A 72,089-nucleotide genomic window follows, 5' to 3' on the forward strand; every position below is an offset into this window, starting at 1 on the left:
GAGACCCCATCTCTTAAAAAATAGAAATAAAAAAAGAAGTTAAGATTGCAAAAGAACAAAGCAAATTATGGTTAACTAATGTACAGTGGTAACCAACCAGACATCACTGCGTCGTGCACCGCCTCATCACTGTAAAATGTGAATGGAGTCCCCCAGAGTGGTGCAGTGTAGTCTTCTGGTCACTGCAGTAGCCACTGGTCAGTTACAGTTGCCTTGGGAATGTTACCCTTATTAAGCTTGCAATTCTGCATTCCATTGGTGGTGGTACCATCAGATATAACAGGTATGGTGTAATTTTGAAGTGGTGTGTGGAGGGAGGCCATTTGCCCATGGATACAGAACCAAGTCAGCTGTAGTAATGAAAAAAATTCAGTCATTTTGGAAAATGAACTAGTTGATAAATTCATATTAGTTCTTAAAATTTGTAATTAACTATTCCTAGCTGTGGTTTCTTTTGGATGTTTTTGCCAGATTTAAACAAACTACAAACATTTATTTAACTTTGGTTATTTTTAGCTGCATGAAACCACCAAATATTTCAGAAGCAAGTCCATTTTGCTGTTGGTGGTTCTGAGTCCAGGCTGGAACATTTCCCTCCTCGCCTGTGCCTGCTGCCCGGCAGCCTGCCCCGTGTTTACCTTCGATAAGTAGCTCAACAACAACAAAAAGGCCACACACACAAATACTGGAATCCCTGTTCCAAAAGCTGTGTCTGATGATCTCAGCTTAATTACCCTGTGTAGAGCCCTACCTCATTTTCTTTAACTTTTTTTTTTTTTACTCCCAGTTATGAGCACTTTTTTCTTCGTTTTTTGAAACGGAGTCTCGCACTGTCACCTAGGCTGGAGTACAATGGTGCGATCTCAGCTCACTGCAACCTCCACCTCCCGGGTTCAAGCAATTCTGCCTCAGCCTCCTGAGTAGCTGGGATTATAAGTGCCTGCCACCACGCCTGGCTAATTTTTGTATTTTTAGTAGAGATGGGGTTTCACCATGTTGGTCAGGCTGGTTTCAAACTCCTGACCTCAGGTGATCCACCCGCCTCAGGCTCCTGAAGTGCTGGGATTACAGGTGTGAGCCACTGCACCTGGCTGAGCACTTCTTAAGTATATGTACCCATGGCTAGATTATTTTCAGAGTTTGAAATAACAGGAAGTGATCACCCTTAGAAGTAGTCAAATGACACATTTCACCATGCCATTGTGCAGGTGTGCATGCTTTCAACAGTGACTAACCAAAGACAAGTCATTCTCCTGGTGTGTTTTCTTCAGTGTGGGGCCATCTATTTGAATAATTCTGTATTCAAAAGCAGTGTATTTAAGACCCTTAAGACTTCCGTTTAGAAGTACTTGGCTCCTAACACTTGAAGAAAGTGATCCTGAACTGGGGTGAGAAATTGAAACATGTTTTCTATTTTTATACTTTTAGTAGGCTCAAAGTTGCTTCATATCATTCAGTAAGAGAATGATGATGGCTTATTGCTTATTTAAGCAATGTGCACATGGTATTCAAAGAAGAGTAACAATAAGCCATATTTTATGTGCTAAAATTGGCTAGTTCCCAACTTCCTTCAAGTCTTAGATATTATGTCAAGGAGACCTACTCTGATCATCTCTTTAATATTCCAACACCTCCCACCCACTTCCCTTTCTCCTAGTCATTCTCAACTTTGCTCGCCTTTTTTGCTTAGCAGGGATCATCTAACATAATTTTCTAGTTTAGAATGTCTAAAAAGTTTCAGGAAGGCAGAAACTTTTTGTGTAATGATACACAAAAATTGGTCAGAACAGTGACTGGCATATGGTTGGTATTCAAAAATATAAAAATAGTAGTTTTTGATAAGACTGAAGCACTAGGCAACTTAAGTTATCCAGAAAAGCACGTTACAAACAGGCCAGTCAAGGAACTTTGGGAAACCCTTGGAGCTTACTAGAAAGATGATCTGAAGGCAGGAAACGACTTGAATCCCAGCTCTGCCGCTTGACTTAGAGCTGGGACGTGGGCCAGTCTGTCATCTGTATGAATGAAATTCTGCGTTTCCAGACTGGGTGCAGTGGCTCACACCTATAATCCCAGCACTTTGGGAAGCCAAGGCAGGCAGATCACCTGAGGTCAGGAGTTCTAGACCAGTCTGGCCAACATGGTGAAAACCTGTCTCTACTAAAAATACAAAAATTAGCCGGGCATGGTGGTGCATGCCTTAGCCCCAGCTACTCAGGAGGCTGAGGCAGGAGAACAGCTTGACCCTGGGAGGCAGAGGTTGCAGTGAGCCTAGATCACTCCACTGCACTCCAGTGGGGGCAACAGAGTGAGATTCCATCTCAAAAAAATAATAATAATAATAAATTTGCATTTCCTTGTCAAGTAGATAAGATAATCACATCATATGTTGTTGCAAATACTAAGTAAATCCTTTGCAAACCATTAAACAGCATTCTTACATTTTAAGATTCATTTTACTTACAACTAAAATGGCAGTAACTGGCCAGGTGCAGTGGCTCACACCTGTAATCCCAGCACCTTGGGAAGCCGAGGCAGATGGATCACCTGAGGTCAGGAGTTTGATATTGGCCTGGCCAACATGGTGAAAATCCATCTCTACTAAAAATCCAAAAATTAGCCAAGCGTGGTGGTGTGCACCTGCAGTCCCAGCTACTTGGTAGGCTGAGGCAGGAGAATCTTTTGAACCAGGAGGCAAAAGTCGTAGTGAGCAGAGATCACGCCATTGCACTCCAGCCTCTCTCCAGAAGAGAAACTCCATCTCCAAAAAAAAAAAGGGCAATAACTTAAGTTAGCTGGCAGAAATCTTTCTGATTGTTTCTCTCTATTTATTAGTCATAGCAAATGCAGGATGTGACATGGATCAAGGAAAACAAAGCAGAATATGCTGAACTGGATAGGTCAAAAGATGGCTCTGACACTGAGGGGGTCTCCTCCTTTCTGTTAGACTCTCCTTTAGGACTGATTTTCTTTTTTTTTTTAAATTTTTTTAAATTATTATTATTATTTTTTTTTATAAAGATGGGGTTTCACCATGTTGGTCAGGCTGGTCTTGAACTCCCAACCTCAGGTGATCCGCCCACCTTGGCCTCCAAAGTGCTAGGATTACAGGCGTGAGCCACCACGCCCGGCCTTAATTATTTTTATAATAGAGATGGGGTTTCACCATGTTGGCCAGGTTGGTCTCTAACTGCCGACCTCAGGTGACCCACCCGCCTCTGCCTTCCAAAGTGCTGGGATTACAGGCGTGAGCCACCGCGTCCAGCCGGTAGTTTACTAATGTTGACCTATGTAGCAAGATTCAAATCCAGATAACTGCAAAGCTGATGCCTCAGTCCTCACCATGGTCAAAACAAATTAATACCTCTTAATGATTCCATGTGGGGGTTTGCCAGGAGAAAATATTGAAGCTATAGACTGTTTCACTTTCTCCTTGTCATGGTCCTCTGTTCTGAGTTGCTTCTGCTTGCTGTTTACACAGAGGTTATTTTACACTGCAGGCTTTCTCTGTATATTGGTCTCTATCTGGAATATTCTTCCTTCTGCCACCTGCCCAATGAACTCACTCCAGGAACACCTGTGTGAGGCTTAGATACAACTACAAGTGACGGGAAAAAGTAAAACAACACTGGGTTACACAAGGTAGTAGTAGTTCATTCTGCGCTCATGTCAAAGCTCAGGTTTCATTATGAGGATTCTGCCTGCTGAAACCCAGGCTGCTCCTACCATCCACTCCCTATTTAGGTGCGGCCCTCATCCTTAAAAGTCAAAGGCAGCATTTCTGCTCACTGCGGTCAGATGGGAGAAGAGGTTGAGAAGAAGAGGACAGACCAACTCTCTCTCTCTCTCTCTTTTTTTTTTTTTTTTTTAGAGACAGGGTCTCACTATGTTGCCCAGGCTGGAGTGCAGTGGCTATTCACAGGCGCGATCCCACTACTGATCAGCACGGGAGTTTTGACCTGCTCCGTTTCCGACTTGGGCCGCTTCATGCCTCCTTAGGCAACCTGGTGGCCCCTGCTCCTGTGAGGTCACCATATTGATGCCGAGCTTAGTGTGGACACATGATCGGCATGGCGCACTACAGCCCAGAACTCCTGGGCTCAAGCAATCCTCCCACCTCAGCCTCCCGAGTAGCTGGGACTACAGGCACACGCCACTGCGCCCGGCCCAACTATCTATTAAAGAAAGTAGACATCCGTCTGGCTCAAAATTTTGTTATTATGGAAGAACAGCATAATGGACACTCTTCTATGAACTGGTCCCCTAATGTCTCCTCCAACTATCTTGGAAAACTCAGCAACATAATTTTTTGTGCAGCCACGATATCCTATATTACCATACTCCTGTAATCATCCACACATTTTATTTTGCTTCTTTTTTCGATTGTTTATTTTGTTTTTAACATATATCACTTGCCAGATTGTATCTTAGGTTCCACAAGGACTGGGACCACATCTTATTTGTCTCTGTGTCCCTGGTAGTCACCAAGTAATGAGGAGTTAATGATTATTAAATGAAGGAATGAATGAAAGTAAGCATTTGAATGCAAGTCCTAAGAAAGGAGATTTGCTTATGAACTTTTAGAGCCTATCCACCTCAGCTTTTCAACTTAATCTAGACTCTTCTCGTTGAAACATTAAGCATTAGTTGCTTAACCAAGCAACTAGAAATCTTTTATCTTATAGGCTAATTGATGGAAATGAGTTAATTTTACTCTTCTGTGTATGTATCTCGACATTGCCCCCTCCCCCTTTTTTGTGTGTGATGGAGTTTCACTTTTGCTGCCCAGGCTGGAGTGCAATGGCGCCATCTCGGCTCACTGCAACCTCTGCCTCCTGGGTTCAAACAATTTTCCTGTCTCAGTCTCCCGAGTAGCTGGGATTACGAGCATCTGCCGCCACGCCTGGCTAATTTTGTATTTTTTTAGTAGAGACAGGGTTTCTCCATGTTGGTCAGGCTGGCCTCAAACTCTCAACCTCAGGTGATTCACCTTCCTCGGCCTCCCAAAGTGCTGGGATTACAGGTGTGAGCCATGGTACCTGGCCAGCCAGTGGTTTGTTTTTTTGAGACAGAATCTCACTCTGCCGCCCAGGATGAAGTGCAGTGGTGCAGTCTCAGCTCACTGCAACCTCTGCCTCCCAGGTTCAAGCAATTCTCCTCCCTCAGCCTCCCAAATAGCTGGGATTACAGGCGTGCTCTCATGCCAAGCTAATTTTTGTATTTTTAGTAAAGATGCGGTTTCACCATGTTTGCCACGCTGGTCTCAAACTCCTGGCCTCAAGTGACCCACCCGCTTTGGCATCCCAAAGTGTTGGGATTACAGGTGTGAACCACTGTGCCTGGCCTGACATTGCCTTTTTATGAGGATATCAGGCACTGGATTTAAGGCCCAGTTTACTCCATTAAGATCTCATCTTAACTAATTACATCTGCAAAATCCCTAATTCCAAAAAGGCCACCTTCTGACCTACCAGGTGGACATGAGTTGGTGGGTAGGAGCACTATTCAACCCAGTATAACTCTCATAAATGTGGTTGAGTAGTAGGCTGATTGGCAAAGAATTTAGAGCCTTATAGAATCTCATAATCAAAATGCAAGTTTTCAACCTTTCTGGTTTGTTTTTATTCTGCAAAATCACCCTTGTCTTTTTGGTGGATGTGTTAGCTTCAGCATTTTAGGAAAGTATCTTAATGTTTAACAATATGTTTTGAGCATATCTAATATAATATTTTTGTTGTTGTTGTTTTGTTTTGTTTTGAGACAGAGTTTCGTTCTTGTTGCCCAGGCTGGAGTGCAATGGCATGATCTTGGTTTACTACAACCTCTGCAAGTTTAAGCGATTCTCCTGCCTCAGCCTCCCAAGTAGCTGGGATCACAGGCATGCACCACCACGCTTGGTTAATTTTGTATTTTTAGTAGATATGGGGTTTCTCCATGCTGGTCAGGCTGGTCTTGAACCCCAGACCTCAGGTGAGCCACCTGCCTCGGCCTCCCAAAGTGCTGGGATTACAGGCGTGAGCCACTGTGCCTGGCCTAATATCATACCTTAATATAGAAAACTTTACAAGTCATAAGGGATAATTCGAAATGTAGCTATAGTCTGTGTAAAAAGAACATTACCCACACATTATGTTTATAGCACACACAGTTTGTTTATAAGATTTAAGTGCCTGTCCTGCTTATTATACTTCATAATGTGTCCCTCATATGAGCAAACATGAACAATAAAAATACTATCAAACGCACGATTCTGTCTTCAGGTGTTACTTACCTGTCTTCTCCTTGAAACATAAGATTAGAAATGCAATTATTTGGCAAGAGAAACATATCAGGAGACATCCAATAGCAGGGATAATTTTTAAAAATGTATTTGCAAGACTGCAGACAGAAGCTTATATTCCTCTATAGTTCCTTGGAGAACACTGCAAAATAGGACACTTGATTTTATCGGGTGATGCACATCCCCAGGCATTTCCCCCGGGGCTATGATCATCATAGCTGCAACCCTGAGGGATAAAGATATTGCACATTCCCGCAGGTAATGTGCCTGCTTGGCTCTCCATTGCTCAGGACTGCAGAAGGATACTAGTCCTTAGGGAGCCCAGAGTTTTAGATTTTAGCTATCTGAATTTTACCTGTTTTTTTTTTTTTTTTGAGACAGAGTCTTGCCCTGTCGCCCAGGATGGAGGGCTGAAATACAGTGGCGCGATCTCGGCTCACTGCGTCCTTCACCTCCCGGTTTCAAACGATTCTCGTGCCAAAGCCTCCCAAGTAGCTGGGACTACAGGTGCCTGCCACCACGCCTGGCTAATTTTTTGTATTTCAATGGAAACGGGGTTTCACCGTGTTTACCAGGCTGGCCTCAAACTCCTGAGATCAGGCAATGCGCATTTTTAACATTAAGAATATCTTCCCTTACCCCACTACACATCAGCCCATCAGCCCACATTCTTGTTTCTCTTCCTTGTGAAACTTGCCCAATTGTCCCAAAGACTTTTTTTTTTTTTTTTTGAGATGGAGTCTTGCTCTGTCACCCAGGCTGGAGTGCAGTGGCACGATCTCAGCTCACTGAAACCTCCGCTTCCCGGGTTCAAGCAATTCTGCCTCAGCCTCCTGAGTAGCTGGGACTACAGGCGCAGGCCACCATGCCTGGGTAATTTTTATATTTTTTAGAAGAGAACATGGTTTCCCCATATTGGTCAGGCTGGTCTCGAACTCCTGACCTCGTGATCTACCTGCCTCGGCCTCCCAAAGTGCTGGGATTACAGGCAAGCCACCGAGCCCAGTGGACTTTTTTTTTTTTTTTTTTTTGAGGCAGAATCTCATTCTTGTCACCCAGGCTGGAGTACAGTGAGGTGATCTTGCCTCAAATGATCCTCCTGCCTCAGTCTCCCTAAGTGCTGGGATTACAGCCATGAGCCACCATGCCCCAAAGACGTATTTTGTTTTTTTGTATGTTTTTAAATAAACGTAGAAATTGACCCTCTGGTCTTAAAGCTTGAAACGTGTATTTGTCTTATCTGAGTTCTTTCCTCAGTAAACTTACCCTCAGGCCTCCCAGACAGGATCAAGGGACTAAAACTCCTTTTCCTTACCCCTCCCTAGTTTCTGTTTTCCTGTGCATAACTATATTCCTTCCCTGTTATATAAACCCCTGATTTTAGCTGGTTGGAGATGGATTTGACTCATCTCCCATTTCCTCAGCTGATGTTACCAGAATAAAGCCTTATTCCCTGGCAGTACTCATCTCAGTGCCTGGCTTTCTGTGCGGTGAGCAACTGGACCTAGATAGACCAGACCCCTGCTGTTTCGCTAATACTTGCTTCACTCTTTTCCATAACACTTCCACTGTCGGACACACCTAGAGTTATATATTCAAAAGTTTGTCATTTATCTCTAGAAGATGTTCCGTGGCTCTAAAACAGTGACTAACATAGTTACAGCAGGTTCTCAAATAATATCATTTCGTCTTGTTACGTTGTTGAGTGGAGTCTGCCCATTCTCTCGTCTGTGTGGCTCCTCCCACATCTCAAAGTCATGCGCTTGGTGAACTGGCACTCCTACATGGTTCCAGTCTGAGTGTGTGTGGGTGCATGAGTGTGCTCTGTGATGGGATGGCGTCCAGGCCAGGTCTGGTTCCCACCTTACATATGCCCTGGGTTGCTGAGAAGGGCCTTGACCACACAGGACTCTTAGCTGGAGTAAGTGAATTGCAAAATAATTGAATGAATGAATACAGTGACTGTAAAATAAAAATTTGTAAAGTAGATGATAATCATACAAATACCCAACAATGAATGATGTGATCTTAAAGTGTGCCGAGAGCTCACCATATTTTATTTTCTTTTTAAATCAAAGATTCTTGTTCCTAGACCACATTTTTTATTGCTTGTTGAGCTCCGTGGTGGGAGGAGGTGCTCCTGACAATTTTCACTTTGCAAACATTTGCTCCTTGATTTAACCCACTGCCACTACTAGGACCACTGTCACTCACTGATTCACCATAAATTGGGTCAGTTATCTTGTTTTTATTAATCTTTCTTAAATATATGTATAACTCACATTTATTTCGACATTAAATAGTAGAAGTGTTTGGGTCTTGGCTGGGTGCGGTGCCTCACGCCTATAATCCCACTACTTTGGGAGGCTGAGGCAGGTGGATCATCTGAGGTCTGGAGTTCGAGACCAGCCTAGCTAACATGATGAAACCCCATCTCTATTAAAAATACAAAAAATTAGCCGGGTATGACGATGGCCACCTGTAATCCCAGCTACTCAAGAGGCTGAGGCAGGAGAATCTCTTGAACCTGAGAGGCAGAGGTTGCAGTGAGCCGAGATTGTGCCACTGCACTCCAGCCTGGGCAAAAGAGCAAGACTCTGTCTCAAAAAAAAACAAAGAAAAAAAAGTGTTTGGGTCTTTTCTGACCAGAAACATGCTGTGGAAAATTAACTCTTGTTTATGTCAATTAGCCTATGATCAAATTAGTTTCATTACACGTTATTTTACTTAAAGTCCTAGTTACTGAGAATCTCTTGATGTTAAGTGAGGACTTATGTACAGAAAACAACACCGTTTTATCTATGCAAATGGAACCTTGAGACTACTAAATAAAGTGTTATGAATGAGAAAAATTAACAATCAGTATAAAAACAAGTCTATAATCCAAAATATCTAGGCCTAACAAGGAATGAAGACCTGGGGAGCATGATTTGGGTATTTTTTTGTAGAATGGATTTATTTGGGTCTACCCAAGGAAAATTTAAAAAATGATCCTCTGAGTCTTTAATTTGTTATTTATTTATTTAGACACAGTTTCACTCTGTTGCCCAAGCTAGAGTGCAGTGGCACAATCTTGGCACTGCAACCTCTGCCTTCGGGGTTCAAGCAGATTCTTGTGCCTCAGCCTCCCAAGTAGCTGGAATTACAGGCACGTGTGTTACCACATCCAGCTAATGTTTGTATTATTAACAGAGATGGTTTTACCTTGTTGGTCAGGCTGGTCTTTTTTTTTTTAAATGAAGTCTTACTCTGTCACCCAGGCTGGAGTGCAGTGGTGCAACATGAGCTCACTGCAATATCTGTCTCCCAGTTTCAAGTGATTCTCCTGCCTCAGCTTCTCCAGTAGCTGGGATTACAGGTTCCTGCCAACATACCCAGCTATTTGGTATTTTCAGTAGAGATGAGGTTTCACCACGTTGACCAGGCTGGTGTTATCGGCCTCAAGTGATCCACCCACCTCGACCTCCTGAAGTGCTGGGATTACAAGCATGAGCCACCATGTCTGACCGCTTTCAATCATTATTTTTTGAAGCTGAATAATATTGGTTTCTTACAATCTGCTTATGACTTCTGTGATGTTGGGAGTTTTGTTTGTTTATTCTTGAAAAAAACAAAAACAAGAAAACCCTGGGTCTTTATTGCTACATTCAGTTAAAATCCCTATCCATATTACTGAACAAGATCAAGCTCTACAGTGCTTTCCAAGCGTGGCTGCATGTGACCATCAGTGTGAGCTCCCAAAACTGTCTGATGGCAGGGCTCCACTTCTGCGTCACTCCTGGGGAGGACACCAGGAAGGTCTGACATCTTTACCTTTTTTAAAAAATAATTTTTCCCCCTCCGCCCCCCTACCCCTGCCATAGGCTCTCTTTTTATTGAGGCAAAATTCACATAACGTAAAATTCATGGCGTCTTTACTTTTTACAAGCCTCTCAAGTGATTTGTATGGACAGGGTTGTGGGCAACTCAACTGAGTGCTCTTTATTTAACAACACATTGGGAATAGTTCTGGAAATAGCAGCTTGTGATGGTTAAGTTTATGTCTCAACTTGACTGAGCTAAACGGATGCCCAGATAGGTAGCAAAACATTATCTGTGGCTGTTTCTGCAACGGTGTTTCCAGTAGGGATTAGCATTTGAATCAGTAGACCTAGTAAAGAAGATCCTCTCCCACCAACGTTGGCAGGTGTCATTCAATCCATTGAGGGCCCCCATAGAAAAAAAGGTAGAGGGTAGAGAATCCCTCTTTTTTTTTTTTTTTTTTTTTGAGACAGAGTCTCACTCGGTCACCAGGCTGGAGTACAATGGCACAATCTTGGCTCACCGCAACCTCTGCCTCCCAGGTTCAAGCAATTCTCCTGCCTCTGCCTCCCAGGCAGCTGGGATTACAGGCATGCACCACCACGGCCAGCTAATTTTTGTGTTTTTAATAGAGATGGGGTTTCACCATGTTGGTTAGGTTGGTCTCAAACTCCTGACCTTGTGGTCCGCCCGCCTCGACCTCCCAAAGTTTGGGGATTACAGGAGTGAGCCACCACGCCTGGCCTGAGAATCCCTCTTTCTGTCCATGAGCTAGGACATCCACAGCTCCTGGTCTCAGGCCTTTAAACTTGGATTGAATTACACCACTAGCTTTCCTGGTTTTCCTGCTTGCAGACAGCAGATGGTGAGATTTCTCAGCCTCCATAAGCCTCCATGAGCCAATTCCCATAAAAATAATAGATCTCTCTCTTTATTTATATGTAGATATTTATTTGCATATAGTATCCATATACATTTATATATAGTCATATGCTACATACAGATATTTCAGTCAATGACAGCTTATATACATGATGGTTATCCCATAAGATTATAACACCTCTTCTAAGTTTAAATATGTTTAGATACACGAATACTTACCATTGTGTTCCAATTGCCCATGCTGTTCAGTGCAGTAACGTGCTGTATATATGTGTGTAGCCTAGGAGAAATAGACTATGCCATATAGCCTAGGTGTGTAGTAGCCGTATCATCTAGATTTGTGTAAGTTCACTCTATGATTTTCACACAATGATGAAGTTCTCTAATAGCACATTTCTCAGACCATTTCTCCATCATTAAGTACACATAGCTATATATAACATTGGTTCTATTTCTTTGGAGAATCTTCACTAATACAGAGCTCCTCTCCTGAATTTGCCTTATTTTACTTTTAAACAAAAGAAGTAGAATAATTCTTACCAGATCCATATTTCCTTCTCCATCAATGTTTGTAGGACTGTGGAAATTAAGATAATCTTAATTGATAAATTAGATTTATTTTTTTGTTGTTGTTTTGAGATGGAGTCTCACTCTGTCACCCAGTCTGGAGTGCAGTGGTACAATGTCGGCTCACTGCAACCTCTGCCGCCTGGGTTCAAGTCTTCTGCCTCAGTCTCCCGAGTAGCTGGGATCACAGGTGCCTGCCAACATGCCTGGATAATTTTTGTATTTTTAGTGGAGATGAGGTTTCATCATGTTTACCAGGCTGGTCTCGAAATCCTGACCTCAGGTGATCTGCCTGCTTTGGCCTCCCAAAATGCTGAGATTACAGGCATGAGCCACTGCACCCAGCCAGATTTCTATTGTGTATTAGTCTATTCTCATGCTGCTATGAAGAAATACCTGAGACTGCATAATTTATAAAGAAAAGGGGTTTAATTGGCTCACAGTTCTGCATGGCTGGGGAAGCCTCAGGAAACTTACAATCATGACAGAAGGCATATTCTTCACAGAGCAGCAGGAGACAGAATGAGTGGCGGCAGGGGAAATGCCAGACACTTAAAACCATCAGATCTCATGAGAACTCACTCACTATCACAAGAACAGCATGGGGGAAACTGCCCCCATGATTCAATTACCTCCCACTAGGTCCCTCCCATGACACATAGGGATTATTGGATTACAATTCAAGATGGGATTTGGATGGAGACAGAGAGCCAAACCGTATCATTCTCCTCCTGGCCCCTCCCAAATCTCATGTCCTCATATTTCAAAATACAATCATGTCTTCCCAACAGTTCCCTCAAATCTTAACTCATTCCAGCATTAACCCGAAAGTCCAAGTCCAAAGTCTCATCTGAGACAAGGCAAGTCTCTTCTGTCTACGAGCCTGTAAAAGCAGAGGCAGGTTAGTTACTTCCTAGATACAATGAGGGTACAGGCATTGGGTAAATACACCCATTCCAAATGGGAGAAACTGGCCAAAATGAAGGTGCTACAGGCCCCAATGCAAGTAAAAAATTCAATAGGGCAATCATTAAACCTTAAAGTTACAAAAATGATCTCCTTTGACTCCATGTCTCACATCCAGTTCAGGCTGATGCAAGAGATGGGCTCCCATGGCCTTGGGAATCTCTGCCCCTGTGGCTTTGCAGGGTATAGCCCCACTCCTGGCTGTGTTCAAGGGTGGTGTTTAGTGCCTGCAGCTTTCCCAGGCACATGGTGCAAGCTATCAGTGTATCTACCATTTTGGGGTTTTGCAGATGGTGGCCATCTTCTCACAGATCCACTAAGCAGTGCCCCAGTGGGGACTCTGTGTGGGGGCTCCAACCCACATTTCCCTTCTGCACTGCCCTAGCAGAGGTTCTCCATGAAGGCTCCACCCCTGCAGCAAACTTCTGCCTAGACATTCAGGCATTTCCATACATCCTCTGAAATCTAGGTAGAGATTCCCAAACCTCAAGTCTTGATATCTGTGCACCCACAGGCTCAACATCACATGGAAGCCGCTGAGGCATGCGGCTTGCACCCTAGGAAGCAATGGCCTGAACCGTACCTTGGCCCCTTTTAGCCACAGCTGGAGTTGAAGCATGTGGGATGCAGGGCACCATGTCCCAAGGGTGCACAGAGCAGGGGAGCCCTGGACCCAGCCCAGGAAACCATTTTTTCCCTCCTAGACTTTCAGGCCTGAGATGGGAGGGGCTGCTCTGAAGGTACCTGACATACTCTGGAGACATTTTCCACATTTTCTTGATGATTAACATTTGGCTCCTTGTTACTTATGCAGATTTCTGCAGCTGGTTTGAATTTCCCTTCAGAAAATAGGATTTTCTTTTTTATTGCATGTCCAGGCTGGAAATTTTCCAAACGTTTAGGCTCTACCTCCTCTTGAACAGTTTGCTGCTTAGAAATTTCTTCCACTAGATACCCTAAATCATGTCTCTCAAATTCAAAGTTCCACAGATCTCTCTGGCAGGGGCAGAGCACCACCAGTCTCTTTACTAAAGCATAGCAAGAGTCACCTTTGCTCCAGTTCCCAACATGTTCCTCATCTCCATCTGGGGCCACCTCAGCCTGGACTTCATTGTCCATATCATTATCAGCATTTTGGTCAAAACCATTCAACAAGTCTCTTGGAAGTTCCAAACTTTCCCACATCTTCCCGTCTTCTTCTGAACCCTCCAAACTGTTTCAATTTCTGCCTGCTACCCTTTTAAAAAGAAAAGAGTTTTTTAAAAAAATTACTCAGAGGTTTCTTTTTAAAGAGATTTCTTTTTAAATTACCCAGAGGTTTGTTTTTAAATTACCCAGTCTTTAGTATTTCTTCATAGCAGCCTGAGATTGGACTAACACAGTAAATTGGTACTGAGGAAGTGAGGCACTGCTATAAGGATACCCAGAAATGTGGAAGGGAAGCAACTTTGGAACTGGGTAGCGGGTTCCACATGGCTGGGAGGCCTCAGGAAGCTTACAGTCATGCCAGAAGGTGCATTCTTCACAGGCTGGCAGGAGAGAAAATGAGTGCCAGCAGAGGAAATGCCAAGCGCCTATAAAACCATCAGATCTCAAGATAACTCATTTACTGTCAGTACAGCGTGGGAGAAACTGCCCCCATGGGCCCCTCCCATGATGTGTGGGGATTATGGGACTGCAATTCAAGATGAGATTTAGGTGGGGACACGAAACCAAGCCATATCATGCTACATGTGAGCGGACGTTATAGCATGAGGCTTCTTTGTACATCTTTAAGAAAATAAGCCACCTGTCTTCTGTCATCTGTCTTCGATTTTGATCTGGCTGAAAAACATTGCTAAGCCGGTTTGCAAGGCAGCTCCCAGCTCTAACTCTTCCCTCCCACTCCTTCACAGTTTATGAAGGCTCCATTTCCAATATAGGTGTGGTCAGTGTACTTTTGGCCGCTAGGTGGCAGGCCAGAGCCACTTCATAACATTGCAGCCTTAATCCTCACTGGCTGCAATTATTTTCCTTTTCAATCAATCTGTTATTAATAACAGTATCACCTTTTTAAAAACCAAAACCACAGAATTTTAACAATAGAGAAAAACATAAGAAGTAAGCTTGTTCATTGTCAATTCTTCTTTTTAAATCTTCCCTCAAAGGAGGAAGATGCACTGTACATTTTTGTTGACTCTGGTGTCTTTTTCAGCATCTACATGAAATACTAACATTTCTGTTTCAGATGCATATATATATATATTTCTTCTGTTCAAAAAGGTAACAGTGGGCTGAGTGCGGTAGCTCATTCCTGCTATCTGTGAGGATCACAATCCTTGGAAGGCCAAGGTGGGCAGATTACTTGAAGCCAGCAGTTCGAGACCAGCCTAGGCAACGTGGTGAAATGTCGCCTCTAAGACTAAAAATACAAAAAATTAGTTGGGTGTGGTGGCACATTCTTGCAGTCCCAGCTTCTCAGGAGGCTGAGGCAGGGGAATTGCTTGAACCTGGGGGATGGAGGTTGTAGTGAGTTGAGATTGCACCACTGCACTCCAGCCTGGGTGACACAGCAAGACCCTGTTTAAAAAAGAGAAAAAAGTAACAGTGATGCAGATACAAGAATGCAATTACTTAAGGAAACAGAAGCACCTAGAAAATAATAATACAACATAGATTTGTCCCCTCATTTGTTTTGGGTAGAAAAAAATGGGAAGAGAAAGGAAAACAAAGAAAGATTTGGTTAATGTTTTAATCCTAGTCATTTTTTACACCTCTGATGTGAATCGGCACAAACAACTCACTTGATGTTTTGTCAATAGACTCACTTCAATCCAAAAAGAGGTATCAATTACAAATTCCATTAGCCATCTCTGTTCTTAGAACTGAGTTTGTTCTCACTCCCTCACTCTATAGATTGTTGTAAATTAGCAAATAACTTCCTTATGCTAAGATGGACAGAGGAGGATGAGGCAGAAAAAGGAAAAGGAAGTCAGCATTTCTGGAACATCTTTTCTCAAACATTCCTTGTTTATTTAGAAGATTAGGTTTTTTTCTGACGATAAAAAAATATTAGAAGTTAGATTGGTATTATCTTAAGCGGAAAACAGACAAACAGAATGATAATAACAGAACCCTGTTGCCATAAAATATGCATCTAAGTAATACTGTTTGTAATATTTCAGTTTACTAGAGGCTGTGCATGTAAGCAGTCCTCTGTTTATCTCCCCATCCTCCAATGTCACATGTCAATTGCCCTCTCACTAATTAATCACAGACCACACTGGCCTTTCCTTAGTTTCTTGAACGTCATTAAAAGTTTCTTGAACGTCATTAAAGTCTTTCCTGTCTCAGGGGTGTGCACATACCTGGATCTCCACTGAACTGCTCCTCTCTTCGCTCTGTATAGCCAGCTCCTTCTCATACTTTATCTTAACGTAAATATTAATAGAGGCAGAAGGTAGACAAATCCTAGACAGACAGGGATGGGTCCCTGGGAAAACCCCACCTTCAAGCCCAAAACAGCCTGAAAACCGCGAACTTCAAGTCCTGTTTACCTGCTCTCTTCTGATTGGTTCTTTCTGAATAACGCCTTTTAACCAATTGAATGTTGCCTTTTCCAATACTACCTACGGCGCACCCTGCCCCATCCTATTCCTATAAAGGCCCCAGTCTATGGAGGGGAGACAGCTTGACTTCGGGGAGGAGAGAGCTTGATTTCGGAAAAGAGACCTCCTGACTTTGGGGGAAGATGACCTGTTTTTCCTGTTCCCTCTCCAGCTCCCCGCTTCATCGAGAACTGTTTTCATTGCTCAATAAAATTCTCCACCCTTACCATTCTTCAATTGTCAAGCGTGACCTCATTCTTCTTGGACACTGGACAAAAGCTTGGGACCCACTAAGTGCAGGTACCCAGAAAGGCTGTCACACTGGCCCTTTGCCCTGGCAAGTGAAGGTCAGCTTGCCCATTGGCAGGGACAGAGTCAGTGGCCAACTGAGCTGCCAACACACCGCTGTTTATCGGGCTGTGGATGGCAGAACTAAAAGAGCTCATTAGCACACTCACACTCCCTCTGGGCCTTCAGGATCGCAGGCACCCTTGTCTGGGTGCCGCCATGTTCCCCTCAAGGCGACATGCCTGGTCTGGCCACGGGCTTCTCATGGAGCTTACTCTCACGTTGGTGCTCGGAGTCGCTGGCCAGATTCCGCACTCACTAACTCATGTGCTCCCTCCCGCAACGGGAAAAGCACAGTGGGTCAAGCAAACGGGGTGCCGCTTCTGGGAGTCTGGCAAAGGGGCCTAAAATCCTTCATCAATATTACCATCTCTGATCACCCAGTTACAGATGGTAGGGCCCCTCCACTGTTGATGTCAATCTCAAACACTTTTTTGTTTCATTTACAACACATATTGGAACTTGTATTATTTTTAGTTTGCTTTTTAACTTAAATTTTCTAATTTCTTTTATTAGAATATAGTTTCCATGAGGTCAGAGAACCTGTCTGTTTTTTATTCACTGAATAATTTCATTACTTAACAAATATGTGTCAGGCACCAGGCTGGCAGACACACACACAATATTTGTTAAATAACCATACCTCTCTAGAAGGAATCCTCCCTTTAAAGTTTTTCTATGTATAAATTGAGAAACTGGTAGAAAGAGTCCACATTCTTAGAACTTATTCTTAGCAGATAATTTAATTTGAATCTCAATGAGAATGAGATTTAATAGATATGACTATTAAGAAAGAGACACTCAGAGTCATATATTTAAAAAGTACATTCATTGACCTAATGACTTACTATATGTGGAGCACATATCACAGAACCAGAAAGATCTTGTTCAAAATAGCCTAGCATACTTTAGTTCAACAAACAAAGTGATGTGTTGAAATTTAGTTGGTGAGATGAGACAAAGCCAGCCCCCACCTTTTTTTTTTATAGACAGAGTCTCACTCTGTTGCCCAGGCTGGAGTGCAGTCGTGCAATCTTGGCTCATTGCAACCTCTACCTCTTGGGTTCAAGGACTTCTCCTGCTTCAGCCTCCTAAGTAGCTGGGATTATAGGCACCCACCACCACACCCTGCTAATTTTTGTATTTTTAGCAGAGAAGGGGTTTCACCATGTTGGCCAGGCTGGACTCAAACTCCTGACTGAGGTGATTTGCCTGCCTCGGCCTCACAAAGTGGTGGGATTACAGGAGTGAGCCACCACACCTGGCCATATCTTGTCTTTCTTAAAACATTTTGCCCAATGCTAAATTTTCTTGCTTGGTTTCACCATAGTAATCTGCTCTAGAAGAAAATTACCAAAGGTGGACTGTCAAGGTGTTCTGGGATCTTCCTTCGTCCCTCCTTTGCTCCCTTCCTCCCTCCTTCCCTTCTTCCCTCCTTCCTTCCTTCCTTCCCTCCTTTCTCTATCTCTCTTTTTCTTTCCTCTCTCTCTCTTTCTTTCCCTCCCTCCCTCCCTTCCTTCCTGCCTTCCTTCCTGCCTTCCTTCCTGACAGAGTCTTACTTTGTCACTCAGGCTGGAGTGTAGTGGCATGATCTTAGCTCACTGCAGCCTCGACCTCCCGGGCTCAAGCTACCTTCCGGCCTCAGCCCCCCAGGTAGCTGGGATCACAGCTGTGCACCATTACGCTGGGCTAATATTTGTATTTTTTGTAGGGACAGGGTTTTGCCACGTTGCACAGGCTGGTCTCTAACTCCTGAGCTCAAACGATCTGCCTGCCTCAGCCTCCCAAAGTGCTGGGATTACAGGCTGAGCCACCGTGCCCAGCCTCATTTCTACTTTTTACATGTCTTTTTTTTTCCTTTACTTTTATGTTCATCTTTGTGCCATGATCTTATTCTGACCATGATGAGATCAGTAGAATAGATCTTCAATTATGTTCTCTGTACCCAGTGACTAATGTAGAGGCAAGAGTTTTTATAGTATTCGAATTTCTATTACAAAAATAATTTCAATATAACTAATATAGACACAATAGCTTAATGAACTACCATGTGCCTATCACCCAGCTTCAAGTATAGACTCACTCCCCAATCAAGGTGAGTTTGAAATATCAGACATCATGCGATTTCTTTGGTCGGTACATTTCCCTGATTCTTAAGTACATTTAAGTTAGTACATTTCCTATTTTTAAGTGAATTATACAGGGATTCACTATGGTGACTAGTTACATCTCTTACCTTTTTGTTGTGATCATTTTTATTGCTTGCATGAATTGAGTCATTTGTCTATTAAGGTTTTCCACAGTCTTGATTTTGCTGATTGCATCTCTGTATGTTGTTCAACATGTTTTTCTTTTTTCTATATATCCTGTGTATTGACAGCAAGGTAGATACTTGATAAGATTCAGGTTGAATTCATTTTATGAAGGGAAAAAAGCTCTGCTATTTCATAATAAGAGTTGTGTAGTTACATTCAGAGACATTTACTATCTAGTGTCTCTTTTATGTAATGTCAGCAGCAACTGATGATCATTAACGAGGTCCCTTAATTCATGACACAAAATGGTGAAAGTTGAATCCAATCATTCCCTATTTATTTATTGGCTGAAGTACTTCCATAAATAGTGAGTTCACCTCGTCAATTATTAAGTTACTCTTTGTTACAGTTTGTGTAAGAAATAGTTTGCAGGAGAAGTGCTTGATTTTTTACTTTAGCAGCTTTCTTTTTTGAGACGGAGTTTCGCTCTTGTTACCCAGGCTGGAGTGCAATGGCGCGATCTCGGCTCACCGCAACCTCCGCCCCCTGGGTTCAGGCAATTCTCCTGCCTCAGCCTCCTGAGTAGCTAGGATTACAGGCACGCGCCACCGTGCCCAGCTAATTTTTTGTATTTTTAGTAGAGACGGGGTGTCGCCATGTTGGCCAGGATGGTCTCGATCTCTTGACCTCGTGATCCACCCGCCTCGAGCCTCCCAAATTGCTGGGATTTTAGGCGTGAGCCACCGCGCCCCTCCCCGCTTTAGCAGCTTTCTAACTAATGAATAAACTCAGGAGGGAGGGATCTTTTACCTTTTTTTTTTCTTTTTTTTTTGAGACGGAATCTCCCTCTGCCGCCAGGCTGGAGTGCAATGGTGTGATCTCAGCTCACTGCAATCTCCAACTCCTGGATTCAAACGATTCTCCTGCCACCGCCTCCCTAGTAGCTGGGATTACAGGCATGCACCACCATGCCTGGCTAATTTTTCTATTTTTAGTAGAGATGGGGTTTCACCATGTTGGCCACGATGGTCTCTATCTCCTGACCTCGTGATCCGCCCGCCTCGGCCTCCCAGTGTTGGGATTATAGGCCTGAGCCACCGCTCCCGGCCCCAGATTTTTTACTTCCATAAAATAAATTCAGACTTACAGAAAAAATTGCGAGAAAGGGACAAAGAATGTGTAGATAGCTAGTTTTGACACAGATTTCTTAAAAGTTAACGTGCTACATTTGCTTTATGTATTCTTTCTTGGTTACGTTTCAAAGAGAAGGTTTCTAGGTCCTTGAGAAAGACATTAGTGAGTTGTAAAACTGGCAAGAGGTTGGAAAAGATTTACACCTCAAAGTGGCAGAGAAATAATTTATAATTGCAGGTTTTCTAAAGTAAATACTATAAGAAAAGGGAGGCCAGGGAACTATAGTTAGGAAGGAAATTGTCTAAAATTTTAGTCAAGATCGGGAAAAGGTTAAGGCTGATCTTGGACAGCATGTGTGTCTATGTGTATATTTGTGTATATGTGTGTATATATATGGATATATGTATATGCACACATTCACATATATAATTGATATTTTTGTACTATTTACTAAAGCACTTTGCAGACATGATATTCTCTTAACCTCTCAGTACGTATTTCTGCAAAAACCTGCTTACTTCTGAAAGTTCTTCCTCTGGTGTTGGAAAGCTGGCTTTCAGGACTGTAAGGTCTGTTTTCGCCGAAGACGAAACAGAGAAACTGAGGCCAGCACGAAAATAATCCAATGCAAGGGAATTTATTCAGGCTCCCGGACGAGGTTCTGCGGTCCGGACAGGAAGGGCCAGAGAAGTCGCCCGGACTCCGCTCAGGCACGGGGTTTTATAGGGAGTGGAGGCATCCGATTGGCTGTGGCCAAGGTGGGTGGGACAAAATGGAGGGGAGTGGGACCCGGATGGAAGGGCGTGGGACCTGGATGGTATCAGGTAAGTCCTGATGGGGCTTTTTTCCCTGGGCTCCCGGCGGGGGGAGGAGGCGTGTCTGAGCTCCCGGCAAGGGAAGGAGCCGTGTCCGAGCTCCCGGCAAGGGAAGGAGCCGTGTCCGAGCTCCCGGCGAGGGGAGGAGGCGTGTCCGAACTCTCCACGACGCGGCCAACCTTACAAGGACATCACAATCTGAGTTGCTGGTTTGTTATAGGTCATTTGATTCCTCTTGTTGGACTGGAGAAAATTCTCCCATAATTGACTGGATTTGTTTGTTACTGCTCTTGTTGTGTTTTTTTTTTTTTTCACCAATGAGAAGGGTAACTTTCTTGCAGCTTCTAGTCAAACAGAGCAGTATTAGAAAAATGGGATGTATGTGCTGATTTTAATTTCTCATTCAACACTCCGTTTTGATTTGTCCTCTGCAGTGTTGACCATGATATTTACAGTGGCATTTGGATTGTCAATGTCATGCTGATTTCATTTTACTAGTGTAGGATACATTTATAATTTTACTTTTCATAGTGACATGAACAAAATCATTAATAAATATTAACCAAAACACATTCCACAAAGTCATCTTTACTTGTATCAACTTCCAGGTTGGACGTACACCAGAAAATATTTTCAATCCCTCCTCTCCCCAAAAATCCAAAACAGTTATCCAATCTACCATCTGGTTGATAATGGAATACTCAAAAATAAATGAAAGATATGAGAGTGCAGATATCTCTTCAACATATTGATTTCAATTCCTTTGGATATATACCCAGAAGTGAGATTGCTGGGATCATATAGTAATTCTATTTTTACTTTTTGTTAATACAGAAATTAACTCCAGACTATTTTTAGTTTTTTGAGGAGCCTTCATACTCTCTTCTACAAATGGCTATGCTGCTTCACAATTGCAACAACAATGTGTAAAGTGTTCCCTTTTCTCCACAGCCTCACTAATACTTATCTTTGGTTTTTTTTTTTTTTTAATAATAGCCAGTCTAATAGGTGTGAAGTGATATCTTATTGTGGTTTTAAATTGCATCTCCCTGATGATTAGTGATGTGGAGCATGTTTTCATATCCCGTTGTCCATTTGCTTGTCTTCTTTTGCAGCATTATTTACAACAGCCAATCTAAGTGTTCACTGATAGATGAATGAGTTTTTCGAATGTGGTCATCTATGGCCGGGCGTGGTGGCTCACATCTGTAATCCCAGCACTTTGGGAGGCCGAGGCGGGTGGATCACCTGAGGTCAGGATTTTAAGATCAACATGGCCAACATGGTGAAACCTTGTCTCTAATAAAAATACAAAAAATTAGCTGGGCATGGTGGCAGGCAATCCCAGCTACTCAGGAGACTGAGGCAGGAGAATCATTTGAACCCAGGAGGCAGATGTTGCAGTGAGCCAAGATCATGCCATTGTACTCCTGCCTAGGCAACAAGAGCGAAACTCCATCTTAAAATAAAATAAAATAAAATGTGGTATATATACACAATGAAATACTATTCAGCCTTAAAAGAGAAGTAAATTCTGCTACTTGTGACAATGTGGATGAATCTGGGGGGCATTATGCTAAGTGAAATAAGTGAAGCACAGAAAGACAAATACTGCAAGATCTCATTTAAATGTGGAATCTAAAAAAGTCAAACTTGGAGAAGTAGGTTGTTACTAGAGACTGGGGGAAAGAGGAACGGGGAGATGCTGGTCAAACAGTATGAAATTCCAGTTTAGGCAAGTGAAATAAGCTTTTGAGATCTATTGCATAAAAAGTATGTGAGATGATGGAGATGTTAATTAGCTTGATTTGATCATTCTACAATGTTTGATTAAATCATTCCACATGTATCAAAACATCACATTGAACCCCCAAAATATATAAAATAATTTTCCGGTTTAAAAAACAAAACAGAAGGCCGGGCGCGGTGGCTCATGCCTGTAATCCCAGCACTTTGGGAGGCCGAAGCAGGTTAATCACCTGAGTTCAGGAGTTCAAGACCAGCTTGGCCAACATGGCAAAACCCCATCTCTACTGAAAATACAAAAATTAGCCGGTTGTGGTGGCGGGTGCCTGTAATCCCAGTTCTCTTCAGGCAGGAGAATCACTTGAACCCAGGAGGCGGAGGTTGCAGTGAGCCTAGATCATGCCACTGCACTCCAGCCTGGGCAACAGAGTGAGACTCTGTCTTAAACAAACAAACAAACAAACAAACAAAAACAGAAAGATATGGAACAATGTGAAAAATCTGGATATTGTTATTTACCTTATCAGTGCTTAAAACTGTCTTATAACAATTTTTCAGAATGAGACATCTAACTAGGAGAAGGAGTATGCAAATAAAGGTGTTATAATGTGAACTATTAATCTTCTTAGTAGGGATTCTCATTGGGAGAGGTTTGAGAAACCAGAGTAAAGAGGATCAAATATAGATTGATTTCAAAATACAATAATTTCATGTTTATTTTTAATAAATATAACGAATTAATAAATTACTTCAGGTATGCGGGACTAAAACGAGGCATCAATACTTCATGCCTCATGCAAGAGTTTCAAATGGCTTCACTGCTACAGCTGCCTGTCTATGTGGTTAGAAACTGTTGTTCAGTGGTGAGCAGTTCGTGGGCTTCAGGTTTCTCTTTCTGAAATGGCCCAATGATAGTGGTAAATAGGTCACTTCTTGTTGGTCACGAGCTCAGGCGATATTTTTAAGGATCAGTAACGTGGTTCTGAAGCACCTTGCAGGGGACTTAGAAAAAAATGTCTCTGTCATAAAACTCTGTGTCCTGTGATTTTTGTTGTTGAAACTGGAGCATAAAAGAAAAGAGAGAGAGAAGAAGGCAAGCAAATGCGTAAACAGAGCTCAGGATACAGCTTCAGGACAGGGAACTGGAGATCAGTAATCAAATCCATCACTACCCACCAGGCTCAAGGCCTTGAAAACTACCATTTGTGACCAATACACTCATCCACTCAATTTCAGTCCGTGTCTAAGGTATCAAGCTCTAGAAATTAGAAATAAAGCCAGAACCAAAGGAAAAAGTTCCCATTTCCAATAAACTCAGTTATTGTTGACACTTCATTGCTGGGCACGGCGGCTCACTCCTGTAATCCCAGCACTTTGGGAGGCCGAGGTGGGGGGATCACCTAAGGTCAGGAGTTGGAGACCAGCCTGAACAACACGGAGAAACCCCATCTGTACTAAAAATACAAAATTAGGCAGGCATGGTGGTGCGTGCCTGTAATATCAGCTACTCGGGAGGCGGAGGCAGGAGAATCACCGGAACCCGGGAGGCAGAGGTTGCAGTGAGCTGAGATCATGCCCCTGCATTCTAGCCTGGGCAATAAGAGTGAAACTCCATCTCAAACAACAACAACAACAACAAAAACACACACAAAAAAACTTCGCTGAAGAAATCATGCTCTTATCATAGAGTGGTAATGCAGTATTGATTTAATTTTAAATATATCCTATGTTGATGGTTAATATTTATTGGTGTTTACTATATGCCAGGCTTTGTATAAAGCACTTGCATGCATTAGTTCAAATAATCATTGTCATAATGCAGCAAGATAGAAACATTACTATCTACATTTTATATATGAGGACACTGAGGATTATCAATTAATGTGCTCAATTTCTGCTGGGTGCGGTGGCCCACACCAGTAATCCCAGCACTTTGGGAGGTCGAGATGGGTGGATTACTTGAGGTCAGGAGTTCAAGACCAGCCTGGCCAACATGATGAAACCCTGTCTCTACAAAAAATACAAAAATTAGCAGGGCATGGTGGCACGTGCCTGTAATGCCAGCTACTCGGGAGACTGTGGCAGGAGAATGACTTGAACCCAGTAAGTGGAGGTTGCAGTGAGCCAAGATTGTGCCACTGAACTCCAACCTGGGTGACACAGCAAGACTCCATCCCCCAACACCCCCATTCTACCTAGCTAGGAATTGGAACAACTAATAGTCTAAGAAAGGTTTATCTCATTTCAGAAAGATAAGCTTGCAGAAAGATAGTATATAAATATATGAAAATCTGGTTTATTTTTAGCTCAATTTTTCCAGTAATTTTTAACTATTTGAATTTAGCTATATAAATAAGCCTGTAGATACTAATGTATATTGATTATTTAATCATTAATTTCTGTACATGTGCTTGTCTTTCTGTGTACTGTCTACCTGTCCTCATTGAGGCAAAACACAGATCGCAGTGTATGATTAAATTAGACATGTCAACTTCCACGACAGTCAAACTATCTCTTTTTAAAAAATGGTACATGACTATTGTTCTTCATGGCACAGAAAACAATATTGTGTTGAAAACAATTCGGATAATGATTAGTATGTTTTGTCTGCTTGACACCAATAAACTTTATTTTTTGAGACAGAGTTTTGCTCTTGTTACCCAGACTGGAGTGCAATGGCGTGATCTCGGCTCACCGCCACCTCCGCCTCCTGGGTTCAGGCGATTCTCCTGCCTCAGCCTCCTGAGTAGCTGGAATTACAGGCACGGGCCACCATGCCCAGCTAATTTTTTGTATTTTTAGTAGAGACGGGGTTTCACCATGTTGACCAGGATGGTCTCGATCTCTTGACCTCATGATCTACCTGCCTCGGCCTCCCAAAGTGCTGGGATTACAGGCGTGAGCCACCGTGCCTGGCCCAATAAACTTCTTAAGATTTTATTTTTATGTGTATTTTATTGTGTGAAATGAGTTATATTTAAATATATTTTCTTTCTTTCTTTTTTTTGAGACACAGTTTCACTCTGTTGCCCAGGCTGGAGTTCAACGGTGTGATTTTGGCTCTCTGCAATCTCTGCCGCCTGGGTTCAAGTGATTCTCCTGCCTCAGCCTCCCAAGTAGCTGGGATTACAGGTGCCTGCCACCATACCCAGCTAATTTTTGTATTTTTAGTAGAGATGGGGTTTCACCATGTTGTCTAGGCTGGTCTTGAACTCCTGACTTCAGGTGATCGGCCGCCTTGGCCTCCCAAAGTGTTGGGATTACAGGTGTGAGCCACCATTCCTGGCCATAAATATACTTTCTGATTGATGAGTGCATGTTTTTTTCTTTGAACCGTACACTTAGATAGAACATCATTACCATTCTGTTACAATAGAGATTTTAACATGTTCACATTTGAAAAAAACAATTTTGAGTTCCATTTGTACCATAATTATGTCATGTATAAATTCATATACAATAAGCTATACATGACTGATAATGTATACTCTATTATTCCACGCATAAACAAAGCAAATTTATTTCCATGTTTGGAGTCATTGGCATCAGCCAACCTGTGGGAGAGATTCTAAATTAGGCATGAGAGGCGGCAGGGGAGTTGCTAACATCCTTTATAGTAAACAACTGAGGCAGTCCTTGATTCTGCCACATCATGAGGATTTTATCGATAAGATATTTCATGAAAGAAAAAGAAATAGTAAAACTGCACCAAAGGAGAAAGAGTATTGAATTGGAAACAAAGAAGACATAAGAAACAATAACAACAGTTAGTAATGCTTTCTCATTCAATCCCCAGGAAAACCTTCTGATGAGGGTACTTCTTTTTTTTTTTTGAGACGGAGTTTCGCTCTTGTTACCGAGGCTGGAGTGCAATGGTGTGATCTTGGCTCACCGCAACCTCCGCCTCCTGGGTTCAGGCAATTCTCCTGCCTCAGCCTCCCGAGTAGCTGGGACTACAGGCGTGTGCCACCATGCCCAGCTAATTTTTTGTATTTTTAGTAGAGACGGGGTTTCACCATGTTGACCAGGATGGTCTCGATCTCTTGACCTCGTGATCCACCCGCCTCGGCCTCCCAAAGTGCTGGGATTACAGGCGTGAGCCACCACGCCCAGCCTGATGAGGGTACTTTTATCCCCTTCATTTTACAGATGTGGAAAAAGCAGATTAGGGAATTCAACTGGACCATAATTATAAATATAGTAAATGATACGACTCAAACTAATATCTTGCATTATCTGGTATCAAACTTGTGTCCTTAATCATAATATCAAAAGGAAATTAAATATGGGGTTTGCAACCAGGGGATAAACTCTTGGGGAAATAGTCACTTATTTAAAAAAGAATTTATTGAGAAGCAACCTTGAAAAAACTTGACAAAAAAAGGATGAAATTATTTCATACTTACTTTTCTACAAAGAAAAAAGATAATGTATCTCACATTTATCACACATATGCAGTGAGAAGGTGTGCTGGAGGCTGTAGCAGTGCCTTTCACACAGGAAAGGACCCTTACTCTGAACTCTGCTAAGCAGAAGGGTGGGAGTGCCTCATGATGGCTCATAATGAATTTCTTGACCCAATGACTTCCTTTGTGGTTTCATCGGCGTTCACAGGAGCTGCCAACACTCTAGCTTTATGGTTTTCAGCTCTAACAAAGTGAGGAGCATAGAAGTCCTTTTGTTTGCTCGAAGACCAACTGTTAGGATCACATATTGTACATGCCTTGTCTGTGATGCTCAGATTTCCTAGGAATTCAATTTCTGTACTGAGTCTCTGTCTTTATTTCATTCTGGTGCGTTTGACTGTCAACCTAGAAGGAAACATTTACATCTCCTCAAACACTCTCCTTCAGTCCTTGTCAATTTCTAAAGTAGTGATAATTTTATGCTTTTTTTTTTTTTAAAGGGAGCTGTTATGAGTTGTGCTGGAAACCAAGAAAGGATGAGCAAAGAAAAAAGTCCCCTGAGTCATTTGACCCCAAACATTTTGGCATACCCAAAGGCTCCAGAGCACTTTCAGTAATATGTATTATTGCTGTTGAAGATCCTGCCCCTTGGTTTGGGTTCTGTAGCTAGACAAAGAGAAAGTTAAGACCATCTGCTTTATTTTATTTTATTTTATTTTATTTTATTTTATTTTATTTTATTTTATTTTATTTTTTTAAAGACAGCGTTTCACCATGTTGATCAGGCTGGTCTTGAACTCCCGACCTCAGGTGATCCGCCCGCCTTGGCCTCCAAAGTGCTTGGATTACAGGCGTGAGCCACCACGCCCGGCCAAGACCATCTGCTTCTGTGTCGCATTGTCCTAAACTTTTCTACTTGACCTAGATAGAACTTGGGTATTAATTTATCGGCTACCTTTTTTTTCCTTTCTTTTTCTTTTCTTTTTTTTTTTTCCTGATAGCAGTACCTAGTATCAGTTACCTTTAAAAACACATTTTAAAATTTACATTTGCAAAACCCCTTTGATTATTAACTTCCAATGTATGTTGAGGCGAGTCAGTGCAAAGTGGTTTCAAAGTCACATAATACTTAACAAAGGGATAGCATGTTAAGGTAATATAAAGGGTCTTGGTTCTGTGAAGCTAGAGAAGATCTAGACCAGGAGAAAGTCTCAGGCATTTAAGACCATGTTTTCTGGTTAAGGAAAGGATAATTGAAAGCAGTCACAAGTGCCATGTTTCATTCATTTACCATCATTATCAACAACTTATTTAATGTAGTAATAATTTTGTAATTGGGATTTCTAAAGTCCCATAAACTGGAGCTAACAATATTGCCTCACTAGCATTAACTACAGATGCTACTATATTAACCTTTCATTCCGGAGTTTGAGATGTTGAGTGATTTCTGTGACTTGGGCTTATTGGTAATAATTTAATAGGCAACAGAGTATACATTCTGTTCAAAATAAATGAAATGTTTCTAATCAACAGATTTTATTTGTTTCTTTTATGACTTTTAAGAAACTTAAATGCAGCCCAAAGTAGCCTTTGCATATCAGCCCAGCTAGAGAATTGTTCAAAGAGTAGTAATAACCTTTTCTCTTTCTCCTGACATTTTTACTGCTACTGAACATCATTAATAAAAAACATTCTGGGGCTGGGTGTGGTGGCTCATGCCTGTAATCCCAGAACTTTGGGAGGCTGAGGCGGGCAGATCTCTTGAGATCAGGAGTTCGAGACCAGCCTGACCAACACGGAGAAACCCCATCTCTACTAAAAATACAAAAAAAATAAGCCGGGCATGGTGGTGGGCGCCTGTAATCCCAGCTACTAGGGAGACTGAGGCAGGAGAATCACTTGAACCCAGAAGGCGGAGGTTGCAATGAGCCAAGATTGCACCACTGCAGTGGGTGCGTGGGTGACAGAGTGAAACTGTGTCTCAAAAAAAGAAAAAAAAAAAGGCTCTTTTTTTTAGTTTCCTGTATAAGCCTAATATTTCTCTTTATTGATTTTTCAAATTGCACTACATTTATTTACTGAATCATTTTGAAAATTTATGCATATGTGTGTATATACATGCTAAGCATCAGTTTTTGGAAAAAATGAGTAATACAATGGACAAATGTAATTTTTTTTCAAAGCCATGATGACAGGTTAAAATAGAAATTAGAATATAAGGTATGCATCAATAAGAAATAAAGGGCACAGGTCAGCAGTGTGTTGCCATGGTTGAGTCACATACATCCTTTTATACTATTTCTTTGTGTTTTTTTGAGACGGAGTCTCACTCCGTCACCCAGGCTGGAATGCAGTGGTGCAATCTCGGCTCACTGCAACCTCTGCCTCCCAGAGTCAAGCAATTCTCCTGCCTCAGCCTTCTGAGTAGCTAGGATTACAGACAAGCACCACCACGTGCAGGTAATTTTTGTTTTTTGGTAGAGAGGGGGTTTCACCATGTTGGCCAGGCTGGTCTCAAACTCCTGACCTCAGGTAATACTCTGGCCTTGGCCTCCCAAAGTTATGAGATTACAGGCCTGAGCCACTGCACCCAGCCCATTTATACTATTTCTTTAGCAAACCAAAAAGGAATGGTCTGGTCCAATGGTCCCCAACCTTTTTGGCCCCAGGGACTGTTTTCATGAAAGACAATTTGCCATGCATGGGAGCAAGAGGGTGGTGGTTTGGGATGATTCAAGTGTATTTCATTTACTGTGGATTTTATTTCTATTATTACATTGTAATATATAATGCAATTATTCTACAACTCACCATCATGTAGAATCAGTGGGAGCCCTGAGCTTTTTTAGGGGGGCAACTAGACAGTCCCATCTGGGGGTGATGGGAGACAGTGACAGCTCATCAGGAATTGGATTCTCATAAGGAGCACGCAAACTAGATCCCTTGCATGTGCAGTTCACAATAGGGTTCATGCTCCTATGAGAATCTAATGCCTCTGCTGACCTGATAGGAAGCAGAGCTCAGCTGGTAATACCAGCAATGGGGAGTGGTTGAAAATACAGGTGAAGCTTTGCTCACTCACTCACCATTCACCTCCTGCTGTGCACCTGGTTCCTAGCAGGTCACAGTACTGGTCTGTGGCCTGGGGCATGGGGACCTCTGCTCTGGTCAATTACACATTTCTCCTGAAATCTGGAGAGACAACATACCAGTTCCTCAGAGGAAACAAAGATTTTCCTAAAAAATCACATCAAATTAAATTACTGCTGACTGCATTGTGATCCAAAAGCTAATACCATTGATTGATCAGTGCATTCAAATCTATAACACTATGTGAGAAGATGAGTTTTTCCTTACTCTGGAAGTGTACAGCAGCATCAAATTAAAGCACCCACTGTGTGAGTTTTTCTGATAGAAGAAATTATTTTTATTATCCACCTGAAGAGCGAGAAGATAGAAACGGGGGTAAAATTAATCTCTAAGAAGCCTATGAGGGTGCTATTCCTTTAAAAACTCATTACCACTTGAACAAATTAGGAAGAGGCAAGATGGCTGACTAGATGCAACTAGGAAGAACTTCTCCACCAAGACAGGCCAGAATATTAAGCAGACCAGCATACCCAGAACAGATCATCCTAGAGAGCACGTTGAGAGTGGACAGGGAGACAACCCAGATGCTGAGGCTGAAGGAGAAGGAAGCTGGGAATCCCTGTACCAGGTTTCTAAGAACCTGAAAGCATTCAAAGGCTAGAATCACTCCTAAGGAAAGGGTGAGTGAAACAAATATGGAGCGACCCACTCTGAACACAGACCTCCAGGAACATAGCTTCAGGAAACCCCACGACCCCTATGGACATTTGAGTGTTTGGTTGTGGGGCAGAGGGAACTGCCCAGACCATAGCCAAAGATAGAGCTTGAATCTGCCTGGAGCCCAGGTGGTCTGGGGAAGGGACAGCTACAGTGGAACATGGTCATAGACACTCACCCTTCAAAGTTCTCCATACTCCTCTAGGTGGCTCTGATCTATGCAATCCATCAGACCTGGAGATAGCAGGGCTGTCTTGGCCACGGGACCAAGGCAGGTCCTATCTGCACACCTCACTCTCCACTGACCCTTCCCAGAGTCCCTGCCTTGCTTTGCCAGCATACAGCATCAGATACTCCATGGAGTGCCTTTTCCAGTGGCCATCGCTGTAGTGCTTTCTCCAGATGCCAATGTGGACCCACCAGAACGCTTTTGCTGACAGCCTCCTGCCAGAGTGTGTTAGCTTGTGACCTTGCCACTGCCACTCTGAAGATGTTCACCTGTGGAGCCCCAGCCAAAACCACCAAAATGTTTCCCACCCATGGTACCCCGGTTCCCCCACCAGAGAACGTCACGTCTGCAGTGCCTCACTGGACAATTTACCCCTTAAACCACCCTCATCACCTCCGGCAGTCTTGGAGCACCTTGGCTCTTCCAGCTTACCTGAGTCTCAACCTCAAAAAACTGAAGAACTAAACTGTGGGCTTGGTCTCAGGCACCCAGGGTTAGAGCACATAGCCTAAGAGTGCAGAGTTGAGCCTGGGTCCTCTCAAAGCATCCAGAAACAAAGCCATTAGACTATACTCAAATTGTGTCACAGTCAAACCCTCAAAGACAACAAAGAACATAAGAACAAAAAGCCCCATTCAAAGGACAGCAACTTTAAATGAAAAAAGAACATCAGCTCTCACAGATGAGAAAGAACCAGAACAAAATCTCTGGCAACTGGCAACTCTAAAAGCCAAAATGTTTTCTTACCTCCTGCCTCAGTCTCCTGAGTAGCTGGGACTACAGGTGTGTGCCACCATGCCTGGCTAATTTTTTTGTATTTTTAGGAGAGACAGGGTTTCACCATGTTGGCCTGGCTGGTCTTGAACTCCTGTCCTTAAGTGGTCTGCGCACCTCACCCCAAAGTGGTGGGATTACAGGCATGAGCCATGGTGCCTGGCAATACTATGTCTTTCAATCCATGAACATAGAATGCCTTTTCATTTATTTATGTCTTGTTACTCTATCTTATTTTTTGAGATGGAGTGTCCCTCTGTCATCTGTCACCCAGGCTGGAGTGCAATGGTGTGATCTCAGCTCACTGCCGCCTCCCAAGTTCAAGTGATTTTTCTGCCTCAGCCTCCCAAGTAGCTGGGACTACAGGCACATGCTACCACATCTGGCTACTTTTTGTATTTTTTTGTAGAGATGGGGTTTCAACATTTTGGCTAGGCTGGTCTTGAACTCCTGACCTCAAGAGATCTTCCTGCCTCAGCCTCCCAAAGTGTTTGGATTACAGGCATGAGCCACTGCTGTTTATGTCTTGTTTATTTTATTTCTGCAATGTTTTGTGATCTTTTATGTACAAGTCCTTCACCTTCTTGGCTAAGTTTATTCTTAAATATTTTGTTGTTTTTCATGCTATTGTATTAATAAACATGATTGTTTTCTTAATTTCTTTTTTGAATATTTTATTGACGGCATATAGAAACATCTGACTTTTTGTGTTAATTTTGTATCCTTCAGGTTTTGTAATTTGTTTATTTTTTCTAATGGTTTTGGGGTGAACCCATTAGGGTTTTTATTTTTATTTTTATTTTTTTGAGATAGGGTCTTGCTCTGTTGCCCAGACTGAACTGCAGTGGCACAATCTGGACTCACCGCAACCTCTGCCTCCCGGGTTCAAGCGATTCTCCTGCCTCAGCCTCACTAGTAGCTGGGATTACAGGCATGTGCCACCACACTCAGCTAATTTTTGTATTTTTACTTAGGGACTGGGTTTCACCTTGTTGGCCAGGCAGGTCTCAAACTCCTGACCTAAGGTGATCCAACTGCCTTGGCCCAAAGTATTGGGATTACAGGCATGAGCCTCTGCGCCCGGCCTAGAGTTTTCTATACATTAGGTTTTGTCATCTGACAACAGAGATAATTGTACTTCTTTATTTCCAGTTTGGATGTATTTTATTTTTTCTTCTTGCCTAATTACTCTGGCTCAAACGTCCAATATTATGTTACATAGAAGTAGCAAAGGTGATTATTCCTGCCTTGTTTCTTTTTCTTTTTTTGAGACAGGGTCTTGCTCTGTCACCCAGGCTGGAGTGCAGTGGTGTGATCATGGCTCACTGCAGCCTCAATCTCTCAGGCCCAAGCAATCCTCCCACCTCCGCCTCCTGAGTACCTGGGACGATAGTTGTGCATCACCATACCCAGCTAATTAAAAAAAATTATAGAGATGAGGTTTTACTGTTTCCCAGGCTCTTTTTCTTATTTTAGAGAAAAAACTTTCAATGTTTTGCTATTAATTTAGCTGTTTTTCATACGTCACCTTTATTATGTTAAGGTAAGTTTCTTCTACTACTAGTTCGCTGAGATTTTTTTTAAAAAAATTATAACGTCAAATTTTGTCAAATGAAAAAATTTTCTGCTTCAATTGAGATTATCATGTTTTTTCCTTTTATTCTGTTAATTTGGTGTATTATATTAAATTGTTTTTATATCTTGAAGCATCCTTGCGTTTCATGCATAAATCCTACTTGATCTTGATGTCTATTTATTTAATATGCAGCTGAATTGGTTTCCTAGTGTGTGGTTGAGAATTTTTTGCATCAGTATTCCTTAGGGATATTGGTCTATAATTTTCTTGTAATCTCTTTGTCTGGCTTTGGTATTGGGGTAATGATGACCTCATAGATTCAGTGAGGATGAGAGAATTCAGTTAGAGGTTTCCCTCCTCTTCAATCTTTTCTAAGAGTTTGAGAAGAATGGTAGACTTCACCAGTGAAGACATCTAATCCAGATATTTTCTTTATTATTTATTTATTTTTTGAGATGGAGTTTTACTCTTGTTGCCCAGGCTGGAGTGCAATGGTGTGATCTTGGCTCGCTTCAACCTCTGCCTCCTGGGTTCAAGCAATTCTCCTGCCTCAGCCTCCCGAGTAGCTGGGATTACAGGCATGTGCCACCAAGCCTGGCTAATTTTGTATTTTTAGTAGAGACAGGGTTCTTCTGTCTTGGTCAGGCTGGTCTCAAACTCCCGACCTCAGGTGATCTGCCCGTCTCAGCCTCTCAAAGTGCTAGAATTACAGGCGTGAGGCACCTTACCCAGCCCAGAGATTTTCTTTGTTGGAAGGTTTTGGATTAATGACTCAGTATCTTTGCTAGCTGCAGGTTCATTCAGATTTTATATTTCTTTGTGATTAAGTCTTAGTAGGTTGTGTATTTCCAGAGCATTCTCTATTTGTCTGTTATCCAATTAGTTGATGTGCAATTTTTCATAGTACTCCCTTACTAACCTTTTTGTTTCTGTCAAATCAATAGTGATGCCCCCTATTTTATTTCTGATTTTAGGTAATTTGAGGACTTTTAAAAATTAATCATTGTAGCTAAAGGTTTAACAATATTGTTAATCTTTTCTAAGGACCAACTTTGGCTTTATTTTCTCTATTTTTCTACTCTATTTTATATACATACCTTCTAATATTTATTATATTGTTCATTTGGCTAGTGTTGGGTTTCATTTATTTTCCTTTTTCTAGTTACTTAAGGCATGAAATTAGGTTGTTGGTTTAACATGTTCTTTCCAATGTATTTAAAGATAAAAATTTGCCTGTAAGCACTACTTTTGTTGCATCCCATATGCTTTGATATGTTGTGTTATTATTTTCATTGGCCTTAAGATATTTTCTAATTTCCCTTGTATTTTTTCTTTGACTCATTGGTTATTTAAAAGTGTTTAAATTCCACCTAATTTTCAATTTTTTAGTTTTTCTTCTGTTACTGAATTTTAGTTTCATTCCATCATGATAGGAAATAGTGCTTTGTATATTTTTAATCTTTTAAAATTTATTAAGACCAATTTTGTGGTAACATATAGTCTGCCCTGAAGAATACTCCATGTCCACTTGAAAAATATATATATTCTGCTGCTGTTGGATGGAGTGTTCTGTATGTTTTTTAGGTCCAATTGGTCTATAGTGTTGCTCAAGTCCTCTACTTTCTTATTGCTCTGGTTGTTTTATGCATTATTGAAAGTAGGTATTACAGTGTGGGAATCTAAGTCTCTCTGTAGGTCTCTAAGTACTTGCTTTATGTATCTGGGTGCTCCTGTATTGGGTGCATATATTTAGAATAGTTCGCTCTTCTTGTTGCATTGATCCCTTTACCATTTCATAATGCCCTTCTTTGTTTCTTTTGATCTTTGTTGACTTAAAGTCTGTTTTATCAGAGATTAGGATTGCAACCCTGGTTTTTTTTTTTGCTCTCCATTTGCTTGGTAAATCTTCCCCTATCCCTTTATTTTGAGCCTATGTGTGTCTTTACATGTGAGATGGGTCTCCTGAATACAGCACACCGATGGGTCTTGATTCTGTATCCAATTTGCCAGTCCGTATCTTTTGATTGGGGCATTAAACATTTACATTTAATGTCAATATTGTTATGTGTGAATTTGATCCTGCCATTTTGATGCTTGCTGGTTATTTTTCCTGTTAGTTGATGCAGTTTCTTCATAGTGTGGATGGTCTTTACAATTTGGTGTTATTGCAGTGGCTGGTACTGGTTGTTCCTTTACATGTTTAGTGCTTCCTTCAGGAGCTAATGTAGATGATGAGGGGATGGATGCAGCAAACCACCAAGGCACATATATACCTATGTAACAAACCTGCATGTTCTGCACATGTACCCCATAGCTTAAAGTGTAATAATAAAAAATAAATAAATAAATAAATAAAAGTAGGTATTACATTCTCCGAGTATTATTGGAGAGCTATTTCTGTCTTCAATTATGTCAACGTTTGTTTTATATATTTAGGTCTTCTGATATTTAGTGCCTATATGTTTATAATTGTTATTTATTCTTGATGAATTGACACTTTTATTATATAATGTTCTTTGTCATATATCTGTCTATCTATCTATATATGCATTTATTTCATCTGACATTCATATGGCCATCCCAATCTCTTTTGGTTACTATTTGCTTGGAATATCTTTTCCATTCTTTCATTTTCAATTTATATGGCCTTTTAGGTCTAAAGTGAGTCCCTTATAGATACCTTCTTGTCAGATTCTATTTTTGCTATCAATTTTGCCCATCTATGCCTTTTAATTGGAGATTTTAACCCATTTACACTTAATGCAATTACTGAGGGGGAAGGACTTATATTTTCAATTTTTCTATTTATTTCAGGATGTTTTATAGTTATTTTCTCATTCATTTTCTTCCGTTATTGCCTTTCTTTGTGTTTAGCTGTTTTTTTTGGTAGAGACACATTTTTTATTATCTTCTCCTTTCCTTTTGTGTATATTCTATAATTTGTGTTATCATAAAGATCATTTATAATATTTAAAATTTTTAACAATCTATTTTAATCAATACTAACAACTTCAATGGCAAACTAAAACTCTATTTCTACACAGCTCCACCCCTCTGCTTTATGTTATTGATATCACAAATTATGTCTGTATTTATTTTATTACCACTAACAAGGACTTATTATTTTATTTATTCAGTTGCTTCTAAATCTCATAAAAAATAAATAGTGAAATTATACACCAAAATCTTGATGTTGAGCATTATATTTTGCTGATGTATTTATCTTTACCAGAGATCTTTATATTTTTATATGATGATGATGAGTTATTGTCTTGCATCCTTTCATTTTACTCTATAGAACTCTCTCTAACTTTTCTCATAGGGCAGGTTTAGTGCAACAAACTGCCTCAGATTTTTTTTTGTCTTGAAATATTTTAATCTCAGTCTCATTTTTGAAGGACAGTTTTGACAGCTATTAAAATTCTGATTGACAGGGTTTTTTTAAAATTAATAACTTTAGACATATCACCTGTCTGCTTTGCAGCCTCCAGAGTTTCTCCTGGACAGTCCACTGATAATTTTATCAAAGAGCTGTTGTTTGTGACAAATATTTTCTTGTTTTGTTTTGTTTTCATTATTTGTTTGATGTTGTTTTTTAGATTCACTATATCTTATTGTGGGTCTCTTTGCATTTATCATACTTGGACTTCATTAAGCTTTTTGGATTTGCAGATTCATGTTTTTTAAAAATCAAATTTGGCAAATGTCTTTATTTTTAAAAATATTCTTTTTTTTTTCTTTTTCTATGACACCTATAATGGGTATATTGGTCTGTTAAATGATACCCCTTAAATCTCTTACTCTCTGTTCACTTTTCTTTATTCTTTTAAAAACTTTATTGTCTTCTGGCTCAATAATTTCAAATGGTCTATCTTCCAGGTAGCTGATTATTTTTTTTGTAGCAATAATAAAATTTTCAGTTGTGTTATTTAATTTTTTTATCTCTAGAATTTGTTTGGTTTACTTTTATATTAATATTTTCTATTTGTTGATATTCTCATTTTGTTCTATGTATCACCCAATTTCCTTTAGTTATTTTTCTCTTTTATTCCTTTAACTTTTTGAGCATATTTAGTACAGTTATTATTTGTTCTCCTTCATGAATAACCTCTAAAAATTCATATTGTTTCTTCAAATGGATTGTGATTTTTTGAAAATTGAGCACTTGAAAAAACAGCTACCTCTCCCAGTCTTTGAAGATTGGCTCTGTGCCAAGGCAATTCTGTATTTATTAACTATGCACTTTAAGCCTTGGGATTAGCCTTAGGTAAAGGCTTCAGGTCTTCTCAGGTCTTTTAGAGCGTGAGTTTTTCCTGGGTCATTGTGTGGCTTTTTCTGTTTTCCCATATACGTGGCTACTTTTGAATGTCTTAATGTCCTGAAGAGTCCCATTCCAAATTTTCTTGACTTCTTTACTTAACTGGAGTATATGATTGTAGGGAGACAAACTTGCTAGCCTGCTGATGACCTGGTGAATCTAGCTTAAGTCAGTTTATCCTTACTTCCCCCAATACCTCTACAAACATATGAATCCAAAGGAAACAGAATTTCTTTTCTTTAGTACAATTTACACTGTGTTCAGTTTTGCTCAGCTCAAGCTCTCCTCTTTTTGGTCTGACAAGTTTCAGTGGTACCATGCCCTATCCCTGGTTTTTTTTTTTTTTTTTTTTTTTAATCTTGTATCATGAATCATTTGTGGTGTTTTTATTATTTCATTACTAGACAGTGTCCAACACAGAATATAAACTACTCTTTCTGAATAATGGCTTTTGGAAGTAGAATGTATTCACATATTCTCTCCAGCCACTTTGGGATGGGAGGCATTTTCTTTGGGGGAACAATAATGTGAAATTCAACCAAAATAGAATAGTCGGTGATAATTGTTCATAGGAATTGTATCTGGGGACTGCAAAGCCCTGGAACAAAGAATCTATTGAAAAATAGAAGTTTGGATAGTGAATATGTTTGCAATTTCAGCTATTGAAGAAATTGGAAGAATCAACTACCACCAAGTCTACCTGGGGACAAAGGAGTCCTTCCAAAGACATATATGTCTCAGGGAGAAGAAATAGAGCGAAATGGACCTTGAATGTTTAATTCATGTCTTCACTTGTCACTGAAAGAAATAGGGAATTTTTCACTAATGTGAAGATGAGACTTTCAATATATCTTCTTCACACAAACACACATGGCTATCTTTCATTAGAAAAAGAGGTTGAAAAATATATATTTATGGTTTCTCAAACTCTAGATATATACACCAAACCTTGGGAAAATGGAAACTGTAAGACCTGTGAAGAAGCCAAAGAAACTTAAATGGTTTGTAGCAAAAGGAGCAATGAGCAGAGATAATTAGAATTCATCTGCAAGAAAGACTTAGTTGATAGGAAAGAGGAACACAAGGAAACTGTGATTCTGAGGTACCTGGGGACACTTCTACTTTTAAGATTAAAAGATTTATTCTGTTCTGTAATATCCACCCTGAGTAATCCATGGTCTCCTGAATATCCACTAAAGACACAGTAGATAGGTTTTGCTAGAATGCCTACAGCCATTGGCATAAAATTCTAAGAATGATTCTAACATATATTCTTATTGGCTTAATTAAATATTGTTCTTTAAATTGATAATTACTCCATTAAATTATTGTGTTCCATTTTTAAGATACATTCTTCTATCATCATTGTAGTTATACAGAATATTTTGCTATTATTTTGGTCATATTCTGAAAATCATAACATTCATCCTCAACTTATTAATGTCCAATATACATAGTTGCTTTACATCTTCCCAGACATTGTAAGAAATTTAGAGCCTTTTAGCTCTATTTATTACTCTTTTGAGATAAAATGCAACTCTTACTTTAATGTAAGGATATGTCATGTAGTGAACTTTAGTTTTATGCCATTACAATTGTAGACATTATTTATGGTTTCATATAATTGCTATTCATTTAGACTTACATCTATACTTACCTATTTCATTGTTTTTTATCCTGAGTCTTTGAGGTCCCATCTGAGATCATTTTCTTAAACTGAAAGAATATTGGGCTGGGCACAGTGGCTCATACCTGTAATCGCAGCACTTTGGGAGGTCGAAGAAGACGGATCACCTGAAGTCAGGAGTTTGAGTCCAGCCTGGCCAACATGGTGAAACCCCATCTTTACTAGAAATACAAAAATTAGCCAGGCATGGTGGCACATGCCTGTAATCCCAGCTACTTGGGAGGCTGAGGCAGGAGAATCACTTGAACCCAGGAGGCGGAGATTGCAGTGAGCCAAGTTCATGCTACTGCACTTCAGTCTGGGCAACAGAGAGACTCCATTAAAAAAAAATCTAGCCAGATATAGGTGAAGGGGAGGAAGGCAGCAAATCACACTGCCACGTGTGTACCTATGCAACAATCTTGCATATTCTTCACATGTACCCCAAAACCTAAAATGCAATAAAAAAATCTATATCTATATATCTTAAATACATATACTTTTAAATATATATATTTTTATACATAGTAGAATATATATGTATTCTAGTGTACTTTCTTAATACAGTTTTAAAGGTAATAAATTGTTTTTGCTCTACTTAAATGATCTTCCTTTTACCTATGGAGTATAAGTAGATGCTCATATCATTCCCATATGATTAGATAATTGTCTTTGAGAATATAATTTTAGTATGGCAATTGTTGTCATTCAGTAATTATATAGTCTTCATTTTCTTTCTCTTTTTATAAGTTAGCTGCCATTATAATTGTTTCTCCTTTCAAGGTAAACTTTGCTTCTCTTCCTACATTTAAGTTTTTATTTGTGTTATTTTCAGCAGTTATATATGATACACTTAACTTGTTATCATTTTATTCACCCTACTAGAGTTCATAATGCTTTGGTAGTATGTAGTTTGATATTTTCCATCAGTTGTGTAAAATTCAGATATTAGCTCTTCTAGTCTAGGTTATAGGGATATTGTGATTTATAAAAACAAATACTGAGTTGGTAGAGCATTAGGAGCGATTGTCTTAGCAAACTCATTACTCTTTATGTGCAGTTTTTGCTTGCTCTTGCTGAAAGAACTCATTGCCGATTTGTATATGCAAGTTCACTTTGAAGCACCATATGTAGATGAGATGACAGTAATGCAATTGAAAGAGACTTTCTGCTCTGTTGAAAGTTATTCAAAGTGAAGTGTAGGCTCAGTAGGGAAGGATGCTGCAATTATGAAGAGTATCTTCTAAGAATGCTGTATAGAAATTTTCAGCATGTATGCCATAAATTTACCATCTGAATTGAAGTCTTTATTAAAGGCAATAACAGAAGTTGAATCAACGAAAAAGAAGAAATAATATAGAGGTAACAGTCACATAGTAGAGGAGAACTAAAGAAAGAAGAAATAATATAGAGGTAACAGTCACATAGTAGAGGAGAACTAAAGAATAAAAGACATCTATATGCTTTAGGCTTACTAGAATCTACCGAGGAGAAACATGACTGCTGTTAATGTCTTTTATTCACATTCCAAATAATAATTAGTATCAAAATAGTCCTTATGAAGAACTATTTTTATATATGATTCCTTTTTTTTCTTTTATTTTTTTACATTTTTTTTCAGAGACGGGGTCTTGCTATGTTGCCCAGGCTGGATTGCAGTGGCTATTCACGGGCACGATCCCACTACTGATCAGCATGGGAGTTTTGACCTGCTCTGTTTCTGACCTGGGCCGGTTCACCCCTCCTTAGGCAACCTGGTGGTCCCCCACTCCTGGGAGGTCACCATATTGAGGGCGAACTTAGTGCAAACACCCAATTGGTGTAGCACACTACAGCCCAGAACTCCTGGACTCAAGAGACCCTCCAGCCTCAGCCTCCCGAGTAGCTGGGATTGCAGGCACGTGCCACCACGCCCCACTATATGATTCCTAAGAGTTCTTTTTCTCACTGTTTCTCTTTAGAAGATACATCCAGTGTAGAACAATGTAAATCTGCTTGTATGAGCAGCTCTATTTACAAAGAAGCAATATTCTTACAATTTGGTTCATTATGATTTTTTGTTCTGGGGTCAGCCTAGCGTAATAATTATGTTCCTGATCTCTAGAGTTAGACTATTTTAGCTTAAATAATATTTTAAGCTTCTAATTATTACTATTTCTGATACCCAGAACATAAGAATCATTCTCTCTGTATCTCAGTTTTCTTATTAATATGACAATGACAGTGATAATACTTGCATCATAAGATTACACAAGTTAATGCCCACAATCATTGATGTAGTACCAGGGATATTTGAAGCAATCAACAAATGTTAGCTCTTTTGTAGGTGAAAATTGTGATCAGATTCCCTTTAGTTTCTATGTCTATGTGATTTTTTCCCCCCATTATTGACCAACATCTGAAATTTCTTATGTTTGCATTTACTTCTATATGCAAATATATTTAAAATCTAAAATCATTTCAAGGTCATATTTTTATCTTTTGGGTTTGATTGAAATGTCTCCAATTTATACAAAGTTGAGGTTAGCATGCCTAAATGAACACAAGATGTCAAAGATTCTCTATTTATAATTATCTGATGTGTAAGAAAATACAAGAATAAATATCACACAGTACATTTCCCGTTCTTCCTTATTTGTCTTGATAGGACTGGAGCTCAATGCTTCAAAACAAATTTCCTTGATGCCAAGATTTTATTTTCAGTAGATATAAAAATGTCAATTTTCTTCAGAGAAAGATCGGTTACCTTGACAAATAAAAAGTACATTCGAGAAGGTAACTTTGTCACCCATAGTCATTCATTGTACTATAATTTTTGCATTATTGCTTTCAATTAGCCTCTCTAACTGCAAGAGAAGTCCTGATATACAAGAGGTTTTCTGATAAGTACACCATAGTCAACTAACTTTGGTCTTATATTTACAAAGTGAATATTTACCTGATACACATTTACATATATTTACAAAATACATCTAGATTTAAACAGCTTGTGTGTGATACTAAAATTCGCATTGTAAACCAATACATACCTTTGTTTTGTGATATTATTTTGCAATGTTCAGTCTCAATGTTTGCTTTACTCAGAATCTCTTGAAGACAATGAACTGAAATTAACAATATTTGCAAAAGAAAATACTGTTATCACTTTCAAACATTTGGGATGGCAAATAAAACAAAAATCCAAAATTTGCTAAACACAATTTATGCATTCATTGTTTTAATTAAATGAAGAACAAATTGTAAATTATCATTTGCAAGTAATTTATATGAAGGCATGAACTTTTACTTATGAAATATATTTATGAGTCAATGACTAGTGATTTAATAAGCCCTTGTTTGTATATATGATGGATGTTATTCTAAGCAGTTAGTTAACCTAGACAGTCAGGAAAAAAATGACCTATGCTATTTTTGCAGCAAACACCTTTGATGTAGCATACATCTAATCAGTCAGAAAGTACTGTGTATTGTATCATGACAACGCGTCATGTATCTGTTTCCTTCTTCACAGTAACATAGCTTTTTCCTACTCAGATAGTCATTATTTTTATGGTGAGCTATTTTAATATTACACAAAACTCTCTTTCTCTAGTTTTCACTTTCCACTATTTTGCCCAAATTGCCTCCAGAGTAAACACCCCCAAAGCATACCATGAATAATGGTACCATTTCAATCATCTTCAGAGGCTATGAATTATTTATATGCTAAAATTCTAATTCATTAACATTAATCTTATACAAAATTGTATCATTGACAGAATTGTACTATTTTTCTTTATCTGCTATATTTCTAACTACCTTGAAATATGAAACCTTTACAACTACATTATAAGAAATTTAGAAATTTGTATAAAAAGTTATAAACTACATTATAAGAAAATTAGATTAGAAAATGCAATGATTTTGCATTGATGTGTTTTATTATATTTTTAATAATCTGGCACTAGAGATGGCACAATTTGAATTTTTAAAATAAGAATGAATATCCCTAATTTGAATAAATTTTAGCCTAAGTGGTCTGTGGTCACCTATAAAATATTTGGGAGTCTTGACATGAATTGTAGAAGAAATCTGTCTGCATTTCTGCTTTACTAATATCTAACCCATGTCCAGGAACAAAATCTTATAATATTTTGCCCACAAGATTTCAGTTTAGTCCTGTATGAACTCATATTCCCATGATTTTAAGTTATCTGGACCATATTATTCAATCTTGAGTCAGATGCATTGCTAGACTCATGGAAATAAATGTTTCAAGTATTACTGAGTCATTCCCTCACCAGGCCCAGAGTACTGAAGTTGAGTATTTTTCTTATGATGATTTAATTGAAAAAGAAGAAAATATTGTTACCAGTTTTCAGTTTTCCATTTGCTCAAAGCTACAATTTTTCATATTTGTTCCCAAATTGGGTTAGTCCATATTTCAAACATATTCTCATAGGATGGATGTGGCTGGTCATGGACATGATCTTAGTTGATGTGAAACAAGACCTTCTCTAGCTTGTTCAAAATGAGAAATCAAATAATCAAGCTAAGTCTTAAGGCATCACTGCATAAGGAAGCCATGCATGAATGTTTTTTTTACCCAAGAATATTCTTGTTTATTTACCATTTTCTCCTCCATTTCTGTCATATATTTAATTATTTCTGGTTCATTTCTGCTAAGGCCTTAATATCCACCAAAGGTTTCCCTTCTAATTGGTAATTCACAGATAGGATTAGCTTATTTGATGGAGGGAACTACTTCTATTGGTTCAACTGTTTCTCTCCTCCCTTTTGGTTATTAGGACAAAGTTTGATAATAGTAAAACAGAGGGAAAAGCTTCTGTTTATCAGGATATTTTACCAATTTATGTTTTGTTTCATTCAAAAGTAAGTATTCACTACACTTAAACTCTGTTAGTGTCCTCAAACATTACCAAGATGTAGTTATCAAAGTATTATGTCCAATTGCTACAAAACACAACTTGGTTCTAGCAATAAAATAGTCTTCTATATGTAGTAGTAATTCATTTTATTGAATTGTATTATTTTCCAGCTTTGTTTAGTATGACTGCAAAAATTGTATATATTTAGGGTGTACAATTTGGTATTTTGGTATAGGTAGACCTGTATAATAATTTCCACAAGCAACTTAATATATCCATTGCCTCATATAGTTACCTTGTATATGTGTATATGTGCGTGCATACGTGTGTGTGTGTGTGTAATGAGAACACTTAAGATCTACTCTCTTAGCTAATTTCAAGAATGCGTTGAAATTGTTGTTAACTGTAATTACCATGGTGAACATTAAATCTCTAGTCTTTGTTCATCTTTTAACTGAAAGTTTGTGTGCTTTGACCAGTATCTCTCCATTTCTTCCACTGCCTGGACTCTGGTAACCACCATTCTACCCTCTATTTCTCTAAGTTCAGCTTAAAAAAAAAAGATTCCACATATAAGTGATATAATGCAGTATTTTCTGTGTCTGGCTTATTTCACTAAGCACGATGTCCTCCAAGTTCAACCACGTTGTCAAAAGGGCAAGATTTCCTTTTCTTAAGGCTGAATAATATCCTCTCTCTATATATATGTACACACACACACACACACACACACACACACACTTTTACTTATATTTTACCTATTTTTAGCACTGTAATCTCTCTAGAAATTATTTTTTATTTTTTAATACATTATTTTTCAAAATCTATTGTTAAGTGTCATTTTAAAGAACCTACTGTATCATATTATATAGACATACATATGCATATTTACACATTATTTGTACACAGAGGCATATGACTTTATTATTAAGCTTTTCTTTTATTTTGATATATTTACTTTATAAATGTGAAATTACTTACAGCCTTATTTCTAGAAAGGCTACATCCCTACTTCTCTTATTAATATATTTCAGTATATATATATATATATATATATATATGGACTGTGGGCTGTAACAGCGCAATATCATTAAGGAGGAGTATCCATTAGAATCTTAGGGCATACTGGCTGGACATGGTGGCTCACGCCTGTAATCCCAACACTTTGGGAGGCTGAGGCGGGTGGATCACCTGAGATTAGGAGTTCAAGACCAGTCTGGCCAACAAGATGAAACTCTGTCTCTACTAAAAGTACAAAAATTAGCTAGGCGTGGTGGTACATGCCTGTAATCGCAGCTACTTGGGAAGCTGAGGCAGGAGAATTGCTTGAACCCAGGAGGAGGTGGAAGTTGTAGTGAGCCGAGATTGTGCCACTGTACTCCAGCCTGGGTGACAGAGCAAGACTCCCTCTCAAAACAAAACAAAAAAATCTTAGGCCATACCTCTACTTCTGATATTTGCTACCTTGTGTCTGACATGGGCCTGTACAGGTTCTTCATTTCTGGAGTATAATTTCCTTTTTCAATTATTTTCTCTTTTAAACAAGTAACACATGAATTTACAAAAGAAACTGAATATATACTGTAAAAAGTGAAAAATACCTCCCATCATGGTCCCTCTGACACTATTTACTTCAACAAAAAGAAAAAAAATCACTGCAAAATGCTGTGTATATATTTTTTGACCGTTTTCAATTTTTTTGCATGCTTATGAATGAATTTACTTAATTCTTTCTTGTTTCCATTGCAACAGATTATTGCTTGTTTCCATACTAACACTTGCTTCCACAGTAATAGATTATTGCATGGCTTTCTGACTTAATTGGGTGAATTTATACATGTGTATGTGTTTGTATGTGTACATACAAACTTTTTTCTTAAAGTATAAGTAAATGTAAAATATGATTAAAATATAACTTGACAGTTTCACACATCAAATTTGTATAAAAGGGTCCACTCTCCACACATTAATCTATGAGGAAAACTATTATTTTTGTCAAATCAATGAGCAAATGATGTATTTTAAAATTCATTCTCATTTCCATGATTACCCTTCAAGTTGGACATTTTTCTTACTTATATATCCTTGGTTCATCTTTTAAAAAAATTCTTTGTTTTTATTTGAATGTTAAACTTTTGATAATGTTATATTGATTTGAATATGTATTAGGTCTATTCAAAGTGTTTCAACTTTTTTTTTCTGGTCTGTTATTTTTAGCACTGTAATCTACCTAGAAATTATTTGTTAGTTTTTATATCCATAAAAAAATTATTTTTCCATACCTAAATTAGTTTGTTTAAATATCTGTAATTTTGAAGAGCCTACTGCATCATATTTTATATACACATACATGCACACATGTAGGCACACATTGTACACAGGTGCATATGACTTTATTCTATATAATTTGTATACATTTGCATATGACTTTATTCTACATTATTTGTACACATTTGCATATGACTTTATTATTAGGTTCCTTTCTTTTATTTTGATACTTTACTTTATAAAAATATCATGTGAAATTACTTACAGCCTTATTTCTAGAAAGGCTAGATCCTTACCTTTTGTGTTAATGTATTTCAATATGTATTTTATTAATCTCATAAAATTTTACTTTTATGTATAGTTTACAATGAACTGATTTATCATGAAAACACACTTGCATTGAAATTACATAAGTGTTGAATAAATTTAGAACAGTATTATCATTTCTGTTCATCTTCCCACCAACGTACATTTAATATATATTCAATTTATAATAAAGTCTTCACTGATGGACCTTCTTTATGCCTTTAATAAAGTATCATAATCTCTTTTATATATGCCATATACATTATTAGGTATATCAGTTTATTTAATTAAAAAAATTTACTAAATACTTACAATGTGTCAATATACTATTCAAAAGTAGAAGATAAAATGCTGAGCAAATAAAGACAAAGTCTCTGTTCTCATGAAGATAATCTGGTAGAAGTCAGCCATTGAGTACATAATCACACAAATAATCATACACATGAGACTGAAAAATGCTACAAATGACTGGTACATAAGATATCATAATAGAGAAATTGGGCCTAATTATAAGAGAATAATTAGAATTATCCTTTTATCTGTCACAGAATGAAAGAAGAGCAGTCTGTGCACATGCCCCGTGGCAAGAAGGATCGTGGCTAGTTACAATTCATACAAATCATCCCAGAGAAATCCTGATTTATGCCTGTTGTCCCAGACATAAATTGTTAATATAATCTGCTGTCATTCTTACAGTTATCCTTGTTTGTACAACAGTTATGCAATCACACTAACCACGTTACATTCAATGAACTGAAAGCAACCGTGGCTGCAGCCTGGTTCCAGAGAAAGGGTTTGATTGTAGTTGGGGAAGGGAGCCGTGGACCAAGTATGGAAGGGCCTTGTAAACCATGTTCAGGCTTTTAAAATCTATACTGAATCCTCAGGATTAAGAAACTAATCAATAAAGGCAAGTGTGTAGGGTCCAGCCCTACTGGGGTCCTAGGGTGTCCCCTATCGCTGTGCTGATGCGCTGGAACCGAGAAAGAAGACCAGACACTAAAGGACTGGAAAAGAGCACGCCACCTCCAAGCGCAGACAGAGGAGGCCCCGAGTGTCCAGGCGCGTCTGTATTTATTAGGTACAAGACAAGAGGAAGGATAATGAATGAGGTCATCTTAAGGATAGTGATAGGGTCAAGACAGTCACGTGTGTGATAAACAAAGGGTCCACCACCATTAGATTACTGAGGCAAAGAGTTGGGCGGTGCGCAGCAAGGAGTCCACCCCCATTAGGTCACCGAGGCAAGGAGGTGGGCCGTGCGCAGTGAGGAGGGTGCAGTGTGCAACGTCTCTTATCTAGGGGCAGGCTACTTCTAAGAATTTCTAGAGGAGGATGCTCTGAGTCAGCACAGCAGCAACAGAGCTGACAGGGTATACAGCCACCTGCAGGCAGTTTCTAGGGATTTCTATAGGAAGATGCTTTGAGTCAGCGCAGTAGTAACAGAGCTGTGATTACAGTAGTAACAGTAGTAACAGAGTAGTAGGCGCTATTATACTGGAGGGATTTTATACCTGAGACCAGCTTTCAACAAGAACTGGATGCAAGACACTGCAACTCCTTTACAGGAGGAGTGACTTGCTCCAAGCCTGCCAAACAGCGGGTATCTTTACGATACTGAACGCTGCCGCCTGGGCCAGCCTGCCACGTAGCGCATGCCCTTTCAGGCAGAGGCACTACTGCCTGGGCCTTAGATTCTTGTCCTGGTATAGCTGTTTTTCCCTTAATTCATGCTCTGTACTGTGTTTGCTCTAGACACTCCTAGGACTATAAGATATGATTATATATAAAGGAAATAACTGAATAGTAAGATATTCTTCAGGTGCTAATTGTTCCGACTATAAACTAAGACATGATTATATATAAAGGATTATATTAAAGGAAATAACTGAGTAGTAACGCTATAAACTAAGATATTCTTCAGGCACTAATTGTGCCTAGGGGTCTGCTTAGCTCTCCTTCCTCGGTGCTAAGAAGAGGGGTTATCCACAAAGTGAGTTTATAAAATTTGTATTTTGAAGAGACAATTCTGGAAATTGATTGGAAATGATCAAGGGTAGATATAGTAATATCGCTTGGGGGTTTATGGAGTAGAGGGAGAAGGAGATTATTGCCTCGGATTAGATGGGTAGGAGTGCAGATGTGGGAATTACACTGGCTCAGTGAGCTGAGATTTCAGTGGCTATGAGATAACACAGATGGCCCCTAGCTTCGCCTCACTAGACATTCGGTTAACAGATGCAGAGAAAGTCATCTGTTGACCGAATGTCTAGTGAGGCGAATCTGTGATATCTCATACAGTATTAAGGTATCTGATTTTTTTTCTTGATCCTAGTAAGGACCAGGGCTGGGTGTTTGAAAGTAATGTTTTAGATTAAAGATATCTAAGAAGAAATACCAAATAAGAGGCTTGAAAAGTGGACCTGGAAATTGGATATTAGATATTGCTGGTATATAAGAAAGCGATTTTAATTTTGGATTGAGTTTACTTGTGGAATTGTCTTTTTATTTTGATTGTTTGTTTCTTTCCAGTAGATTCTTTTTAAACAATCTGGATAAGAAAGCGCATCATCTGCATATAATTGCAGTCGTCAATTTCAATTCAGGTTTATATTATGCCTAAGTTTTCTTGCGTTGTAGCTTTTCCTTGCCAAGAATGTGCAAAAAATGTTGAATACTAATAGTTATAGCAGTCATCCTTGTCTTCCTGATTTTATTGAAAATGATTCTAATGTTTCATTAAGAAAGATAATGTTTGCTGAAGGTTCTTAAGTTAAATATGCTTGTATTTATTTTCTTTTCTCCTATTGAAACATCTCTTGATACGTGAACAAATTTTTATCCCCAAGTTAAACCAGAATTTTGTCATTATAACAGTGATGCATTATGTTAGCTCTTTTATGTAGGATTTTTGTTTTAATGTTTGGAAGGGATGTTGCCCTAAAATATTTTCCTGTATATAAAAATAATACTAAACTTATTTTACTGATTTAAGATGGGGGAAGGTGAGAATCTTCCATTTTTTTGTTACTGAACAGCTTATCTAGCAGTCATTTTTTGTTATTAAGATATATTCGAGTTCACTCTTTTTTTGTTTGTTTTAGAGATGGAGTCTCTCTGTGTCGCCCAGGCTGGAGTGCAGGGGCGTGGTCTTGGCTCACTGAAACTTCCTCCTCCCAGGTGCAAGCAATTCTCCTGCCTCAGCCTCCCGAATAGCTGGGATTATAGGCACCCACCACCATGCCCAGCTCATTTTTGTATTTTTAGTAGAGACAAGGTTTCACCATGTTGGCCAGGCTGGTATTGAATTCCTGATCTCAGGTGATCCTCCTGCCTCCCAAAGTGCTGGGATTACAGGTGTGAGCCATTGTGCCAGCCTCAAATTCATTCTTTAAAATTTATCAGCCAGGTAACTATTTGGAGGCACATCTTTGATTAGCTTACTTATTTTTTCTACAGTATATAATAATATTTATTCAAATTGTCTCTTTTTTCCAGAGTTGTTTTATCAAAGTATGTATCTTCATAGGAAATCATACATTTCAAAAACGTTTATGTTTATTACTAAAAGTTACCTATTCTTCCGTTCCATACTAAAATAGTTCACTTAGAGATTAGAATTGCTTTAGATCTATTTATGCCTTCTGAATCAATATATCTTCTATATGTTTTGGGTTAGTTTTCTTTTTTTAATGAATTAAATTCATCTTAACTTTCTATGTTAAAATAACTTCTTAATGTTTCTAGTTTTCTTATAGTATGGCATATTTTATAAATTTATTGTTTTAAAAGCTTATATGTTTTATAATATTAAGACAAATTTAGTGCAAGCAATGTGCGGACTCAGTTTGATATCTTGATCATTTTCTTTCCTATTTTGATGATTCTCTACCTACCGTCTTCTATTGCCTCTATTAAATTGCCTCTTTGAAATGATCTGAACTTGATTCCAAAATAAGTTAACTTTTAACTGCCTAACCAATAAAATCTATAAATTTTTTTATATTTTATTACATTACACAGCTTGTGACTCTAATGTCAATAACAATATAATAAAATATAAAATACTGGTACTATTTTCCATTTCTATCAAAATACTCAGCTATCCACTAACATGTTTTGATAAGGACATCTGGGCCTATGCCATTGCTAATAACTCAAAAACTGAATTGATGAAATTACTTTTATATAATTAAAATAACAATTGAGAAAAGTATCTTGATGAAAACCTTAGATCCACATATAAAGGCTATTTTAAATTATATTTTAGTAATTAAAAATTAATGAAATTGCTCTAAAAAATACTTACCCTTAGCTACCATAGCTGCAACTATTACTAGGGCAATTAAATAAAGGAAGGCAAATATCACAGCAGCAATGCACCATGGAGACACTGTTCAAAAAGAGAGAAGTTGGCTAATGTGATCATGGAAACCAGATTCAGGAGTTGATATTAAAAAGAACTTTCACCAAGAATATTTAACCCAGTTGAATTGGTCTAAAATCTAAGCCCATAGGAGCACCGTGCTGTGGGAAAATATACTTTAGCCTGTGGGGAGAAATTTTAAAAATTATTTTGCAGATTTAGGTGCATCCTGGGAAGATATGAACATTTTGATGTTGATATAAGCTGTTTATGGAATAACAAGTTGCCCTAGTAAATAACTCTTTCAAAGGCTACAAAGGAGCACTTCAGAAATCCTACTGTGGATTTAGTTCATTTTCTTCCCCTATTTTTTTTTTTTTCTTTTTGAGACAGAGTCTCGCTCTGTCTCCCAAGCTGTAGTGCAGTGGCATGATCTCAGCTCATTGCAACCTCCACCTCCCAGTTTCAAGCAATTCTCCTGCCTCAGCCTCCTGAGTAGCTAAGATTATAGGTGCACGCTGGCTAATTTTTGTATTTTCAGTAGAGATGAGATTTCAGCATGTTGGCCAGGTTGGTCTCAAACTCCTGACCTCAGGCGATCCACCTGCCTCAGCCTCCCAAAGTGTTGGGATTACAGGCATGAGCCACCGCACCCGGCCTCCCTCCCCTAATTTTTTTTTTTTAACTATATCTTTCATCTTTGTAGTACAATTAGGTTAAGAACAAAACCCCAACTTTTGCTGTTGGTCAGGAAGGTATTCTGTGACCATTTTGATAAAAGTTCATTCATCCTGAGGTATCTCACATGCTCCATTTGTTTGTAGAAATATGGAAGCACTAAAAAGACATGTAACTTTTTCAAAATTAAAATACAAAATTCGGAGATTGTGTGTGAAACATTCTTTTTCCGTGACCTTGGTACAGCATTCTAAGTCATTGTGGCCATTGCTGCCTCGTTGACCAGCCTCATTTGCTCTTAATAGAGCACTGTAGATTACTATGACCCATTAAAAAGTGTGGGGACAAGAAATAAATCCTGATTCAAACATTAGTCCAAGAATATTTGTTTTCAGGATTAGTTCATTAAAATATTTAAGCAAAAAAGTGAATCTAGAGAACCTAGAGTCTTGACTTTTTTTTACCTTTTGTTTTCAAAGTTTTAGTTATTTTTCCTTTCTGGACATTTGAAGAACGATGAACTTTGAGGTCTGAATATATTATACTTTCCTCAGAAAACTCTGAAAAATATATAAAAAAAGCATGCAACAACTATAATCCAGATACCTGTATATACACATACCTATATGATACATAAACATATAATTAAATGGCATGTTATATGTTATACAGATTGTCACATTTTATGCTCATAAAAAAATTGTAAAATTGACTTTTTTTTTTTTTTGCTTTGTGAAATGTGGTAAATTATTACTCTTTTTTAAAAATTCTTAGTTCCTTGATCTATAATATAGGGATAACAATACAATAATCATTTATAGATATATTATAGAAATTAAGTGGGTAGCATACTGCTTGAGACATATTAAACACTCAATAAGTGTTTTTCTTTAGTAATAGTACTAATACCAGTAGTATAGAATAGTAATTGTAAGAATATAATGGGCATTAGCATCTGCAGTAAAATTAGAAATAGAAGCAAGAGTAGAAATATTCAAATTCATTTAAATGTCTATTTCTGCCTCTTCTTATAGTTGAATTTAATCCTAGTGAAAGGAGCATGAAAAGCAGTTATCTAATTCTTACTAAATAAATTCTCTCAGCAACATAATGCATGTACTCTTTCAGTACAAGTGAAGCAGAACTCATAGACACCAAAAGTCAATAACATTCCCCTAAATAATATTAAATCTAGTGCAATTGTAAATATTTACTTACCAAACTATAATTTTCTGATATTTAAATTCCCTTTAATTAGAAAATCTTTAACTCATTTATAAAGACAAAAGATTTTCAAATCCTCCTCTAAAAGTACCCGGTTATGAACTCATTATTTTAAATATTATTTACTCATCAAATGAACAGATTATTTAGTAATAACAGAAGTATCTGGCTTTACCTGTATTTATTTCATGAAGTGCTGGTGAAGGACGAAGATCATGAGAGAGGCTGGACAGTGCTAACGTCTCTGGTTCCATTGTTCAGATTACATTGTAAGGGCCAATGATGAGCACAGGGTCAGAATGAGATGGGACCAAGGCAACAGACGTCTTAATATTGCAACATCAGAGAGGATGTTTACACTAAGACTAATATGTAAACTATGTTTTTGACTCAAGAAAATTAAAGATAATGTACTCTTATAGATTAAATTTGGTTTTTCTTTTATGTATGATGAACCACTTATTATTTCTAAAGATAAAATTTAAAATGTTAACCATGAAGATTTCCTCTTTGCCTTAATTGCTGTTTTTTAAAAACAAATGAGAAAACAATAAAGACTAAATAACATAATATAAATAAATGGCATTGCATTTGAATGATTATAACAGGTACTGATTTTCAGAAATACCTTTTTTGTGATTATAAACATGCTCATTGTAAATGATTCGGCGAACACAACATACAACCCTATTCCCTCAATATAATCTCTAACATAATTATTCATAGCTTTGCCTAATTTTTCAAATGACCAATGGATGTTTTACTTTAAAAAGTAAAATAACTGGGCACAGTGGCTCAGGCCTGTAATCGCAGCACTTTAGGAGGCTGAGGTGGGCAGATCATGAGGTCAGGAGTTTGAGACCAACCTGGCCAACACGGTGAAACCCATCTCTACTAAAAATTCAAGACTGTCTAGGAAAAAAAAAGTAAAATAACTGTCAAATTAAATAATGAAAACAATTATTACTTATTTCTATAATAAAATTTATGGAGTCATCAAACATAGATGAGATAGCTTTGCAGGTATTTATGTGGAGAATTTTCCATGATATATTAAGTGGAAAACAATAAAATTATAACATAATATGACTTTACATTTTGGTAGAAAAAAATTCTGTAATTATATGTGTTTGTAATATAATAAGGTTATGTGTCCGACCTGATAAAATTGTAATTTAATAATATTTTGGTCACTAACTTGTTAAATTTGTATTTTTCATATGTGGTTTTCTATTTTTGTGTTACTGTTCTGATGAGCATAATTTATTTTTATCATTGAAAGGATTAAAGTGTGCATATGTGAAATTTCTTTTATAGTCTAATGTGTGCTCTGAGACATACACACCACAGTAACCACAGGTCTACTGCCCTCACCTTTGACGGATATAAATAAACTTCATAACAAAAGCATATAATTTGACTGGGAGACTATGGAACATTGTTGGGTCTTAAGTTGTTTTGGAAGATACAGTGTTAATGTTTTGGAAGAGTACAAAGATGATGATCAACTTCAGATAATAACTAGAGTATACATGCATTAAATTCTATAGTGAGTAATAAAATGATGAAAAGAAAGTATAATTTCAAAAATTATAGAAGAAAAAACAGATTGAGAAAAATAAGTTTATCTAAAAGAAGCTATAAAGGGGGATGGGGCGAAGAAGAGACATAAGATCAGGCAGGACAACTAGAAAGCATAAATTTATGTAAATTATAAAAAATCAGACATATCAACAGTAAAGATAAACTCTGTAAATGTTCCAGGGAAAAAATATAAAAATTATCACAAGGAGTTCTTAAAAATTTTAAAATATTACCAGTTATTTACAAAAGTTACATCTAGTAGATAAGGATGTGAAATGGTTAAAAATAGAAGATCAACATTTATATAATGCAAACATTAATCAAACTAAAATATCATAACTCCTAATGTCTGACAAAACACACTTCAAGGAAAAATGTAGTAAGAAGATGGGTTTTGTTTTTTTTTTGAGACAGAGTCTTGCTCTGCTGCCAGGCTGGAGCGCAATGGCACAATCTTGGCTCACTGCAACCTCCGCCTCCTGGGTTCAAGCTATTCTTCTGCCTAAGCCTCCTGAGTAGCTGGGACCACAGGCAAGTGTCACTGTGCCCGGCTAATTTTTGTATTTTTAGTAGAGACGGGGTTTCACCATGTTGGCCAGGATGGTTTCGATCTCTTGACCTTGCAATCCCCCCGCCTCGGCCTCCCAAAGTTCTGGGATTACAGGCATGAGTCACCATGGCCGGCCCAAGAAGATGGGTTTTTAAATAATAATAAAAATTTCAATTCAACAGTAGTATATCACAATTTTAGTATAACCCTTTAACACAACTTCAAAATATAGCAAGGACTAAATGATATATATAGGGAGAAGGAATAGTAAACAAAACACAATCATTTGAGTAAATTTTAACATACTCTGACATATACAAACAGACCCCCAAAATTACATTTGGACAATATAAAGAAGATTTAAACAGCACGAAATAATAAATTTCCTTTATTGAATAAAAACGCTAATTTCTCTCATCCTATTTGTCTAAAAAATATGTGTTTTTGTCTAATACATGAGGAAAAAGGCTGGAGATGGAGTGCTGTCTTGATTCATTTTCTGTCAGCATATAGCCTGTATAGTCCCTTTTCTTCTGACTTCCATTTGCACTGTTGGAAAATCAGTCGACAGAATAAATGCTGTTTATTTCCAGTCATTGTCTTTTCTCTCCTGGTTGTGTCTGGAAATTTATCATTGCTCCTGGTGTTCTTCAGTCTTTACTATGATGTGCTCATATGTGGATTTATTTATTGTTTCGTTTCAAAAATCTTGATTGATATTAATTAGACTTCTTAAATTTGTGGATTGGTGTCTCATTATTCCTGGATTGGAAAAGTCACAATCATCAATTCTTCACAGAGTACATCAGCCCCCATCTTTGCGCTTTCTGAAATACTAACCGGAGGCATTTGTCTAAACTGCCTTATGTTTAATTTCCTTTTCATGCTATCTTTTTGTCTCTATGGGCTGTTTTGAAAAATGACTTCAGAAATGTCATTCAATTCATTAATTCTCTATGTCTAAGTATACATTAAATGTATCCAATATATTACATTGTCTTTCAAAAAATTGTATTTAGTTCTTTTACAAATCCATAAATCTACATAGAGTTTCTTGCTTTCTAAACACATTTCCAAATTTGTCTTATGTTCCCTTAACCATGGTAAATATAGTTAATTTATACCATGTGTCTGATTATTGAAGTAATGGTTGTTTTGCATCTTTTTCTTCTTCTTTTTTTTTTTTTTTTTTTTTTGAGACAGTCTCACTCTTTTGCCCAGGCGGGAGTGCAGTGCCATGGTCTCAGCTCACTGATCCTCATGCCTTAGCCTCCCAAAGTCCTGGGATTACAGGTGGGAGACACAGTGCCTAGCCATTGTTTTGTATCTTCTGCTGTCTTTTGTGTTCCTACTGGTTCTTTTGAAAGTGCTTGTTTGCTTGTGTGCATAGTTTTTTGTTTCTAGCTCTGAGCTTCTCATCTTTCTCACTAATTTATTCATGGTAAATCATTAAGCCTGGATGAAATGAGTTGTTCTATAGAATATTATAAATTAATTTTTTATTTATTCCTGCTAAGTGACAAGAAATATTACTAATTTAGACTATTTTAAAATGAAATCTTGACCTGCTGATTTTTTGACCAGTGGTGGTGGTAATTCAGCCTGCAAATCCACACAATGTCTGGCTCCAGAGACACTATTTCACGAAGAAAATGTTTGTTTCAACCATCAGAGGGAAGCTGATTTAGTTTAAGTTTACCTTATCCAAAGCATGCAGTTAGGGTTAGGTGTGTGGGAATTGCTGAGATACATGAGAAACCAGATATTCAAAGTTCACAGTTATAATGGAGTGTTATTTATAGTCATACCTCTAATATCAAGTGAGATAATATGCAAAACTGCATTTATATATTCTCCATTCTTTTTAAAATAAACTTCTATGATGATAATAATGACCAATTAAATAAGAAATCAATTAAGATTTTTCCCTCTGAAATATGACAAACATACAGGAAAGGACAGAACACATACATGTAGAGATTGATGGATAATGATACAAGTTCGGTCAAAATAGATTTGCCACCTCCCAGAGTTTTCTACATTGTTCCTCCTTATTACAATGCTTCCTCCTAGAATTAACCATTCTTCTGATTTTCCCGCTTCTTATGCATGTATTCTTAGACAGTAGGCTTTTTTGGCTTATTTTAATTTTATTTATGTGAATAGAATCAAACTACTTTTTTTGCATTATTTTATTCTGTATTTGTTAGAGTTATCTGTGTTGCTGTGGACAGCTACGGTTTACTTCTGTAGGTAATTTCTTTGTATGATACGCTCTCAATCGGTTTACTTACTCTGCCTTTGATGGATATTTAATTGGTTTCTTTCTAGGACTATTATAAATAATGTTGCCTGTATTTCATAAATTATCATTTCACTATACTTATAATCTATATTTAAAATTGTCATATGTTTTCTGTTCTTGTGCTCTGTTTGTGTGGATATTTAGTGACTAGGTGGGTATATGGGTATAAATGGTTATAAATTTCTCTAGGGTAGCCTTTGACATTTTCCGTTTTATCACAGCCTTTGAATCTCTTTATTCTTTTGACCTTAGCTTACTTCCTGTAAGAGAGATGGTTTAAGGGCAGTGATCAAAATTTGAAAATAGCAACAAAACATCTTGGTATTAAAAATAAGAAAATTTAACAAAAAATAAGTAAAATGTTGGTCAATTGCCAGTGATAATCAAGGTGAAATTTGAGAGCCTGATAAGAATTAGCACCCGCAGTTTGACGTCTATCATCAGAATATGCAATCTGGATACAGAAAAAGAGAAGATTAAACTTCTTTTTAAAATTTTTAATTATTTTTTTCTGCATACTTAATGACAAGAGAAGATGAAATTTAATCTAGCTGCGTGCCACAGTTAATTAGGCATATGTAATGGAAAATAAGAAATGAATGGCAATAACATCATTCAGGTGACTCACCATTAGGTCTAGTTTTGTATGGTTAGGGCATGGCAATAGCAACAAATGAGAAAATAAAAGTCAAACCTGAATGATAATGAAGAAGAAATTAAGCAGAATGAATGAAATAAATACAAAAGACAAATGTTGGCCTCACAGGCCTTTTTTTTTGTTTCTTTAGATATGTGATGTTCCAAAGGTAGAAGTGCTTCTGATCTGTCTCAACCATGCACTGTACATGGAACTGTACACTCACTAAGACTCACCCATTTTTCTGTATCCCCATTACTGGTTCTAATTCTTGCATGAAATATTTAGAACTTTAATACATTCACTGAGATAAGGAAGGCAAGGAGGAAGTGGAAAAGGGAAAAGATGTCAGAGAGTGATGAAGACTGTGATACAGTTGTTAGAGCTCGGCTTCCAAGGGCACAGAATGTAGCAAAAAAGCATGGAGAACGGAGGTGAGGTGTGGTGTGAAAAACAGATGTTGAGAATCATGTCCCCGGAAGCCTGTGGTGGTAGAGTTGTGAAAGATCCATTGGGAACCCATCACAAACCTTTATGAAATGAACTGTGTGTGAATGTTTCTTGTGGGTAAAAGGGGTCCAAATGAGAGCAGGGAATAACATGGACTCATCCTAGATTCTGTAGTAGGCTGAATAATGGCTCCCAGTATATCCAGGTTATAATCATTGGAAGCCGTCAATGTTACCTTACAAAGCAAGAGATACTTAGCAGAAGTGATGAAGATATTGAGGCCCTTGAGATTGGAGGATTATTTTGGATTATCTAAGTAGGCTTAAAATGTAATTACAAGTATCCTTATAAAAGGGATCCAAAGGAAGATTTGAGTACAGAAAAGGAGAAGGCAGTGTAATCATTTGAGCAGAAGCTGGAATGACAAAACCACAAGTGAGGAAATGCAGGCAGACATGAGAAGCTAAATGAGGAGAGGAACAGATTCAGCCCTACGGAAACTTTGATATTAACCCCATAAGACTTTTTGGATTCCAACCCTCTAAAACTGTAAGAATAATTTCTATGGTCTTTATCTACTAAATTTGTGCTTATTTGTTATAGCAGCAATAGCATACTAAGACAGCTTCTATGCATGAAGAGTGATGGGTGGGATATACAGCTCTAACAGAAAACATGGGACACCTGGTTTGAGGGTGAGGAAGAATCAAAACCACACAACACACTAAAGCGGGTTCATCGCCCATGTCAGAAGCTGTAGTTGCAGGGCTCCGTAGGAATGTATCCAAGAACTCCCTGAGATTCTCTCCCGAGACAAAGAGAGAAGTCATCCACACGACCTTTTTCTGTGCTGATTTTCCCATCTGAGTTCAGTTGGAAAGGAAAAAGAAAATTTTAGTTTTGCATAAAATTCTAAAATTTTGTTATATGGATTTGGGAATTTGAATTGCTGAAATGACACGTTCCTGTGACTGAAAATGACTGAGAGACAATTATCTGAAAATTACTTACATAATTGGAGACTCCAGGGAAGCTGGTGAAGAGCAAGACTACATATCCAGTTTAGAAGGAAACTGAGGGAAACCTTGGTCATAAACTTACACAGGCAGTATCTGAATTATTTTAATTGTTTTGTTTACATAAATAGAATTCTGAAATCTTGAGAAACAGTAATTCTTATACAAATGTAAACCTTTTAATCAGAATTCTGTTAAAAATACCAATGACTGGCTGGGCGAGGTGGCTCATGCCTGTAACCCCAGCACTTTGGGAGGCTGAGGTGGGCGGATCACCGGAGGTCAGTAGTTCAAGATCAGCCTGGGCAACATGGTGAAACACCATCTCTATTAAAAATACAAAATTAGCCTGGTGTGGTGGCACATGCCTGTGATCCCAGCTACTCCAGAGGCTGAGGCAGGAGAGTTGCTTGAATCCGGGAGGTGGTTGTGGTGAGCCAAGATAGTGCCATTGCATTCTAGCCTGGACAACAAGAGTGAAACTCTGTCTCAAAGAAAACCAAAAACCAAAAAACAAAAACAAAAACAAAAAAACAACCAATAACCAATCACTAATCTCTTCTAGTTTTAATCTTCTGGTTTCTCATTTTTGTGAATTTGAGAATGAAGGACTCTGATGGTTATATGTCACTCTTCTGTTCATTATTTTTATAAAAATATCAATATTTGATGTCTCTAACATTGCCTATAATCTTGTGTAATGCCAGCATTATATAATAAAATACATTCTCCATAATGTTATAAATATCAAATAAAAATATAATTACTATAAAGTTCATATGTAGTATTATGTTTAAAATGATATGCTCCTTTATATTTTGACTTTAAGTTATTATTGGTCCTGTGACTGAACTTTGGCTTCTTTATCTGTTGTAAGAAATATTGTGGGCATAAATAATAATGTGGGTACAAAGTTAGAAGATGTGTTCAAGGAAGGCATCTCAAAGGAGGTGTCATTTGAGTAATGTCAAATGAGTGACATTTGACAACAGAGAGCCTCTAAAATATTTGAGCAAGGAACTGTTCTAATAGTGGACCATCTCTAAAACATAAGACCGAATGGTTTGTTTGAGAAATAGCATTGTGGCTAGATCAGAGGGAGGGATGGAGCAGAAATAGGGTAGAGAAAAAGACAGAGAAATTGTCAGGGAAACAAGAGTGTAGTAGATATCATTCAAGGTAGGTTGATGTATTCATGAATGTCGAGGCAGGAAAACAAATTCTGTGCCAAAGTCATTACATAGAGCAAGTTAATACAGAAGGGTATTTACCAAGCAGTTGGAGAACTCTAAGAGTCAGTCAGGAGAAAGAAGATCATTTAGATATGGGCAAAACAGGAAGCAAGTACTATTCCCAAAGCTGGAGGAAACAAGGGAGTAGGTGGGTTCACAAGAACCACGTGATGGGCACTGGCACCACCGTGGCTGGTGCCTTATGGGAAGCAGTAGTTATGTGGCAGCAGTTCAAATGACATAGCATGAAGGAGGGATGAAAACACGATTCCACTTTTGTGAGGCATCTAAAATAGTCTAATTCATAGAAGCAAGGAGCAAAATAGTGGTTGCCAGGGACAGTGAGGAGGAGAAAATGGGGATAATGTTTTAGTAATGCAAAATGAGTAAGTTCCAGAGATCTGCTGTATAACATTGCACCTAGAGTTAACAATATTGTATTGTACATTTCAAAATTTGTTAATAGAGTAGATCTCATGTTGTGTTCCTATCACAATAAAATAAATATTAAAATTAAGTAAAACAAGCAAGTACATAGCATGTGTGGCCACCGCAGGAGATAAAGCCTGGAGCAGAGAGGGGGAAGACAAAATACCAGACTACTCCCCACTTCCTACCTTCCAAATCTCAAGTCAGTGGCTCCCTTGACTGGACCTACTGGTTAGCCATGGAGCTTGTTAGCCATGGAGACGGTGAAACATGTATTGCCAGAATCAGCAATCCAAGAAACAAGCAGAACAGAGGAAAACCATGAAGGTCAAAAAGAAAAGTGACTGACAGAGTGGAAGAAACCAAATCTACCAAAGCATAGAATCATACTATTTTGGGAGAGATGCTTCTCATACTCAATCAGAAGTAAGACTTGTCAGCTGGGCGAGGTGGCTTACACCTGTAATCTCAGCACTTTGGGAGGCTGAGGTGGGCGGATTACCTGAGATCAAAAATTCAAGACCAGCCTTGACAACATGGTGAAACCCCGTCTCTACTAAAAATACAAAAAAAAAAATTAGCCAGGCGTGGTGGTGGATTCTCCTGCCTCAGCTATTTGGGAGGCTGAGGCAGGAGAATCACTTGAACTGGGAGGTGGAGGTTGCAGTGAGCCAAGATTGCGCCAGTACACTCCAGCCTGGGCGACAAAAGCGAAACTCCATCTCAAACAACAACAACAACAAAAGACTTGTTAACACAATATTCTGTGAAGATGTTCAGCTTGACTTGTCCAATCTACACATAGGTTTACTGTAATGTGTGTAAAATCACTAAGATAAATTATCAGTATGACACCACATGTGGAAGGGTTTAGTAAGGGGGGAACAGGTGTTTTGAACAAAGAATTGAGTATACTTTAATTCACATACTGACACAGGAGATAAGACCCTAATTCCTTATCCATAAGGTTAAAAACTAAATATCTATAAACAAAATGTTTTCATCAATTTGGTTCCAAAACCTGAACTTAGCTAATAGTGGTTTTTGTTTTATACATTTTGCTGTGGAAATATTAATGTGGTTGGTTATAGGGTGAATTATCAAATGCCAATGGGGCTGTTAATTTATGTATGTATGCATACACACACACACACACACACACACACACACATGTATTTTTTGAGACAGAGTCTCTCTCTCTCTGTCACCCAGGCTGGAGTGCAGTGGCACATCTCAGCTCACTGCAACCTCCCCCTCCCGAGTTCAAGCAATTCTTCTGCCTCAGCCTCCTGAGTAGCTGAGACTACAGGCGCACGCCACCATGTCCCGCTAATTTTTTGTATTTTAATAGAGACGGGGTTTCACTGTGTTGCCAAGGCTGGTCGTGAATTCCCAAGCTCAGGCAATCTGCCCACCTCCACCTCCCAAAGTGCTGGGACTACCAGGGTGAGCCACCAGCCCGGCCTAAGCACATATATTTTAAAATATAAACTAATAAATTTTAAAATACATTTTTTTCCACAAATTCCAGATAAGAAATTAGGATCTCTGTATCCTATACATCATTTGGTTTTCACTTAAAAGTTTTTAAAGGTGTGATGAGAAAACTATAGATAAAAGAACAATCTTTGACCTATTCCTGTGACATTTCTCTTTGTTATCTGCCTCTACCAGTGTTGCTAGTGTATCATGCTAGCCATGTTGCATATAAACCTGGAGAAAATACCATTTCCGTATTTTCAAAATACTTTGCTACTATTTATAAAAGAAATTCTTACCTTTAGATTGTGTTGTTGCTAAAATTGAAATGTAAGTACAGAGTCTTATGATTGATAAAAACGGTTGCTTCTTTAAAAAACAGTCTGCAAAAACATAGCTTTTGATTCCAGGAATTATTTTTGCCATATGCTCATTTTCTTTCCTCTCATGTGAACCATCTTTATGTCTAGTCTCAAAAATTTCTGTTATAGTCACCATTCTGTCACAGTAAATATTCAGAAGTAACTCAGGGAAAACAATTCATTTGCTTAAGCTTCCAATATTAAAAAAGTCCTTTGTATATCGATAGGCACCATGATAATTTTTCACATGGTATTATTTAACATCTTTCTCCACAGCAGCTTAACGTTGTTTTTTTGTGTGTGTGTCTTTACCTGTCCATTATTTCCACATACAAAACATGCTATCTCTAAGCATATTATCAGAAAAAAAATCCAGTTAAAAACCATCTCATAGAAAATATGACTAGTATTTAAAGTCCAATCGATGCTTTGTGATCCTTATGCTATTTTTTCTTTGCGATTGGCTCTTTCCTCCTCTTTCCCTCCTCCTCTCTTAACAGGTAAATATTGTCACAGTTTTGAGTTTAATAATGTTTCCTATGGTTACGCTTTCTGTAATAACAAAAATCATGCAGTTACAGTGATAGCGATCAGGTACATCCATGCTTGAAACCTCAGTTCTGGTCTCTTCTCTCCTCCCTAAGCCACGTCTTCTGCTTTTTGGCCAGGTGCATTGCTTTAACTTCCAATATTGTTTGCAACAGCATCTTACTCTCTTTGTCAGACACGCCATTTCCTCTACCCATTACCCATCTACTTTATCTCCAACATCCTATGGTCACACCAAGACCAGTGTTAGGTGTTAACTGTTATTTCGGGCAGCAGCAACTCTGTGGTTGGAAATATTCTGTATGGTATGGTGTGACGTGTCGGCCACATCCATTACACATAAAGTGTACTGATGACTGAGGCCTGACAGGGGGCCAGGGTCATATCAGAATCCAGAGATTTCCATTAAAGTTTAAAGTTCAGTCTTCAAACTCACTGTAGCTAATAATGAATAGCTTATATCCTATCTTCCCCAATATGTTTCTTAATGGTTTTGAGCACTAATTGGGTGTTAAATACCTTATACGTTTATACATTAAACCATTCTCAGAACATATTTCCAGTAAACTATTTAGTTGCCTTTTACATTTTTTTTCAACAGATGATGGAAATGAATCTTAAAGGGGTTATTTAACCGATTCAAGTTTACAATCTACCAAAAGCAGAATCAAGCATTTAAAACTACTTACTTTTGACACCTCATATTTAGCAGGTTGAAGAAGCAGAAAGAATGATTACCTGATAAGGATTGACTAGAAATTAGTTTTGAATGCAAAATAGCCTTTGAATCATCATCATTTTATTTAGCTTGTGGTATTGTTTTTGTTGTTGTTGTTGTTGTTTTTGTATTTTTTTGTAGAGATGGGGATCTCACTTTGTTGCCCAGGCTGGTCCCAAACTAAGCTCAAGCCATGCTCCCACCTTGACCTCCCAAAGTGTTGGGATTACAGGTGTGAGCCACCGCACCCCATCCCATAACTGTTTACATATAGTTTTGGTCATATAAAGAACCTCACTGGGGGATGGGTGCGGTGGCTCACTCCTGTAATCCCAGCACTTTGATCAACTGAAGTCAGGAGTTTGAGACCAGCCTGGCCAACGTGGCGAAACTCTGTCTCTAGTAAGAATACAAAAGTTAGACGGGCGTGGTGGCATGCCTGCAGTCCCAGCTACTCGGGAGGCTGAGGCAGGAGAATTGCTTGAATCCAGGAGGTGGAGCCGACAGACTGTACTTTGTTGCCCACGCTGAAGTGCTGTGAGCCAAGATTGCACCACTGCGCTCCAGCCTGGGTGACAGAGTGAGACTGTCTCAAAAAACCCAAACAAAATTTTTAAAAAACTCATTTTTTGGTTTATTTGTTTGTGTTTTTTTGATGATTAAAAACCGTGGCAAAATTGTACCTACAGGAAAGATGGATATGCATTGTAAGGCACAGGTTTGAAGTTAGATAAGACAGCCATGGGAGAATGCAAGTGTATGTATAATATTAGTACACAAATACATGCATACATACAAATAACTCAGAAAATTTTTTTTACTTAACACTCAGATGTCTCACTGATAGGTTGCAAAAAAATGTTATACAAATAATGAGAGCATTTCTTCCATTAACCTAACTTCAAACAAATCCAAATAAATTCTAAGTTTTAAAAAAGACCATCCATTTTGGTGCCAACATCCTTTTCAAGTAAAGTATTTATATACTGAAGTATTATAAAATCCATAAATAGATATTGCAATATATACACAGACACTTTCATGAATTAAATTATGTTTCTTAGAAGACAGAGGCATGAAAATAGAGAAACCAGGAAATAAAACATGTAACTAAAAACTTACTAGGACTTTAAAAACCACCCCTAGGTCACACAAAACTACGGGGATAACTTAGTTTAATTATCTGTCTAAATATGGATTTTTACCTCTATGAGAAAGATCAGGACAGGCGTGGTGGCTCACACCTGTAATCACAGCACTTTGGGAGGCTCAGGCAGGTGCATCATGAGGTCAGGAGTTCAAGACCAGCCTGACCAACATGGTGAAACCCCATCTCTACTAAAAATACAAAAATTAGCCAGGCATGGTGGCGTGTTCCTGTAATTCCAGCTACTCAGGAGGCTGAGGCGGGAAAATCACTTGAACCCAGGAGGTGGAGGTTGTAGTGAGCCGAGATTGCACCACTACACTCCAGCCTGGGTGACAGAGTGAGACTCGATCTCAAAAAAATAAAAGATCAGTCAGTACATAGTCAAGCGTGTGTGTGCATGCATATATATGCATATGTATAGATATATGTAAATATATTTGTCATTATTATATAATAAACCTACATTCAATATATTTGTGGTATTTATCTAAATTTGAACAAAAACTAAAAATTCCCAGCACAATTGAGGCAAAATAAAATATAATTTTCTTACAGTTATGCAAAATGACTCTCTACATTTTAATCTGTTAGAGGTAGAGGTAAACAAAGGTTAGTGAGACTCAGCTTGATCACTGCTTTGTTGACTTTGAGCATGTTCTCTTGTGTCTTCAACTATGAAATTTAAGAACTAGTACTATCAATATCATTGGGTTTATGAAGACTAGATGAAATAAATTCTATAAAATAATCAAACACAGAGCATGGCATAAAGTAGACTCAAAAATTGTTAATTGTTTTATAGATAATCATCAAATGTAATCAATTATAGACTACATACTTCACTATTAAAGCATTAGAGGTAAATTATAAAATATTAACAATAATCATTTATAAGACTCTTTTCCCAAGATTTATTTCAAGCTCCTGGAGCTTGAGAATGTATAAATTGTTTAACATGTACTGAATGAGCGTTTACTCACAACATGTTAAAAGATGAGTTGGTTAGTTAGATAGAGTTTTACTAGTCTGATTCTTCATCTCCTGTTTGATTATTTATGTGTCTTATTATTCTGAGTTAGAGAATCCTTTTACTTCCTGTGTCTCTTTTTCTTTATGCCCAAGTTCTATCAGCAGATACTGACCATAGAGCTTTGCAATGTAGACAGTTTTGCCTAAAGGCCAAGACAGAGGCTCAGTTCCACTTCATTGACAGTGAAACTACTCAGGCTTTGGACTTTATAACCAATATGTTGACTTTAGTTTGTTATTTCAGAAAAAGAACCCAAAGGGCTACCCAACAATTCACCACAGAGAAACTTTGTTACAGCCACATAAGAGCTAACAAGCTGCAGCTGCAACTGAGCTCTTTGCTGCTCTTTCATGAGGTTCTTACATCTTGCTGGGTCCCATGCAAGGCATAACCTATTATTTAGAAAAGATGCACATTAAGGACTCAAATTAAGAAATTTTGAAACAAGTTATGTTTTCTCCACTCTGGCTTCATAAATATCTTTCTATGCTAAACAATCAGGGAGACTGTCAATGTTTTATTCAAAATACATGTTACCAATTCTGTCACCACCATTTGCACACTTCTTTTACTGTATAAACATGTTACTTTGTAAATAGCTACTGGGCAGTGTAGATTTAGTTATGTGCATAACTTGAACATTATTTTGTTTCTTTTGGAGGCTACCTATTCCTGAACCACATGTGGAATTGGTAGCTGCTTTGTTTTTTGTTTTTGTTTTTTTATTTGCTTATTTCTTTTAGTGGGAAGCAGTTTTCTGGATTCTTTTAATTTGATGCAGATGCAAAAAAGGGAAACTTCTTGTGTAATGTATCTGGTCAATATCCATAATTGAATTTGTAATTTTCAGTTAAAATTGAAACTGTAAAATGGTATTATACTTGAAATAACAACAATAACAAGGCAGTTTCCAATGCCTAATATATAACTGCAAAGGCATTGGACAACATAGATTATAATGGTATGTTGAATAGGAACTGAAAGTCAACATAGCAAACGTCTACCATGGCAAGTATTTCCTTGCTTGGATTGTAGCTAAGAAATAGTCATCTCTACTCCTTGGGAAAGGCCAGAACAAGACCCATAAAGTCACAGAATGAATGACCAATAAGAAGCTGGGTGTTTAATTTAAAATGATGTTAGGATCTTTAACTCTAGGACAAGGATAATCAGGGGTAGAAGGAATTTAAAGTAATTTCATATTGCTAGGTAAATTTGTGTAATCTTATTTATATTGAAGAAAGCATTGGACAATAAAATTCCTGATACATGCACACATGCACACACACACACACACACACACGGAAATGAGGCATACATGTTGAGCACTAGAATTGGCATATAATGTGTGCTAAATAAATGTTCACAACTCTCCCCTAATAAACTTACTAAAATGAAAATTGGTAAATAAAGGAAAAGTTTCAGTATTTATCTTTTCTTTAATAATCATACTGCAGAATAACAAAATAATTGGTGGCAAGTATTTTCTGGAATATAGAATCAGAGGTTGTGTGATAATGGCTACATGAATTTACACATAATAAAATTACATACATACATGCACACAAGCAAATGAATGCATATATAAAACTACTAAAATCTGAATAATGTCTATAGATTGTACCGATGTCAATTTCCTGGTTTTGACATTGTATTGTAGTTATGTAAAATACAGGCATACCTCAGAGATATTGTGCATGCTGATCCAGACAATGACAACAAAGCAATTATTGAAATAACGCAAGTCACATGAATTTTTTCATTTCCCAGGGCATATAAAAGTTATGTTTACACCATACTGCATCTAGGAAGTGTTCAAAATCATTATACCTAAAAAACAATGTACATACTTTAATTTAAAATATGTTATTGCTAAACATTGTTAATAATCAGCTGAGCTTTCAGCGAGTCCTAGTCTGTTTCTGTTTCTGGTGAATCTTGCCTCATTGATGTCTGCTGATTGATCAGCGCAGTGGTTGCTGAAGGCTGGAGTGACAGTGGCAATTTCTTTTCTCTTTTTTTTTTTTTTTTTTTTTGAGATGGAATCTCACTCTGTCACCCAGGCTGGAGTGTAGTGGCGCACCTCCGCCTCCTGGGTTCAAGAGATTCTTCTGCCTCAGCCTCCCAAGTAGCTGGAACTACAGGTGCCCGCAACCACACCCAACTAATTTTTATATTTTTAGTAGAGATGGGGTTTCACGATATTGGTCAGGCTGGTCTCGAACTCCTGACCTTGTGATCTACCCTCCTCGGCCTCCCAGAGTGCTAGGATTGCAGGTGTGAGCCACGGCACCCAGCCTGACAGTGGCAATTTCTAAAAATAAGACAAGAATGAAGTTTACTGCATTGACTGACTCTTCCTTTCACAAAAGATTTCTCTGTAGTATATGATGCTGTTTCATTGCATTTTACCCACAGTAGAACTTTCAAAATTGGAATCAGTCGTCTCAGACCCTGCCACTGCTTTATCAACTACCTTATTTGTAATAGTCTAAATTCTTTGTTGTCATTTCAACAGTGTTCACAATGGAATCTTCACCAGTAGATTCCATCCCAAGAAATTTCTCTTTCCTCATCTATAAAAAGCAGTTCCTCACCCATGAAAGCTCTGTCATGAGATTGCATCAATTCAACCACATATTTTCTTTAAAAAAATCTTATTCCAAGCTCTAGGATACATGTGCAGAATGTGCAGGTTTGTTACAAGGTATATATGTGCTATGGCAGTTTGCTGCACCTATCGACCCATCATCTAGGTTTTAAATCCTGCATGCATTAGGTATTTGTTCTAATGCTCTCCCTCCCCTCGCCTCCCACCCCCTGATAGGCCATGGTGTGTGCTGTTCCCCTCCCTGTGTCCATGTGTTCTCATTGTTCCACTCTCACTGATGAGTGAGAACATGCAGTGTTTGGTTTTCTGTTGTTGTGTTAGTTTGCTGAGGATGATGGCTTCCAGCTTCATCCATGTCCCTGCCAAGGACATAATCTCATTCTTTTTTATGAATGCATAGTATTCCATGGTGCACATGTACATTTTCTTTATTCAGTCTATCATTGATGGGCATTTGGGTTGGTTCCATGTCTTTGCTATTGTGAATAGTGAATTCAACCACATCTTCAGGCTTCATTTCTCATTCTAGTTCTCTTGCTGTTTCTACTGTATCTGCAGTTACTTTCTCCACTGAAGTCTTGAACACCTCAAAGTCATCCATGAGGGTTGAAATCAGCTTCTTCCAAACTCTTGTTAATGTTATATTTGACCTCCTCCCATGAACCACAAATGTTCTTAAATGGCATCCAGAATGGTGAAGCCTTTTCAGAAAGTTTTGAATTTACATTGCCCAGATTCGTCGGAGGAATCATTATTTATTTAATAAATACAAGATGTATTTCTTAAATAATATGACTTAAAAGTTGAAAGGACTCCTTGATTCATAGACTACAGAATGAATGTTGTCTTAGCAGGCTTGAAAATGACATGAATCTCTTTGTACATCTTCATCAGAGCTCTTGAGTGACCAGGCTCATTCTCAATGAGCAGTAATATTTTTAAAGAAATCTTTTTTTCTGAGCACTAGGTCTCAACTATGGGCTCAACATACTTAGTAAACCATGTTGTAAACAGATATGCTGCCATCTGGACTTTGTTGTTTTATATATAGAACACACGTAGAGTAGATTGAGCATAATTCTTAAGGGCCCTAAATTTTTTGAAATGGTAAGTGAGCATTGGCTTCAAGTCACCAGTTAGCCCCTAACAAGAGAGTCAGCCTGTCCTTTGAAGCTGAAGCTTTGAAGCAAGGCATTGACTTTCCTCTCTAGTGAAGTCATAGATGGCTTTTCCAGTAGAAGGCTGTTTCATGTACATTGAAAATCTGTTGTTTAGTGTAGCCATCTTTATCAATTATCTTAGTTAGATCTTCTGGATAACGTGCTGTAGCTTCTTCATCAGTAATTACTGCTTCACCTTATACATTTATGTTATCTGGATGGCTTCTTTCCTTAAATCTCATGAACTAACCTCTGCTAGTTTCCAATTTTTTTTTTCCTGCAGCTTTCTCACCTCTCACAGTCTTCATAGAATTGAAGAGTTAGCACCTTAGGCTTTGGCTTATGTGGCTGGTTTGATCTTTGATACAGACCAGTAAAACTTTCTCCATATTAGCAATAAGGCTGATATATATTATATATATATATACATAATTTGCATGCTCACTAGAATAGCAATTCTGATTTCTTCCAAATACTCTTTCTTTACATTCACTATTTGGCTAAATGTTTGACTGAACAGATCTTTTGGCCTGTGTAGCCTTTCAAAATGCCTTCCTCACTAAGCTGAATCATTTCTGGCTTTTGATTTAAAGTAAGAGATGTGTGACTCTTCCTTCCACTTTTACTCTTGAGGTCATTGTACTGTTATTAACTGGCCTAGTTTCAGTATTGTTGTGTTTCAGGAGATTGGGAGGCCTAAAGAAAGGAAGAGAGATGGATAATGGCTACCCAATGAAGCAGTCATAACCGTACATTGATCAGCTAAGTTAACTGTGTTATATGGGTGTTTTTTGTTGCATCACAAAACCATTTCAGTCGTAACATCAAGCATCACTGGTCACAGATCACCATAAAAGATATTGCAATAACAGTAAAAAGAGTTTTAAATATTGCAAGAATTACCAAGATGTGAATCTGAGACAGAAAGTGAGCACATGCTGTTAAAAAAAAAAAATGGCACTGATAAACTTGCTTGAGGGAGGGTTGCCACAAAACCTCAATTTGTAAAAAATACCATACCTGTGAAGCACAACGAAGTGAAGCACAATAAAATGAGGTGTGTCTGTATTATCACTGGGGAAACCCAACGGCAGGGACAAGGGAGTGCCCTATGCTATTTTCGTAACTTTTTTTTTTTGTCCACCTATATTCATTTTAAAATAAAAACTGAAAAAAAAATCCCAGAGGTTAACAGTAGGCAGTATTTTTATTCCCTTGGTATTAATGCTAGCTACCATCACTTTCCTTTTCTTCTTATGTCTCAGCCACGTTGTTGATTCTCCCACTCCTACTTAATAAATGGTCACGCCACATCAAAGATGGTAAATTCAGAGATGGCGGACGTGCTGTTTCCAGTCAAACTTGTGAAAGTCATTGCTGCCCTTTCTTTCTTGATGAATACGGACTTGAAGATTTCTGTATCCAACACACTCAGATATGTGTTCTTTACTCTTGTCTTTTCCCAAATACTGTATTTTAACATGAATTTGCACATGTAAATCAATAGTAGACTCATTCAGAAAGATCTATCTTGAGAAAAAAACAAAACAAAATGAAAATAACCAAGTATGAAAAGGAGTTACCAGTTTGTCAAAGTGCATCCTCCTAGAAGTTTAGCACCTCAAAATTTTCTCTAGATAATCATTGCTACCTGTTAGGGACAAGAAAACCCCCTCTGTGCAGGCTGACCCCTTCCCCTGCTCTGATTGCTCTGCAGCTGCATTTCTGAACCTCTACCTAGGTGCCACATCCAGGCTGCCAGACATGCTACAATTAATCAAAGCCTGATTACAGCCATCCAGGCAGCTCGAGGGAGGGCAGGGAGAACATATGTTGGTTATCCGTAATTGTAAATTCCTGTTTGACACATATCTATAAAATCTCCTGGTTTCTCTCTTTTTTTAAAAAAGATTGTCGCCACAAAAGTCACAGGATAATGTATTGCAGGTCTATCACAAGC

General features: G+C 38.4%; 1 protein-coding gene across 4 annotated transcripts; it reads right to left on the reverse strand.

The window, feature by feature from the left end:
- Positions 1–20,790: 20,790 nt before the first annotated feature.
- LOC135275430 (uncharacterized) lies at positions 20,791–53,129 on the reverse strand. 4 transcript variants are annotated; one of them, XM_064377649.1, is made up of 5 exons: positions 53,043–53,129; positions 52,108–52,203; positions 50,909–50,992; positions 42,187–42,261; positions 20,791–21,883 (listed from the first exon to the last, which is right to left on the reverse strand). In XM_064377649.1, exons 1-5 carry the CDS (start codon positions 53,119–53,121, stop codon positions 21,816–21,818), a joined length of 402 nt encoding a protein of 133 aa, XP_064233719.1. In that variant the 5' UTR covers positions 53,122–53,129; the 3' UTR covers positions 20,791–21,815. The 4 variants fall into 4 exon arrangements, with proteins under 4 accessions (XP_064233719.1, XP_064233722.1, XP_064233720.1 ...); XM_064377652.1 differs by lacking the exon at positions 20,791–21,883 and adding an exon at positions 26,524–27,192; XM_064377650.1 differs by lacking the exon at positions 20,791–21,883 and adding an exon at positions 39,410–39,608.
- Between the last annotated feature and the right edge of the window lie 18,960 nt (positions 53,130–72,089).

Source organism: Aotus nancymaae, unplaced genomic scaffold (genome assembly GCF_030222135.1).
Source record: "Aotus nancymaae isolate 86718 unplaced genomic scaffold, 86718_ANA_hifiasm-v0.15.2.pri h1tg000016l, whole genome shotgun sequence".
NCBI lineage: Eukaryota > Metazoa > Chordata > Mammalia > Primates > Aotidae > Aotus > Aotus nancymaae.

Excerpts from the sequence above, each read along its gene's own strand:
- LOC135275430 (XM_064377649.1), bottom strand. The coding sequence starts at position 53,121 with ATGGAACCAGAGACGTTAGCACTGTCCAGCCTCTCTCATGATCTTCGT. Across the intron at positions 52,204-53,042 it reads ACTTCATGAAATAAATACAG|AGTTTTCTGAGGAAAGTATA; the intron begins GTAAAGCCAGAT and ends TATATTTTTCAG. Across the intron at positions 50,993-52,107 it reads TAAAACTTTGAAAACAAAAG|TGTCTCCATGGTGCATTGCT; the intron begins GTAAAAAAAAGT and ends CTTTTTGAACAG.